The sequence below is a fragment of the Bombina bombina genome, chromosome 3 (genome assembly GCF_027579735.1).
Source record: "Bombina bombina isolate aBomBom1 chromosome 3, aBomBom1.pri, whole genome shotgun sequence".
Classification (NCBI taxonomy): domain Eukaryota; kingdom Metazoa; phylum Chordata; class Amphibia; order Anura; family Bombinatoridae; genus Bombina; species Bombina bombina.
The window spans coordinates 389,804,773-389,876,861 of NC_069501.1; the positions used below are offsets into that span (position 1 = coordinate 389,804,773).

General features: G+C 38.4%; 1 pseudogene; it reads left to right on the plus strand.

Annotated features, from left to right (window-relative positions):
- Positions 1–21,150: 21,150 nt before the first annotated feature.
- On the plus strand, positions 21,151–23,598 carry LOC128653330 (bombinin-like peptides 1; annotated as a pseudogene).
- The last annotated feature ends 48,491 nt before the right edge of the window (positions 23,599–72,089 follow it).

Genomic DNA, 72,089 nt, shown 5'->3' on the forward strand with positions numbered 1-72,089 from the left:
TGGGGAGCTGGGGATTTTTTGCCACGTTACTGGACGCTCATGCGCAATGCCTGTAGGCTTATGCGTCCTTTTGAGGAGGTGACAAACCTAGTGAGTCGCACCGAAGGCACCATCAGCGACATCATACCATTTGTTTTCTTCCTGGAGCATGCTCTGCAAAGAGTGCTGGATTAGGCCGTAGATGAGCGTGAAGAGGAAGAGTTGTGGTCTCCATCACCACCAGAAACAGCCTTATCAGCATCGCTTGCTGGACCAGCGGCAATGCAGGAAGAGGATTGTGAGGAAGAGGAGTCAGAGGGGGAATGTGGCTTTGAGGAAGAGGAGGAAGACCAAGGACAACAGGCATCCCAGGGTGCTCGCTGTTGTCACCTATCTGGTACCCGTGGTGTTGTACGTGGCTGGTGGGAAGAAGATACCTTCAGTGAGATCAGTGAGGATGAGGAACGGGACATGATTAGCTCGGCATCCAACCTTGTGCAAATGGGGTCTTTCATGCAGTCGTGCCTGTTGAGGCACCCTCGTATAAAAAAGCTAAAGGAGAACGACCTGTACTGGGTGTCCATGCTACTAGACCCCTGGTATAAGCATAAAGTTACTGAAATGTTACCAAATTCATGCAAGTTGGAAAGGATGGAGCAGTTCCAAAATAAATTTAAAAGTATGCTTTACACAGCGTATAAGGGTGATGTCACAGCACAACGGGGATCTAACAGGGGAAGAGATGAAAGTAATCCTCCTCCTCCTCCCACGACCACGCCGGCAAGGACAGGATGCTTTCCAGACGTGTTGTTGATGGAGGACATGCGGACCTTTTTAACTCCTATGCAAAGCCACAGCCCTTCGGGATCCAGCCTCAGAGAAAGACTCAACCGACAGGTAGCAGACTACCTCGCATTAACTGTGGATCTCGACACTCTGAGGAGCAATGGACCCCTTGACTACTGGGTGTGCAGGCTTGACCTGTGGCCTGAGCTATCCCAATTTGCAATCGAACTTCTGGCCTGCCCCGCTTCAAGTGTCCTGTCAGAAAAGACCTTCAGTGCAGCAGGAGGTATTGTCACTGAGAAGAGAAGTCGCCTAGGTCAAAAAAGTCTTGAATATCTCACCTTTATTAAAATGAATGAGGGATGGATCCCGAAGGTACTGACATTGTGCGATACATTAGAGTAAAAAAGGCATGATGAGATGAGCTGCCTTGGGCTACAAATGGTACACACGCTGCTGTATTTTATCTTCGAATGGCGGATGACTTGTGTGACTTACCCGCCAACAACTAGTGTTCAAGCCGCAATGTTTTAGGGCACTTTCTAACTGTCAAACAAACATCATTTTTTCTGGCCGCTGCTACAGCAGCGGCTGCAACAATACCTTATTTTTCAGGCTGTTTTACATGCCTAATTTTTCTGGCCTCTGGTGCTGCACTGTGGCTACAAAACCCAAACAAAAAAAATGCACATAACAGTGATTAAACTGTTAAGAATAGTGCTACTTAACACACCACTCATATCTGGTGGCACAGAACATTGCACGCGCAGTGCCCCAAATTTGAAGTAGGAGGACCGACCAAGCATACTTTTCCATCTCCAGGTTCCTAAAAATTATCTCCGGGTTCCTAAAATCGATGCCATACCTGTACTCTATTCTGCAAAAGGATGGCATATTTCATGCTGTTGTGCCTGTTGAGGGTCGGGGACCCAAGTATAAAAAGGCTGAAGGAGAACGACCTGTACTGGGTGTCCAAGCATCTTTTTCCATCTCCCCGTTCCTAAAAATTATCTCTGGGTTCCTAAAATCGATGCCATACCTATACTCTATTGTGCAAAAGGTAGTAACCTTACCATGGGTCCCAAACAAAATGTTTTATTGTTATACTTTGTCAGGGTAATCATGCAGGCCATATAGACCTCCCCCGATACGGGGAGTAACAAGGATTAAACTGATAAGAATAGTACTACTTAACACAACCTAGTTACCATGGGTCCCAGAATGCATGTTTTATTGTTATACTTTGTCAGGGTAATCAGGCAGGCCATATAGACCTCCCCCGATACGGGGAGTAACAAGGATTAAACTCATAAGAATAGTACTACTTAACACAACCTAGTTACCATGGGTCCCAGACTGCATGTTTTTTTTTTATTTAAATCTTTTTATTGAGGGTTATGCATCACAACAGGGATTACAACATAAATGTTCAGCATTTTCACTTACATATTAACAATATTTCGGTACATCTGTATGGTGAAGATATACATTAGTGGTCACACAAGGTATCCAAGATGAGCATATCAGAGATAAATAAAATATCAGGTACATAAACCTCATTTTCTATTATTATGAACAAACCTAAATATAGGGACTAGGGTAATACTCCAGTCCCATGCATAGACTCAATTTTTTAGTGACTATAACAAGTCAGCTCAGAAATGTTTGTCAATACTGTAAAAAGTATTGTGAGGGATATTGTGATATTAGAGTAATACCACAAATGTTTGTCAATACACTTCTACTAGCAACCATAACGTGCATTCCCAGGCGGGGGAGGTTTCCTCTGAGGGGTCAGAGACTAGGGAGAAATACAGGCTAGGGCAAAGAGTAGGTGACATATTATAGGAGGGGAGGGGGGGGGGAAGAGTTAGTGAGAGGGGGAGAGATGGACATAATTTGGAATTAAGTACGTTACTGGGAGTGGTCAGGCACTTTAACATAACACCTTGTTTAGCTATGGTTTTCCTGGTAATTGAACCAAGGGTCCCAAATTTGCCAGTATAGGTCTTCTTTTTCCATATTGAAATAGAAGTTTTGTTCCATTTTGGCATACATCTGCATTATAGATGTAACCGCTGCAATATCTGGAGGTAGGACCTGTTTCCAGGCCCTTGCTATTGCCAGTTTCGTGGCTGCTAGAACAAAAATGATCAGTTTAGAAACATGGGTTGGGACGTTTCTTGGAAAGATGTGCAGGAGAGCTATTGTAGGAGTAAGTGGAATAGAGAGCCCGAGACTGGCACAGAGGCCCGCTATCTGATTCCAGATGGGAGCAAGTTTTGGGCAGTCCCACCATATATGTATATCAGAACCTCTCTGCATACAGTCTCTCCAGCATAAAGGAGACGCTGTAGGAAACATCTGTGATAGTCTCGAGGGGGTGTAGTACCATTTCAGAAATAGTTTCATGTAGGCTTCTAAGGTATTTGCACAGTGAACCGTCTTTTTGGTCAGCGTCATAGCGGTACGGAGGTCCCTATCTGTAAGTGGTCTGGAAAGGTCTCCCTCCCATGCCCTTAGCTGCCAGGGTCTCTCTTTGTTAGTAGACATCTGTAGGAGGTCGTAGTGAAACGATATGAGTCTAGGAGTTTTGATAGGGAGCTGCCACAATTTTTCCCAATTAGTCAGGGGTCTAGTTAGGGTCTTGGTGAATCCCCATGATGTCATAAAAGCGTAAAGTCTCGAATATTCAAAGGAGACCCATGGGGGGGGGTTCTGGGATAATTGTTCCAATTTCATGGGGAGTGAGTAGGGTGCCTGAGGAGTATAGGTGAGAAGCCAGTTTCGGGTCCCATTCACTCCATTGCAGGACATGTGTGTCAGGCAGGGATGCCCATAAGGCTGGTAGGGAATGAATGGGGGATGGATGTGGGGCGATATCACGTAGATTTCTAAGGCTATGCCACACTTTCAGGTTATCTCTGACGATGACGTTTTTTAGCCCTAGATTATCAAGGTAGTGGCCAGGAATCCAGGGTAGATCTGCTAGTTTTAAGCCCGAAGGGAGGGCTATTGCCTCTATGCTTTTCCATCCCTGTGGCTCTCCTTTGTTTGCCCATGCCGTGATGTGAGAGAGTCTGGCTGCTTCATAGTAACCACGTACACTAGGCATCGCAACCCCTCCTTGTTCGTATTTTTTTTGGAGTATCTTCGCCGCAATCCGAGGCTTAGATTTGTCCCAGATATAGTGTTGTCCCAGAAATTGGAGTTTGTCAATTAAAGCTTTGGGGACATTGAGTGGGATACAACGAAAGTAGTACAGGATTTTAGGCAGGATCGTCATTTTGAAAGCTGCAATGCGTCCCAGCCAGGAGATCTCTTTAAGGCTCCAAGAGGAGGTGAGGTCAGTGACGTCTCTGATAAGAGCTGTATAGTTGGTAGTAATCACTATTTTCGGATCTGGGCCGAGTTGCACCCCCAAATGCCGAATAGTGGTTTGTGACCATCGGAATGAGTACGATGTGTGTAAGACATCCAATTCAAATGTTGGAATACATATTGGTAACGCCTCTGTTTTGGAGACATTAACTTTGTAGTAGCTGTGAGCCCCAAACTCAGCTACAAGATCGAACAGAGCTGGCAGTGAGCCTATTGGGTTCGTTAGGAATAGTGTAACATCGTCCGCATATAAAGCTATCTTCACAGCCTCTTTACCAAATTGGACACCTTGTATAGTACGTGTTTGTCTAATAGCCTGAGCCAGAGGCTCAATGGCCATAGAAAAAATCAAAGGCGACAAGGGACACCCTTGCCTTGTGCCATTAGTGATATGTATGGTCGAAGAAGCAAATCCTAGACCCTTAACTACTGCAGAGGGACCAGAGTATAGGGCTTGTATTGCCGTAATCACTACATCTGGGATGCCAAAGTGGGCGAGCGTGTGCCATAAGTATTCCCATCTGACCCTGTCAAACGCCTTTTCTGCGTCCATTGACAGGGCCAGCATGGGTAACCTCAACCGGGATGCCTCCGTGAGTATGTTCAGCATTTTCCGGGAGTTGTCCGGGCCCTCCCTACCAAACGTGAACCCGACCTGATCCGTATGGATCACCTTTGGGAGTAGGCTATTAAGGCGGTTAGCCCATAGTTTTGCATATAGCTTTACATCACCATTTATTAGTGAGATAGGTCTGTAGCTCGTACATAACGAGGGGTCTTTGTCCGGTTTGGGGATGGGTAGGATCACAGCTTGTAGAAATTCTTTATGGAATACGCCTGACTCTCGGGCTTCACAGAAAACCCTGAGAAGGATCTTATTTAATTCCGTTTTGAACATTTTGTAGAAGGCTCCCGGATAGCCGTCAGGCCCTGGAGCTCTGTTATTATGTGTATGTTTAATGGCCAAGTTGAGCTCGGTTGAGGAGAATGGGGCTTTAAGTGTCTCTCTATCCTCCTCTGGGAGAGTTGGTAGACCCAGATTCTGCAGGAAGTCCAGCACCCTCCGTGCAGAGGACTCTGTATCAATCATCGAGGGCTTAAGATGATAGAGGTCAGAGTAATAGGACGCAAACGTCTCCCCAATTTCTTTGGGTGAGAAGACCGAGTTAGAACCACTTTTAAGTGTCAGAATTCTAGCTGCCGCTGTTCTGCCCTTTAATTTGTGAGCAAGTAGGGTCGAGGCCTTGTTGCTTTGGCAGTACATCAGTTTCCTAAATCGAACATAGGAGTCTTTTACTCTCTGTAGTTCCCTGTCTGCCAATTGTGCTCTCAGCTCCCCAATTTGGTCAGCAAGGCGTGTAGTTGGAGATTCTTTATTCTCCTGTTCTGCAGAGCGCAGCTTAGCCATAAGAAGACCTAGGGGCAAACCTGCTTGGCGTCTTAATGTTGCCTTTTTTCTAATGCATATCCCACTTATGTATGCTTTCAAAGCGGCCCACACTGTTTGGGAGGACACATCAGGGGTTTCATTTATTCTCAAGAATTCTATAATAGAGGTTTCAAGGGAGATTCTGAAAGATTTATCTTGGAGCATTTGTGGCGGGAATTTCCAACTAGGCCTAGATTCCGTGGTTAAATCAGTAGAGAGAGTGAACGTAAGGATGTCATGATCTGACCATGAGCAGACCTTAATATGTGACGTTAAGACTCTATTCAGAGTCCACGAGTCAGTGAAGAAATGGTCAAGTCTCGAGTATGAATTATGGGGTCTAGAAAAATATGTGTAGTCCCTGTCTTTGTGGTGGAGTGCCCTCCATACATCGTATAGATTATGTTGGGAGATACATTGTTGAAATTTATTGGCAGTAGTTATAGAGTATGAGTCAATTTTTTTCCCCTTCTGGACTTTCTTGTCTAATAGAGGGTCGCATATCATATTGAAGTCGCCCCCTAGGATTGTCGTTCCCGTCTTGTGTTTCTCAATTTTAGATAATATCCCTTTCAGGAATTTAGGTTGTAGTTGGTTTGGGGCATATATATTAACGAGAGTAAATAGGATACCATTCAGTTTACAGTTAAGCAGTAGAAACCGTCCTTGGTTATCTTTTTCTGCATGGATGTGTTCAAAATGTAAGGACTTATGTATGGCAATTGCCACTCCCTTTGTTTTCTCAGTATGGGAAGCTAGGACCACTATAGGATACTCAGGGGTTCTGTATGGATTCTGAGTTGACGCTAACCAGTGGGTCTCTTGAAGAAACACAACTTGTATCCTCAAAGACCTCATGGTATTGGTGAGCATGCTTCTTTTCTCTTGGGAATTTAGTCCTTTGACATTTAATGTAGCGAAAGAAATGTGATTAGTGGCTGCCGCCATCTTAAGCCTAGGAGGGGGGGGGGAGGGAAGCAGTAGGAGGGAAGGAAGAGGGAAGGAATCAGGTATGTAACTCACCCCGCCGGGGTCTGCGCACCTGGATGTGGTACTTGATGAGCACAAAGCTCAGTATACGTATCTTTGTTATACCTGAAATATATTGAAAAAAGTAAAGAAAACCAGGAAACTTTGAACAGATGAACAGAAAACAAAACAATTAAGTATGGTCAACACAATGTATTACTATAGGTTTGAACAGATCGTATTGGTATTGAGTAGGTGAGGTCTAGGTATGTTAACCAGTATGGTGAACCACTGGATCACCAAAAGGAGAAGTGTTACTAGGTAGAGAACTGACTTCTCCAGTCCCCGTAAAAGGGGATAGCACAAATAAATTTGCGTACGTGGGGGGGGGGGGGGGTAGTGCAAGTAAACAACTTGTTAATGTGGATTGACTGTCATTGGGGGAATATGAACAAAAAGAACAAACCAGTGTCCTTACAACAGATTAAATAACATATATCATTTCTACAGGCATAGGTACATATATTGTTAGTGCTATAAAATACACATTAGTCTCTGTTATACCCAGGAACCGCTGCAAAACAACAGCAGGGAAGTACCTTAGGGAGATCGAGCAGCCTGGATAAGTTAACGGAGTGGGGGGGTCCCGTGAGTCCAGACCGAGAGGAGATGACTTAGAAAACAGAATGGGTATCTCTGGGCAAACATCCCTGTCCCCTCGAGGAGTCCTGGGTCCTCCCACTCCCTTTAAACAATGAACATCTAACCTATGATAAATATACTCAACAATATATACATTTTCATTACTTTCAGAAGTAGAAACATCAAGGTAACAGGAGCAATTTGGTGTAAAGAGCAGAACTATTTATTTCTCATTTAGCGGGCTTATGAAGCCTTGGAGTGAAATCTTGAGCGCTAGCTCGGATTCTTGTGACATGTGGAGTAACAGTATCACTGGTTTTCTGTAGTGATTGAGTTGTGTTTGTAGTGTCGGAGCGGTTTCTAGAAGCCGAGGAATCTGCTTCTGAGCGGGGTTTAGCTGAATTTAGGCCCCAGTCCTGTAACAGGTCAAACCCTTCTTTGGGGGTAAAAATTGTGTGAGTCTCACCATTCTTAGAGACTATGAGCCTTGTAGGGTATCCCCACCTATACCTGATATTCTCCGTTCTCAGAATTTGAGTAATATTTCTGAAGGATCTTCTTTTTTGTAAGGTGTAACTGGAAATGTCCGGGAATACAGAAATTTGTAGGAATTTATCTGGGAGTTGAGGTTTGTTAGCCAGTTCTCTCAGTATCTTCTCTTTGTGGGTGAAGAAGTGGATCCTAGCTAGGACATCCCTGGGTTTGTCTTGAGAGACAGATCTAGGTCTTGCCACTCTGTGAACTCTGTCTAATAGGAGACCAGGCGGATCTGAAGAAGGTAGTAAAATATTGCAAAACTCCAAGACATAAGACTCCAGCTCTTGGGGACCAATTTCCTCAGATATTCCACGGAATCTTAAGTTATTCCGTCTGGAGCGATCTTCCATGTCGGCCAGTTTTAATTCCAGATCGGATATCTGTATCGCCAGGTTTTGAGAGTAAGCTTGTAGGTGGGCGTGATCCACAGCCAGGTCTTCTTGTTTACGCTCTAAAGTTTCAGTACGTTCTCCTAGTACTCCAATTTCTCTACGGAGTTCAGCTGTAGAGCCTTTAATTTCTTTAGTCAGCGTGTCTTGAAGAACGTTCATGCGCCTGGTTAGGACATCAATAATGTTAGCAGAGAGAGTATCTGGCATAGGGGATTGGGAGTCTATACTGCCTTCAGAGTCACTACCCTCTAGTGCAGAGGTGGATTCCCTATACATTTGGGACTTCCCAGTATGATGATTCTTGAAATGATCCGCCACTGTTTTCCCAGGTGGGTGGGGCGGTTTTGGTTTTCTCTTAGAATTTTGAGACATGGTTCCAGGCCTGTTTTCTCTGTCAGACCGATGGATTTGGATCTTCGCTCCGCAGTAAAGACTATAGTAGGTAGGACAATGGTAAGAGGTACTGTACTAAAGTCCCCCTGACGTCAATCTTGGTTTAGGTGGACATTTTCAGCGAATTACTTGTTGCCAGAGTGAGAGTTGGGAACAAATCCCTGGTGAGGAGCAGCTCTTGGACAGACCTCTGCACAGATTGGCTGAGCGAGATTTTCAGTGTACACTCTCTCCGGGGGAGATTGCCCTCACTGGGCCAAGTCGGAAAAAGGAGTGGGGGTATGACCTACTGTGCTGCGCACAGCAGGAAAGGGGTGGAGAGAGTGACAAAAATAAAAATTGGTATAGTAGTAAGCTTCTGGTCTGTAGCTCCTAGTGGAAAGTAATGTCTCTAGGACTTTGCAATAGTGCTATATTCTATAAGCTGGGATGCACCGTTACACTATGAATTTGTGTATAGATAAACCTTTATTTTAGTGGATCTGCATAAGCCTGTCAGACAACACCTGTGTACAGTATTATAAAGATTATTAGCGCTGGAGAGAAATAGCTGTTAGTAAGTAGACAATATATATAAGTGTTATGTCACTCAATGTCTAATACAGTTAAGTAAACTTTTTTCCTGTAATAAAGAAAAAATATGGGTTAAGATACTCCACTCTGAGCCTAGGCTGCAGAGACACACAGGCTGACACAGCGGATAGAAAACCTTGTAGTACTATTTTTATCAAAGTTTTGAATAAAGGTCAGTCTCTGAAAATATAGATTAGGTCTCCTTGTAGAGAAGTTTCACTGTAACACAGAAAATTGCAAGCTTAGAGAAGAACACAAATATCATGCAGACCTATTAATGAGCACTGTGGTCACTAAGGCAGATTAGGTAGCCCTTTAAGTATGTAATTCTAGAAAATATAGCTGTCGCTTATTAGGGCTCTGCTAGTATTGTTCCTCTATCTTTTCCTGCTGCGGTGTTGTAGTCTGTGAATTCACAAGTAGTACAGACTAGCAGGGCTTAAGCTTGGGCCTATCTTCCAGGCACCGTTATCCTAAAACTAATGGGATACTGGAGTTCCTTGTGAGGGGGGAATCATTATGTCTGTGTAAGGTTCTCACACTTTAAAGTAGGTGGATTTGCCCTGCAAGGTTTCTCCTATGACTCTCGGCAGGGACGAGGTAAGGCCCCAAAATGGCGCGAGTTCGCACCCAAAAATGTCAGCGTGGCACAATTCAAATCTCAAGTCTCTCCCCAATCTTCCCGTAGTGGATTTAAGCCCCTAATACAGGTAAGTCTGGTGATCGGGAGGGGAGTCAGGTCATGGGGGTATTTCCTTACCACATGCAGGTACGTGAAGTCTTTCACCTGAGAGCACCGTTGTCTGCTGCTCGATCCGGAGCGGAGCCCCGACCCTCCGGATCGCAAGGTGCTAGTAGAAAGGGTGGCTGCAAGTTAGTTGATGTGAGCGGTAGTGGACTTCGGCTCCTCCTCAGCTGTTCTGGATGGCAAATATGCTCCGGGGACCGGTTGATAAGTTCACAAGTAACCCGCCGCGTCCGCGGCCTTTCTTTAGATGTGCTGTAGGGACTATGGCTGTCCTGTTGCTTAAGAGGATCGGGTCCAGAAAGTTCACAGGGTATGTTTGTGAGGCGCCCCGGAGCGGAGCCCCGACCCTCCGGGGACTGAAGAGCTGGGAGCACTAGACCTCTGTGGGGGCTCTGCTGCAAGCGGTCAGCGGTGTTGCAGGAGTGAAGGCAGCAAGGTCCCGTATCCAAAGGATTAGGTTGGTACTTTTCTAAGGTAGTCACAGCTGTAGTACCGACCTCAGCTATGTACAAGTCGAGGAGGGTTTTTATGCACAATTAGCAGTCTTTTTTTCCAAGAAATAAACTATTTTATTAAGCAGAGGCCTAAGAGCTCTTGAAACATGCGTCTGTCTGCCTCAGCTGCTGGCTCCGCCCCCCCAGACTGCATGTTTTATTGTTATACTTTGTCAGGGTAATCAGGCAGGCCATATAGATCTCCCCCGATAGGTGGAGTAACAGGGATTAAACTGCTAAGAATAGTAATACTTAACACAACCTAGTTACCATGGGTCCCAGACCGCATGTTTTATTGTTATACTTTGTCAGGGTAATCAGGCAGGCCATATAGACCTCCCGCAATAGGGGGAATAACAGGGATTAAACTGCTAAGAATAGTACTACTTAACACAACCTAGTTACCATGGGTCCCAGAACGCATGTTTTATTGTTATACTTTGTCAGGGTAATCAGGCAGGCCATATAGACCTCCACCGATAGGGAGAGTAACAGGGATTAAATTGCTAAGAAAAGTACTACTTAACACAACCTAGTTACCATGGGTCCCAGACCGCATGTTTTATTATTATACTTTTTTCAGGGTAATCAGGCAGGCCATATAGACCTCCCCCGATAGGGGGAGTAAAAGGGATTAAACTGCTAAGAATAGTACTACTTAACACAACCTAGTTACCATGGGTCCCAGACTGCATGTTTTATTATTATACTTTGTCAGGGTAATCAGGCAGGCCATATAGACCTCCCCCGATAGGGGGAGTAAAAGGGATTAAACTGCTAAGAATAGTACTACTTAACACAACCTTACCATGGGTCGCAGACCACATGTCTTATTGTTATACTTTGTCACGGTAATTATATATCATTCAGGCCATATAGACCTCCCCCGATAGGGGGATTTACAGGGATTAAAGTGCTAAGAATAGCACTACTTAACACAACCTAGTTACCATGGGTCCCAGACCACATGTTTTGTTGTTATACTTTGTCAAGGTAATCATGCAGGCCATATAGACCTCCCCCGATAGGGGGAGTTGCAGGAATTAAAGTGCTAAGAATAGTACTACTTAACACAACCTAGTTACCATGGGTCCCAGACCACATGTTTTGTTGTTATACTTTGTCAAGGTAATCATGCAGGCCATATAGACCTCCCCCGATAGGGGGAGTTACAGGGATTAAATTGCTAAGAATAGTACTACTTAACACAACATAGTTACCATGGGTCCCAGACCGCATGTTTTTTTGTTATACTTTGTCAGGGTAATCATGCAGGCCATATAGACCTCCCCTGATAGGGGGAGTTACAGGGATTAAAGTGCTAAGAATAGTACTACTTAAAACAACCTAGTTACCATGAGTCCCAGACCGCATGTTTTGTTGTTATACTTTGTCAGGGTAATCATGCAGGCCATATAGACCTCCCCAGATAGGGGGAGTAACAGGTATTAAACTGCTAAGAACAGTACTACTTAACACAACCTAGTTACCATGGGTCCCAGACCACATGTCTTGTTGTTATACTTTGTCAGGGTAATCATGCAGGCCATATAGACCTACCCCGATAGGGGGAGTAACAGGTATTAAACTGCTAAGAACAGTACTACTTAACACAACCTAGTTACCATGGGTCCCAGACCGCATGTCTTGTTGTTATACTTTGTCAGGGTAATCATGCAGGACATATAGACCTCCCCTGATAGGGGGAGTAACAGGTATTAAACTGCTAAGAACAGTACTACTAAACACAACCTAATTACCATGGGTCCCAGACCGCATGTCTTGTTGTTATACTTTGTCAAGGTAATCATGCAGGCCATATAGACCTCCCCTGATAGGGGGAGTAACAGGTATTAAACTGCTAAGAACAGTACTACTTAACACAACCTAGTTACCATGGATCCCAGACCGCATGTCTTGTTGTTATACTTTGTCAGGGTAATCAGGCAGGCCATATAGACCTCCCCAGATTGGGGGAGTAACAGGTATTAAACTGCTAAGAACAGTACTACTTAACACAACCTAGTTACCATGGGTCCCAGACCGCATGTCTTGTTGATATACTTTGTCAGGGTAATCATGCAGGCCATATAGACCTCCCCCGATAGAGGGAGTAACATGGATTAAAATGCTAAGAATAGTACTAATAAACACAACCTAGTTACCATGGGTCCCAGACCGCGTGTTTTGTTGTTATACTTTGTCAGGGTAATCATGCAGGCCATATAGACCTCCCCCAATAGGTTGAGTTACAGGGATTAAAGTGCTAAGAATAGTACTACTTAACACAACCTAGTTACCATGGGTCCCAGACCGCATGTTTTGTTGTTATACTTTGTCAGGGTAATCATGCAGGCCATATAGACCTCCCCAGATAGTGGGAGTAACAGGTATTAAACTGCTAAGAACAGTACTACTTAACACAACCTAGTTACCATGGGTCCCAGACCGCATGTCTTGTTGTTATACTTTGTCAGGGTAATCATGCAGGTCATATAGACCTCCCCCAATAGGGGTAGTAACAGGGATTAAAGTTCTAAGAATAGTACTACTTAACACAACCTAGTTACCATGGGTCCCAGACCCCATGTTTTATTGTTATACTTTGTCAGGGTAATTATATATCTATCAAATCTATTTATCTTCTATCGATTCTATCTAACTATCAATCCATGTATATCTATCTATCAAATCTATCTATCTCATGGCCGGACTGTTTTGTGACAGCCACTTGTGTTTCGGCCAAATTTGAAGTAGGAGGACAGACCAAGCATCTTCTTCCATCTCCCTGTTCCGAAAATCAAGGCCATATAGAACTCCCCCGATAGGGGGAGTAACAGGTGTTAAAGTGCTAAAAATAGTTCTACTTAACACAACCTAGTTACCATGGGTCCCAGACCGCATGTTTTATTATTATACTTTGTCAGGGTAATTATATATCTATCAAATCTATCTATTTATCTTCTATCAATTCTATCTAACTATCAATCTATGTATATCTATCTATCAAATCTATCTCGTGGCCGGACTGATTTGAGACAGCCACTTGTGTTTAGGCCAAATTTGAAGTAGGAGGACAGACCAGTCATCTTCTTCCATCTCCCTGTTCCAAAAATGCAGGCCATATAGACCTCCCCCGATAGGGGGAGTAACAGGTAGTAAACTGCTAAGTATAGTGCTACTTAACACACCATGGGACCCACATGTCTTATTGTTATACTCTGTCAGGGAAATTATATATCTATCAAATCTATCTATTTATCTATCGAATCTATCTAACTATCAATCGTATCTATCAAATATATATTGCATCTATTGATCTATGTAATTCGAATCTATCAAATGTATATTGCATCTTTTGATCTATGTAATTCGTATCTATCAAATGTATATTGCATCTATTGATCTATGTAATTCGTATCTATCACATTTATATTGCATCTATTGATCTATGTAATTTGTATCTATCATATGTATATTGCATCTATTGATCTATGTAATCTATGTATCTATCTATCAAATTTATCTATCTCGTGGTTGTGCAAATGGACTGTTTGCGGTTGTTTGCGGTGCGTTACACGGGGAGTTTGGTCTGTCACTGTGAAGCGGGCATAACCCTTATACTACATGATCGATACAACATCATACCTGATGTTTTAAAGCACGTTATTCAAATTTTTTTTAGGAATGTTAGGTGATTTAGGCCCTTTATGGTTAAAACCAGACTCTGCATCAACTATGTAATTTTCCGTGGGAGTTTTGCCATGGATCCCCCTCCGGCATGCCACAGTCCAGGTGTTAGTCCCCTTGAAACAACTTTTCCATCACTATTGTGGCCAGAAAGAGTACTAGTGGGTTTTAAAGTTCGCCTGCCTATTGAAGTCAATGGCGGTTTGCGCGCTTCGCCGGTTCGCGAACAGTAGAGGAAGTTCGAGTCCGCCGTTTGTGATCCGAAATTTTAAGGTTCGCGACATCACTATCACTAATGTGCATCACTAATGTGCATCTGTGTATGTTCATCTGTATGTTTTTATGTGCATATGTATCTGTGTGCTAATAGGAAAATTATTTAAAAAAAAAAAGTAAAATGTACTGAAAAACAAAAGCCTCCTCAATAAGTTTTAAAATACAACGTTAAAGCTACTGATGAGGTGTTTTTTTTATTTCTCACAGATGACATAAACGCTGTAAAAATTTTGGAAAGGCAGCAGTCTGTACATGTGATGGTTATGTTCTGTAGTAGAACATAATTATTGCAACTATAGACAGGATAATAGGAAAAAAACTTGGCTGAGTCAATTTTAAGCAACTGAGTCCCATTGGAAGCTTTCTCCAGTCTTTATACAGTAGTTGTACACATAAAAGTGTGTTAGTGTGTGTGAAAGAAGTGTGTTTGTGTGTGAGAGGAGTGTGTGTAAAATAAGTGTGTTTGTGTGTGAGAGGAGGTTGTGTGAGAGGAGTGTGTTTGTGTGTGAGAGGAGTGTATGTAAAATAAGTGTGTTTGTGTGTGAGAGGAGGTTGTGTGAGAGGAGTGTGTTTCTGAGAGAAAGAGAAAGAGCGAGAGAGAAAAGGAGAGTGAGAAAAAAGAGAGAGAGAAAGAGAAAAAAAAGAGAAAAAGAGAGAGGGAGAGAGAGAGAAAAAGAGAGGAAGAGAAAGAGAGAGTAATAGAAAGAGAGCGAGAGAGAGAGAGAGATAGAAAGAGATAGAGAGAGAAAGAGAAAGCTAGAGAGAAAGAGAGAGAGAGATACAGAGAAAGAGAGAGAGAGAAAGAGAGAGAGAGAGAAAGAGAAAGAAAGACAGAGAGATTGAGAGGTGCTTGTGTGTGAGAGGAGTATGTAAGAAAGAGAAGTGTGTGTGAGAGGAGTGTGTGTGAAAGAGAAATGTGCTTGTGTGTGAGAGGAGTGTGTAAGAGAGAGAAGTGTGCTTGTGAGAGGAGTATGTGTGTGAAGCGAGAAGGAGAGAGAGAGGGAAAGAGAGAGAAAAAAAAAAGAGAGAGAGAACGAGAGAGAGTGAAAGAGAAAGAGAGAGAAAGAGAAAAAAGGTAAAGAGAAAAAAGGAGAGACAGAAAATAGAGAGAACAAGAGAGGAAGAAAGAGAAAGAGAGAGAGATAGAGAGAGAGAGATAGAGAGATAGAGAGAGAGAGAGAGAGAGAGAGGGGGGGGGGGGGAAAGAGAAAGAGAGGGAGAGAGAGGTCCACTTTGCCTCTCATTGCAGGAGTATTTTATTATTTTTTAATGAATGTCCCTGTTGTAGAGAATGCTGTGCTCCCGGCTGGTCCGTATGTCCCCTGTCTATGGCCGTCCTGATTGAGGACCTATGGTTGGCCATTCTGGTGCGGAGGTCATCGGTGGTCTTTCCATGGAAAACAGGGACATTCAGTAAAGGACCTAAGATATACCCTAATAGATCATGTCCCACCTCTGACCAGAGGTGGTGATAGGGGAAAAATACTCCTGCAACTAGAGGCAAAGTGAACCTAAGAACTGGGTACCTTGATCCCCAATTAATTAAATACCCATCTGGACTGACATTGCTTTCTATAATAAGATTAACAGTTTCCAATACCAAAAAGTGTCTTATTATACATATCTAATTTCTCCCCAGCCTTCTTACCCATCTAGCTTTCTTTCTTTTATCTTTCATTCTTTAACCTCTTTTTTTCTCAAACTCTCTTTTTCTTGAATATAGCATTTATAAAATTTTCCCCTCCAAATAAGGGAATAGCTTCCCTGTAGGAGGTGGTTTATTTCCATCTAGATCTTTTGGCTGTGATTGACAGGTTACTATTAGTTAATACATAATTATGCCCAATAGTAGGACTTCGTAGCTACATTATCTGCAGCTTTATAATATTTAAGATCCTCTCTTTCTCTGACTATGTTTTCTCTATTTCTTTCTCAGAACACTTCTTTCATACTTTATATGGTGTTTCAAATAAAACTAGGATCTCTTGTTTTCTACCCCCCCTCTCCCTTCCAGTGGACTCCTGCTCTTTATGTACATTTTTAATAGTCACACAAGTTGCTATATGGCAGTAGACCTTGCTTACATTCATTAATAAGAGACACATAGTATGCACTATTTACATACACAAATGTAACTGTTTTTATCCGTTTGTATCACTTGATATTACCATAGCAACCATGATTGTTTACTTTGCCCTCAGCAGTTGCCTTGCACGCCGCCGGGGCTGACGTGATGGCGTCACTCATGACCACTTCCGGTTTCGGGCTGGCATGCACTCGTGGGAGTCGGTGGTGTGGAGACTGCCTGCTGCATAAATAGTACCTTTTGGTAAGTGCATTAATGATTGTTGTTTTTCACTTGTCTGATGACAGTGTTATTCCCTGATAACGTTCACTATGTTGAAATAAAACACTTTTTTCACGGTGAGTAGTGATGTTGCGAACAGTTCTGCCGCGAATAGTTCGCAGCGAACATAGCATGTTCGCGTTCGCAGCGGACGGCGAACATATGCGATGTTCGATCCGCCCCCTATTCGTCATCATTGAGTAAACTTTGACCCTGTAGCTCACAGTCACAAGACACATCCCAGCCAATCAGCAGCAGACACTCCCTCCCAGACCCTCCCACCTCCTGGACAGCATCCATTTTAGATTCATTCGGAGCCTGCATTCTTAGTGAGAGGAGGGACAGTGTAGCTGCTACTGATTTAATAGGGAAATCGATAGCTAGGCTATTGTATTCAGTGTCCACTACAGTCCTGAAGGACTCATCTAATCTCTGCTGTAAGGACAGCACCCCAAAAAGCCCTTTTTAGGGCTAGAACATCAGTCTGCTTTTTTTTTTTTTCCCTGTGTAATCTAATTGCAGCCTGCCTGCCAGCTCAGGCTCACAGCGTATACTGTGCCTACTTGCCCAGTGCCACCACTCATATCTGGTGTAACAGTAGTGTATATTTTAAAAAAAAAAAAAAAACTTTTTTTAATTTGAAATAATAGCAGTCAGTTTCCTTCACACGTGTGCGTTTCAGGTCCTGCCAGGGCACAGTGTGACACCAGTGCAAGTCATATCTGCTAAAACAGTAGTGTACATTTAAAAAAAACAACAACCTTTTTTAATTTGAAATAATAGCAGTCAGTTTCCTTCACACGTGTGCGTTTCAGGTCCTGCCAGGGCACAGTGTGACACCAGTGCAAGTCATATCTGCTAAAACAGTAGTGTACATTAAAAAAAAAAAAAAAAAAACTTTTTTTAATTTGAAATAATAGCAGTCAGTTTCCTTCACACGTGTGCATTTCTGGTCCTGCCAGGGCACAGTGTGACACCAGTGCAAGTCATATCTGCTAAAACAGTAGTGTACATTTAAAAAAAAAAAAAAACTTTTTTTAATTTGAAATAATAGCAGTCAGTTTCCTTCACACGTGTGCGTTTCAGGTCCTGCCAGGGCACAGTGTGACACCAGTGCAAGTCATATCTGCTAAAACAGAGTAGTGTACATTTAAAAAAACAAAAAAAATTTTACTGTGAAATAATAGCAGTCAGTTTCCTTCACACGTGTGCATTCCAGGTCCTGCCAGGGCACAGTGTCACACCAGTGCAAGTCATATCTGCTAAAACAGTAGTGTACATACATTTAAAAAAAAACAACCTTTTTTTTTGTGAAATAATAGCAGTCCGTTTCCCTCACACCTGTGCGCTCCAGGTCCTGCCAGGGCACAGTGTCACACCAGTGCAAGTCATATCTACTAAAACAGTAGTGTACATAGATTTAAAAAAAACAAACCTTTTTTTACTGTGAAATAATAGCAGTCAGTTTCCCTCACACGTGTGCGTTCCAGGTCTTGCCAGGGCACAGTGTCACACCAGTGCAAGTCATATCTGCTAAAACAGTACTGTACATTTAAAAAAAAAAAAAAGCCTTACACTACCTGAACGATACAACATCATACCTGATGTTTTAAAGCACGTTATTCCAAACAATTTAGGAATGTTAGGTAATTTATGCCCTTTATAGATTAAAACCAGACTCTGCATCAACTATGTAATTTTCCATGGGAGTTTGCCATGGATCCCCCTGCGGCATACCACAGTGCAGGTGTTAGTCCCCTTGAAACAACTTTTCCATCACTTTTGTGGCCAGAAAGAGTCCCTGTGGGTTTTAAAATTCGCCTGCCTATTGAAGTCTATGGCGGTTCGCCCGGTTCGCTGGTTCGCAAACTTTTGCGGAAGTTTGCGTTCGCCGTTTGCGAACGCAAAATTTTAGGTTCGCGACATCACTAATGGTGAGTGCTCTCTTCAGCCTTCTTATATATGTATATATATTTTAATTATTTCTTCACGCGCATTCGCTTTAGTGCACTTGGCCTAACACATGTTCAGATTACTATGTGACAGAAAGTCAAAACAGGGTTATGTATGGGGTGGCCATATTGCCACTTTAAAAAGGGACACATTTGAAAAATATATATGTCAGGGTTCTTATAATGAAACGTTATTCAAAACATATCTTTAAACAGCCCTGACATATATATTTTTCATATGTTGTCCTTTTTAAAGCTGCAATATGGTCATCCTACTTATGTATTACGCCCCATAGAAGTTTATGGAGAAAGGGACATATCACAGCCATACTATTTGACCTACAGATCTCAGCGTAAAGCTGCAATATGGTCATCCTACTTATGTATTACGCCCCATAGAAGTTTATGGAGAAAGGGACATATCACAGCTGTACTATTTGACCTACAGATCTCAGCGTAAAGCTGCAATATGGTAATCCTACTTATGTATTACGCCCCATAGAAGTTTATGGAGAAAGGGACATATCACAGCTGTACTATTTGACCTACAGATCTCAGTGTAAAGCTGCAATATGGTCATCCTACTTATGTATTACGCCCCATAGAAGTTTATGGAGAAAGGGACATATCACAGCCGTACTATTTGACCTACAGATTTCAGTGTACCTCAGGCTTCTGCTTGAGCAATAATCTTTTAATTTCATTTTGTAATAGGATAACAAAATAGAAGCACTATTGATTTAAATTGTGAAGTGTTATCGCTTAATAGTTCTAATATTGTTTACACTCCACTTGTAATCTAGACCAAAGTAATCTATTGTCAATAACTTAAAAATGACATGTTCTTACAAATTTGAGTATGTCATTTTGCATTAGAAGTTCCACTTAACACTAACCACTACTGCTTATCTAATCTCTAAAACCACTACCAACTGATTCAAATTTCAATTTACCTAATGCCTTAACACAATAATTGATTCAGATCCCTAATATGTTATGTCATTTTCGGTGTGTATATATATTCTATGTAGAGAATCTCCATGATTAGAAGGACTTTTCAATATTTAATTGATGGCAAAAGAACGAAAAATAAAAAGATTGATATTAGGAAGTATGTATTATAACAAGAATCATATTCAAGAAATTCCTTTTAAAACACTTATAAATCAACATTTTATTCTTTATATGTCAGATTTTAATGTAAAGGACTTTGTTCTACTTAAGTTGATTAATGCAATGATCATCTGTCTAATTTATCTATCTTTCATCTATCTATATATCTATCTTTCTAATTATCTGTCTATCTATCTATCTATCTATCTATAAATCGGGTTTTCTGTCTTTAATAAACACACAGTTAAAGACACACACTGAAACACATATGAACAAACACAAGCTAACTAATCATACACACTTTGCAATACAAATATATAAAACAAATCATAGTCAGTTGTTACATCATGTTATATAATTAAACTATGAAACTGTAATATTTGGCTTTAATTAAGGTGATGCTATAATTTACATTTATAAAGTGAATGACTTTGCTGAAATCATTTAACACAAATATTAATTTACAATATTATTATAAAATTTGTTCAGGCTAATTTGAATATATATAACTAATAAGACACAGATATAAAAGGTGTAAATCCTTCACACCTAAGAGACCATCACATCAAGATATCTGATAAAATATAACAATATCCTGAGATCCTGGTAAGCAAATGTCATATCTTATACGTATATATTTGTAACAATTTTATTTATACTTCTTATGAGAGTGACCTTTATTTTACATTTAGTATAGATTTTTAATACTAGTAACTCACTTTTTTATGGCACCAGAGTAAAGAAACAACACAATATTAATAACAATTAAATTAATCAGATGCTTATTTATAACATTACACTGAATACTAAACATTATAAGGCTTTGTGGTGTAATCATGAAAATAATTAGCAATAAGGGATATTAGTAATCTTGTAGTTGTACATGACAGAACAATATCTATATCTATAAATTAATACTGACATGTTCTATTGAATTGTATAATCTACATAGTTAAGCATATTATCATTTCATTTTTAATGTCTCTGTTCTGTCTGGTTGTAAGTAATCCAAAAATAAACCATACGCTATTTAATGAAAGAGACATGAAACACCTAATTTCATGTGCATGCATTTTTAAACATCTTTGCAATTTACTTCTAATATAAATTTTGCTTTATTTTATTGGTATCCTTTATTGAAAGAGTAGCAATGCACTACTGGGAACTAGTTGAACAGATCGGTAAGCCAATGACAACAGCCATATTTGTACAGCAACCAATCAGCAGCTAGCCCCAGTCCTGAGCATACTTAGACAAGCTTTTCAACAATGAATACCAAGTGAACAAAGCAAACACAGTAAAATGGAAATGCTCTATCTGAATCATGATAGTTTAATTTTTACTGTAATGTATCTTTTTTAATGTTTCTTTAATAAGATTTAAGTCAATACATTTGGTAAATGTTTGATGTGGTTCTAATTCTTTTTTTCTTTACTTTTAACAGGTAAAGATGAATTTTAAGTACATAGTTGCAGTGTCCTTTTTAATAGCATCTACATATGCACGAAGGTAAAAATAAATAAACAAGGATAGAACTATCCAAACTCATGTTTCTTAGATTTGAATATTTTATTTCAGAGAAACTACAAAATATTCAAGAGTTTTTAAAAATACAATGGTCATATTTCCATATGTGGTAATAATTTTGTGACATAAAGCTTTCAAAAAATTGGTTGCAGTAAAGAGCTTTCTGATTCCATTTTCCCTTCAGTACATATACACATTACATTATATGAGAGCACAGACAATTGTGTAAGATATTAAAAGGAAGAAGAAATAAAGGTAATTTGAACAAGGGTGTTAAACTGAAAGATACATTTTATTTCCATATTTTAAAACAGAATACAGCACATTACAAAACTGTTATCTTGTTTTAAACCAGAAGTGGGATATAAATTGTTTTATGAATTGAATTTACAGAATTAAGTTATCCTTGTCTAAAATTTGTCCAAAACACATAAAAATTACATTTAAAAGTACATTTACACTCATAACACTATGAAATAAAAATAATTAACATAAAGATAAATAAACTTACATCTCTCTCTCTCTCTCTCTCTCTCTCTCTCTCTATGTATATATATATATATATATATATATATACATATATATATATATATATACAGTATATATTCATGTATATGTATATATGTGTTAACATATGTATTTTAGTATTTATACGTGTATATATGTATTTACAGACATATATAGACATATAAACACATAAGTACATGTGTATACATATATCATTGGATCCCATTCCACTCACATGCCTTAAAACTTTAAAAATCATTTTTAATCAATTTTGATGTTTTACAATGTGTTTTACTTTTATTTACTGTAAATATTTTACATTCCAATGTTCTTCAAAGAGTAGACAATGTACTTTTTATTTTATATATATATTCATATGTCTATCTGTATATATCTATAATTGTATATATAGAGAGATAGACATATATGGATATATAGATACACAGAGATAGATAGATATTTTATGAAAAAATAATTAGATATATATTAATAAATATTTAAGAATAAAAATAACCTTTTCTTCTATATGAAGAACATTGGAAGTAAAATATTCATAACTACCTTCGGGTTTAGTGCAGTTGGTTAGTGCATATCAGGTTTCGCTCATGCGCTAACTTTTTACTTTCAACTTGTAAAAGTAAGCGAACCCGCCCACATAAATAAAATTCTTCCAGCTGTGTTTGCTCTTGAACACAAGAACTAAATAGTAATACTGAGAGAGAGAATTAGTTGTTATAAACTTAAACTAATTTGGTACAAATACACATGCCTAAATACCCAATTTAAAGAACTTAACTGCTTTTTTGATAAGCAATTACTGATGTCTGCTATTTGCTCATTGGTACTACAGACCAAACAAACGCCCTCAGAGTGCCAGATGTGACCACCTGTCCTTAATATGATGACCTGTGCTTTCAGAAAATAAAATATATTTAAAAAAAACAAACAATAAGTAGTTTAATCTTAAACTGTTAAAGTCATAAAATTAGTTTACCAATCGGATTTATTTATTTTTAGTGTAAAGAATGATGAACAGTCTCTGAGTCAGAGGGATGTTTTAGAAGAAGAATCACTGAGGGAAATCAGAGGTATAGGAGGAGCCCTCCTAAGTGCTGGTAAATCAGCTTTAAAAGGCTTGGCTAAAGGATTGGCTGAGCATCTTGCGAATGGGAAGAGAACAGCTGAAGAACATGAAGTGATGAAAAGACTGGAAGCTGCAACCCAGTCTCTGAGTCAGAGGCAAAGAGAATCACTGATGAAAATCATAGGTATGCTTCGTCACCCACCTGGTAAAATTATAAAATGCTATGGTAAGAAATAACTAAGCAGTTCGCGAATGGGAAGAGAACAGCTGAAGAACATGAAATGATGAAAAGACTGGAAGCCGTAATGTGTGATCAAGATTCCTTGGATTATCCAGAGGAAGCTTCTGAAAGAGAAACCAGAGGCTTCAATCTAACACAGTATGCAGATCGTTTAGCTATGTTTGGTTAGTAATGTACTTGTAGGTATAGTTAAAGAAATTGGATAATTATAACTAGTAAAACTTTGCTTTCATTAAAGGGACACTGAACCCAATTTTTTTCTTTTGTGATTCAGATAGAGCATGCAGTTTTAAGCATCTTTCTAATTTACTCCTATTATCAATTTTTCTTCGTTCTCTGGTTATCTTTATTTGAAAAATAAGGCATCTACGCTTTTTTTTGTTGGTTCAGAATTCTGAACAGCACTTTTTTATTGGTGGATGAATTTATCCACCAATCAGCAAGAACAACCCAGGTTGTTCACCAAAAATGGGCCGGCATCTAAATTTAAATTCTTGCATTTCAAATAAAGATACCAAGAGAATGAAGAAAATTTGATAATAGGAGTAAATTAGAAAGTTGCTTAAAATTTCATGCTCTATCTGAATCCCGAAAGAAAAAAATTGGGTTCAGTGTCCCTTTAATGTTTTTTAAATGATGCTAATCAGATAACATAATAAAGCATAAATAAACACACAAAAAAGCTATTTAAACAAACTGCATGTTCTCTACTCTGCTATTAAATAAAAATCATATGAGCAAAAATTGTTTTATCATTTTAAACTATCATTAAAATGGTTGCTGATCATGGTTTTTGATCACATTTATTTAGTAAAGTTTATCAAAAGATTTTTCTACAAAAGTCACATTAAAGTCTATGGAAATATTTGTAGATAATAATTATACAGACATCCCAACCTGCAAAAACTAATTTCAGGGAGGTGGCTTCACCGGCTACTGTGCAAACCCCCCCCCCCCCAAAAGTGGTTTAATGTCCCTTTAAATTATATATATATATATATATATATATATATATATATATATATATATATATTTTTTTTTTTAAATATATACAGGGAGTGCAGAATTATTAGGCAAGTTGTATTTTTTAGGATTAATTTTATTATTGAACAACAACCATGTTCTCAATGAACCCAAAAAACTCATTAATATCAAAGCTGAATATTTTTGGAAGTAGTTTTTAGTTTGTTTTTAGTTTTAGCTATTTTAGGGGGATATCTGTGTGTGCAGGTGACTATTACTGTGCATAATTATTAGGCAACTTAACAAAAAACAAATATATACCCATTTCAATTATTTATTTTTACCAGTGAAACCAATATAACATCTCAACATTCACAAATATACATTTCTGACATTCAAAAACAAAACAAAAATAAATCAGAGACCAATATAGCCACCTTTCTTTGCAAGGACACTCAAAAGACTGCCATCCATGGATTCTGTCAGTGTTTTGATCTGTTCACCATCAACATTGCGTGCAGCAGCAACCACAGCCTCCCAGACACTGTTCAGAGAGGTGTACTGTTTTCCCTCCTTGTAAATCTCACATTTGATGATGGACCACAGGTTCTCAATGGGGTTCAGATCAGGTGAACAAGGAGGCCATGTCATTAGATTTTCTTCTTTTATACCCTTTCTTGCCAGCCACGCTGTGGAGTACTTGGACTCGTGTGATGGAGCATTGTCCTGCATGAAAATCATGTTTTTCTTGAAGGATGCAGACTTCTTCCTGTACCACTGCTTGAAGAAGGTGTCTTCCAGAAACTGGCAGTAGGACTGGGAGTTGAGCTTGACTCCATCCTCAACCCGAAAAGGCCCCACAAGCTCATCTTTGATGATACCAGCCCAAACCAGTACTCCCCCTCCACCTTGCTGGCATCTGAGTCAGACTGGAGCTCTCTGCCCTTTACCAATCCAGCCACGGGCCCATCCATCTGGCCCATCAAGACTCACTCTCATTTCATCAGTCCATAAAACCTTAGAAAAATCAGTCTTGAGATATTTCTTGGCCCAGTCTTGACGTTTCAGCTTGTGTGTCTTGTTCAGTGGTGGTCATCTTTCAGCCTTTCTTACCTTGGCCATGTCTCTGAGTATTGCACACCTTGTGCTTTTGGGCACTCCAGTGATGTTGCAGCTCTGAAATATGGCCAAACTGGTGGCAAGTGGCATCTGGGCAGCTGCACGCTTGACTTTTCTCAGTTCATGGGCAGTTATTTTGCGCCTTGGTTTTTCCACACGCTTCTTGCGACCCTGTTGACTATTTTGAATGAAACGCTTGATTGTTCGATGATCACGCTTCAGAAGCTTTGCAATTTTAAGAGTGCTGCATCCCTCTGCAAGATATCTCACTATTTTTTACTTTTCTGAGCCTGTCAAGTCCTTCTTTTGACCCATTTTGCCAAAGGAAAGGAAGTTGCCTAATAATTATGCACACCTGATATAGGGTGTTGATGTCATTAGACCACACCCCTTCTCATTACAGAGATGCACATCACCTAATATGCTTAATTGGTAGTAGGCTTTGGAGCCTATACAGCTTGGAGTAAGACAACATGCATAAAGAGGATGATGTGGTCAAAATACTCATTTGCCTAATAATTCTGCACTCCCTGTATATATATATATATATATATTAATATAAATATATAATGTTATCCACACTTTGTACAGCTCATGGCAGAAATTGTAAAACTGAACTAGAAAACATCATTTTTTAGATTAACTTTCTCTCACCAATACAAGACACCCTCCCCTCTGTTACAGGCATAGGTTGCTCCACGACCACCTGACCTCTTAAGAGTATGGGAGCCTGCACAATATAGAGGTACGGAAGCTGCACAATATAGAGGTATGGGAGCCTGCACAATATAAAGGTATGGGAGCCTGCACAATATAGAGTTATGGAAGCCTGCACAAGCTTGCACAATATAGAGGTATGGGAGCCTGCACAATAGAGAGGTATGGGAGCTTGCACAATAGAGAGGTATGGAAGCCTGCACATGCCTGCACAATATAGAGGTATGGGAGCCTGCACAATATAGAGGTATGGGAGTCTGCACAATAGAGAGGTATTGGAGCCTGCGCAATAGAGAGGTATGGGAGCCTGCACAATAGAGAGGTATGGGAGCCTGCACAAAAGAGAGGTTTGGGAGCCTGCACAATAGAGAGGTATGGGAGTCTGCACAATAGAGAGGTATGTGAGCCTGCACAATAGAGAGGTATGTGAGCCTGCACAATATAGAGCTATGAGAGCCTGCACAATAGATAGGTATGGTAGCCTGCACAATAGAGAGGTATGGGAGCCAGCACAATAGAGAGGTATGGGAGCCTGCACAGAAGAGAGGTATGGGAGCCTGCACAATAGAGATGTATGGGAGCCTGTACAATAGAGAGGTTTTGGGAGCCTGCACAATAGAGAGGTATGGGAGCCTGCACAATAGAGAAGTATGGAAGCCTGCACAAGCCGGCACAATATAGAGGTATGGGAGCCTGCACAGAAGAGAGGTATGGGAGCCTGCACAATAGAGATGTAAGGGAGCCTGTACAATAGAGAGGTTTGGGAGCCTGCACAATAGAGAGGTATGGGAGCCTGCACAGAAGAGAGGTATGGGAGCCTGCACAATAGAGATGTAAGGGAGCCTGTACAATAGAGAGGTTTGGGAGCCTGCACAATAGAGAGGTATGGGAGCCTGCACAATAGAGAGGTATGGGAACCTGCACAGAAGAGAGGTATGGAAGCCTGCACAATATAGAGGTGTTTGACCCCTATATGTTGTATTTGATACCTGGAATAACCGTTAATTAAACAATAAGAAACAAATTATATTTATTTATTTTCATTCACCCTATTTTCTTATGCACTCTTGTTCCTCCGATATTAATACAAAATCTGAATAACAAACATGACCAAAATGTTGATAATTAAGCAGATATACTGCAAAACAGAAAAAATGTAGGACAAATTTCATTTATTTAAGTTTTTTAACATGAGTTTAACATTATTTCATTAATTTGTCTTTACCTCTTGAAAGCTTAATTATACCTAACATGAGTGGCATTTTTTGGCAATTTGCACAGCTTTTGTTCAATTTCTTAAAGGGACAAATTACTCATATGCTAAATCACTTGAAACTGATGCAGTATAACTGTAAAAAGCTAACAGCAAAATATCATCTGAACATCTCTATATAAAAAAGGAAGATATTTTACCTCACAATTTCCTCAACTCACCAGAGTAAGTCCTGTGCAAAAAAGTTATACTTCAGCTGCTGTCCAGCTAAAGGTAAAAAAATAAAAATGAAGAAATGAACAGCAGCCAATAAGCATCAGCAGTGCTGAGGCCATGAACTCTTTTACTGTGATCTCATTAGATTTAACTTAACTCTCATGAGATTTCATAGTAAACTTCCTTAAAGTTAATGTAAATTTTGATGCTAAAGTGCCCGGTTTTTAAAAAATTGATTAAAAACAGGGGCACTTTAATTCATCAAAATTTACATTTGACTCGTGTTGTGAAAAAATACTTACCTTTTAAACTTGACAGCAGCTCCAGCTTCCCCCGGTCATAGCAAGTCATTTCTGACATTAGAAATGATGGATCGGTCAACCTTCAATCACAGCTTACCACCCAGGGGAATCAGTGTCTGATTCAACGCTGTGATTGGAGGAAGCCAGATTCCTAATTTTAGACCCAGGAAGAGGATTTGCAACAGGTGGAGGAAGCTGGAGCGGCTGTCAAGATTAAAAGGTAAGTATTTTTTCACAACACGAGTGAAATGTAAATTTTGATGAATTAAAGTGCCCCTGTTTTTAATCAAATTTTTAAAAACCGGGCACTCTAGCATCAAAATTTACATTCACTTTAAACTGAACAGGGAAATAATATGAGTGTGCATGAAACTCACTCCCTTGCCTGTCCCGGGACAGACATACTGATTTTCTGCTTAAAGTCCTTTGCAATGGGGTTTGAATACTTAGGACATTTTGAGGTAAAATATCTTTCTTTTTTACATAGAGATGTTCAGGTGATATTTTCTAGTCAGCTTTTTACAGCTATGCTGCATCACTTTCAAGTGTTTCAACATTTGGGTGTCATGGCCCTTTAAGTATGCTAATTTAAATGATAAATAAATGAAATGGTTACTTAAGTTTACTTACATTCGAAATATAGCTCAAACACACAGATAAACGTTTACACAACTTAAATATCAGTATTTGAAAATTTCCTTTATGGATTTTAATGAAATGTTAACATTAAAAAAAAAATCTTGAACACAATTATATAAACATTATATTAGAATTATATCAAAAAATGTATTTGAATTTATTATTGATTAAGCAAAAATAATCAAACAAACAAAAATAAGCAAGACATGCTTATGCTTTTATGCAGTTATTGTATCAATTTAATTTCTTATTTTACAATCTTATTTGGCATAACAAGGGACTCTTTCCACTATCATAAGAAAATTAGCATATTGAATAAGCTTCAGTTACACAGAAACAGCTCAGGCCTACATAAAATTAGTGGATCAGATTCTTATGATAAGGGAACTTTCTGTCAACAAACAGCTTTTCATGTATAATTAAGAAACTCCTTTCAACAATGCAGAATTTTTTTTCCTAACCTGGCCATCATACTAGACCTACCCACTGTACACCGGGTATTAAAGTATAAAGCCAGACTCTAATTTATTATTAATAATAATAATAATAATAATAATGAGGTCAAGGAACATGCAACATGTAATATGAGGTTTACTCACCCTGTGTTATCCTATAACAAGGATAGCACCTCACTCTAGCACTTGTCCTGAAAACTAACGACCAACTTATAGCAAGAGGTAAAAAGAGACGTTACTATTGGTGATTTGGGTGATAAATACGCCATAAGGCCGCCCAGTGCATATACAAGCATCTAATTGCAGTCATGTGCATAAAATATAATTGAAGCTAGAATGAGAAGAGTGGGTAAAATAGGATAGAATCTTTATGCTGTGTTACTAACACTTACTTATTTACACTGTGGTCTTCCCAGAACACAAGAATTAACAAATATAAAATGATTTCATACCCTTTAATAATGTCTTGGTCTTAGCCCTTATATAAAAAGAATGTGAAACAATCCATCCCAGATCAAGACCAGTCTATTCTCTGCCCATGCTATAATTGCCTAAACTGAAATGTTGACAAGCAGCACCCATCCTTATGCACTAAAAGCTGGCTTGGACCAGGTAATCAAATACAAAAAAAGGTCAACCAGCCTAACACGGAATCCATCTACTTGTGCTAGAAGTTTTATCCAAATACCTTTTGCCCTACTTGTTCTTGGATTTAGGAAAAAACAACAACAGACAGTGACTTAAAGGGATATTGTACAATATATTTTTATTTGCATAAATGTTTTGTAGATCCATTTATATAGCCCATCTATTAGTGTTTTTGTAAAAATGTATAGGTATTGCTTATTTTTAATAACATTGCGCTGATTTTAAGACTCCTAACCAAGCCCCACAGTGTCAGATGTATACATGTGTTTACAGACTTGTGTTGGCTCCTATTTATGTAATCTGTCTCTTTATTTAGAGGGAAGGTGGGGCTGTCTGCTCTTCTTGTGTTCCCAGCCCCTTTCACTGGGTGTCTCAGCCAAACCTCATCAACAGTGCTAAAGTGGGAGCTTCTAAGTAAATGTTTAAAAGGTTTTATACTGGATTTTTAGATACAGCATTTGTGCATATTCTTCTTTATAGTAGTGTCTATTCAATGCAGTTATATTAAAATTGGTGTATACTGTCCCTTTAATAATGCTGCTTTAAACACTTTATTGCATTCCTTATAGGTAGAACTGGAATAATCTTCTAAGACACTCAGCAGTGACTGTGCCATAATTAACTCCATAGTGTCTGGTCTCTTATCCTTACCTGTTCCTCATCCCTATGCCTCCTGTTTCACCAAAAAGGTACTAAAGGAATCATAGAACACATACAGCTTTCTGGAAAAGACCAGATAACAGGTGGCTATGTATAGCTCATGTACTAAGCCCTCTAGTCTAGTGTTTCCAAAAAATGTTTTGATCTCCACCTCCTTGTTTTCATAAACTCATCATCAGCACATCCCTAACTTACTGGGTAAAATATTATTTAGAATAACAGCTCACAACTCCTAATGAAGATAATAGAATAATAAAATGTAAAAATATGATTAACCCCATAACAACCAGAGACTTATCCTGCCACCAGCAGTGAGACTGTGCTATTTTAGCAAGCCTGCAGGAGGGCTGGAGTATCTTAATTAGAGCACAGGTGAAATAATCAGCTGATGGGTGAGCTGATTGTTTCACCTGTGCTCTAGTTAAGATATAATGAATATCTGGCCTGAGTAAGGGTCCTGAGGACTGGGTTTGGGAAACACTGACTTAGAGGGTTATACTTTATTTAAGAGGGATAGGGGTAATAAAAAAAAAATCAGTGTATATTTACCACTTCCTAATGAGCCATTTTCACACCCCTGTGCTGGAAATGTTTTTAAGTCATAAAAACACAAAAATCACACCCAGTAATAACAGAAAAATAAATGTGATTAAAATGATATGTGAATAGCGGTATACAAGTGATGGTGTCAGGTACAGCTGTGTCTACAGTTTGTTACTGAATTTTTCTTCCAACATAGAAACTCAAAGAGAGAGGTAGATAGTGGGATAACGTAAACACAAGTATCAGTGCAGTATAGAATAGACTAATACTCTGGAGCTAAAATACAACTGTATATGTTACACATACTCATTATCAACCACAGAGTTAGCAATTAAGTGGATTCCGGAACACTTGAAAAATACACAAGCAATTTATGAAAATAATGTTAAAATATTGAAATATACATATCAGTGTAAAGTCACTCTGGAGATTGGTCTGTATCGACCAATTTGAACAGTGTATCAATTCTGTGGTAGCAGAATGGCTTCAGAGTGTAACTTGTAACAGTCTGTGTAAAATAAACACCAGCTGGATACAAAAGTCCTCCACCTCACTGTGGCATCACTGACATAAAAACCCAACGAACGTTTCACCACACCCACTTGGTCCCGCACTGGAGGAAGATGGAGCCGCCCGGATGAAGACCTTTCGCCGCCAGGAAGAATAGGGGTCACCGGACTTCAGAAAAATCAGCAATAGTGAGTACCGATTTTGGGTTAGTGTTAGTTGTTTTTTCTTTCATGTAATTGGCAAGAGTCCATGAGCTAGTGACGTATGGGATATACAATCCTACCAGGAGGGGCAAAGTTTCCCAAACCTCAAAATGCCTATAAATACACCCCTCACCACACCCACAATGCAGTTTTACAAACGTTGAGGTGGTGAAGTAAGTTTGTGCTTGATTTTCTACGTTGATATGCACTTCTCAGCATTTTGAAGCCTGATTCCTCTCAGAGTACAGCATTTGTCAGAGGGATGTGAAGGGAGTATCGCCTATTGATTCTATGGTTTTCTATGGAAAAGATTCTATGGAAATCTTTTCAAAGGTTCTCTGTTTTCGGTTGTAGAGATTCATCTCCTACCTCCCTTTTCAGATCGACGATATACTCTCATATTGCATTACTTCTATGGATACTGTTTCAGTACTGGTTTGGCTATCTGCTATATGTGGATTGGTGTCTTTCGGTAAGTATGTTTTCATTAATTAACACACTCTCAGCTATGGTTTGGCACTTTATGTATTATTATAAAGTTTTAAATATATGTATAGTACTTATATTTGCTATGAGTCAGGTTTATGTATATTTCCTTTTGCAGACTATCAATTTCAAAATTGGGAAAAATATTTAGGAAGTTATTTTTTATTACCTGGGGTATAGTCTTTACTTCAAATTTGACTGCTTTTTCATTAATTTTTGCGGGCAAAATTAGGCTTGCGAGGTCGCAAAATGCAGATATTTATTGCGTCATTCTTGGCATGAGAATTTGGCGCAACGGTATGTTCAGTGATGCAAATTCATCAATTCTGGCGTCTTAGTTGACGCCAGGTTTCTTTACACAAGGTTTCATCGTTCATGATGCGAGTTGCGTCATTTGCTGATGTTGTTGGCGCCAAAAAATTTCATTTTGCATTGTGCGTCATACTTGGCGCCAAATAATTTATTTATTTAAACCCCACTTCCTATATGCCTCTTGCTCTTTTTTATGCTCAGAGGGATATTCTGTTTGCATTTTTTTCCCATTCCTGAAACTGCCATATAAGGAAATTGATAGTTTTGCTTTATATGTTGTTTTTTTCTCTTACATTTGCAAGATGTCTCAATCTGATCCTGTCTTAGAAACCACTGTTGGAATCCTGCTGCATGATAACAGTTCTACCAAAGATAAGTGTATCTGTTGTAAGTTTATATCTCCAGCTGTAATATGTAACAGTTGTCATGACAAGCTTTTGCATAGAGAATGTATCCTCCAGTACTAGTACAATGCCTGTTCTTTCAACATCTGATGTACATGATATCCCTGTGAATATAAAATATTTTTATTGCTGATGCGATTCAGAAGGCTTCATCTGCTATTCCGCACTGAAAAATCTACTTATCTATTTAAGATGGAGTATATTAGTTTAGAAGTGTTGGTTACTTTGGATATTGAGGATTCTAGTCCTCTTGTTACTAAAATTAGTAAATGTTTAAATACTGTTTACAAACCTCCTGTGGTTACTCCAGAAGGTTTTCCAGTTCCTGATGCTATTTCTGAAATGATTTATAAGGAATGGAATATGCCTAGTACTTCTTCTATTCCTTCTTTCAGGTTTAAGAAGTTGTATCCTTTGCTAGCAGCTAGAGAAAAAATCCCCCAAAGTTGATGATGGGGCTATTTCTACTCATGCCAAAATGTACTACTATTCCTTTGAGATAGAACTTCTTTTAAGGTTCCCTTAGATAGGAAACTTGAATCTTATCTAAGGAAAGCTTATTTATTTTCTGGCTATATTCTTAGGCCTGCTATATCCATGGCTGATGTTGCAGCTGCATCAACTTTTTGGTTGGAAAGCTTAGCACAACAGGATTTGTCTAGCATTGTTTTCTTGCTTCAACATGCTAATCATTTTATCTGTGATGCTATTTTCGATATCAAAATTGATGTCTTTAGCTATTTTAGCTAGAAGAGCTTTGTGACTTAAATATTGGAATGCTGACACGTTATCTAAGTCTAGATTACTTACCAAGGTAATAATTTATTTGGTTCTCAGTTGGATTCAATTATCTCAGCAATCACTGGAGGGAAGGGAGTTTTTTTTGCCTCAGGATATAGTCCTAAGGGTAAATCTAAAATCTTCTTCAAGTTGGAATAGTTCCAAGCCTTTTAAGAAACCAAAGCTAGCCCCCATGAAGGTGCGGCCCTCATTTCAGCTTGGCTGGTGGGGGGGGCAGATTTAAATTTTTTCCAAAACAATTGTACAGATTCTGTCCAAAATCAGTGGATTCAGAGTATTGTCTCTCAAGGGTATTGAATAGGATTCAGAGTAAGACCTCCTGTGAGAAGATTTTTTTTTCTCTTACACGTCCCAGTAAATCCAGTAAAGGCTCAGGCTTTTCTGAAGTATGTTTCAGATCTGGAGCTTTCAGGGGAAATCATACCAGTTCCGTTTCAGGAACAGGGTCTGGGGTTTTATTGAAATCTATTCATTGTCCCAAAGAAAGAAACTTTATTCAGGCCAGTTCTGGATCTGAAATGTTGAATCATTTTGTAAGAGTGCCATCTTTCAAATGGTAACTATAAGGACTATTCTGCCTTTTGTTCAGCAAGGTCATTATATGTCCACGATAGGCTTACAGGATGCATATCTTCATATTCCGATTCATCCAGACCATTATCGGTTTCTGAGATTCTCTTTTCTAGACAAGCATTACCAATTTGTTGCTCTTCCATTTGGCCTAGTGACAGCTCCAAGTTTTTTCTCAAAGGTACTTGGTGTCCTACTTTCTGTATTCAGAGAACAGGGTATTGCGGTGTTCCTTATTTGGATGATATCTTGGTACTAGCTCAGTCTTTACATTCTGCCGAATCTCACATGAATCAACCAGTATTGTTTCTTCAAATACATGGTTGGAGGATTAATTTACTGGAAAGTTCCTTGATTCCTCAGACAAGGGTCATCTTTTTAGGTTTCCAGATAGATTCAGTGTCCATGACTGTCTCTAATAAGAGACAAATGAAATTGGTTTAAGCTTGTCAAAACCTTCAGTCTCGATCATTCTCTTTGCTTGTTAGGGAGCTGTCTGGGGATCTCTGACAGCACAAGGAGTTTGGAAACCTTAAGAGGCAAGGTTACCAATTAATATTTTAGAACTCCGTGCTATTTTTAGGGCTCTTCAGGTTTGACCTCTGTTGAAGAGAAAATCATTTATTTGTTTTCAGACAGACAATATCACAACTGTGGCATATGTCAATCATCAGGGTGGGACTCACAGTCCCCTAGCTGTGAAAGAAGTATTTTGGATACTTTCTTGGGCGGAATCCAGCTCTTGTCTAATTTCTGCGGTACATATCCCAGGTATAGCTAAATGGGAAGTGGAATATCTCAGCCATCAGACTTTACATCCAGGGGAGTGGTCTCTCCATCCAGATGTGTTTTCTTCTGATTGTTCAGATGTGGGGTATTCCAGAAATAGATCTGATAGCTTCCCATCTAAACAAGAAACTTCCCAGGTACTTGTTCAGTTCCAGGGATCCTCAGGCGGAGTCGATGGATACGTTAGCAGTTCTTTGGTTTTACCAACCTGCTTATATTTTCCCGCCTCTAGTTCTTCTTCCAAGAGTGATCTCCAAGATCATCATGAATCAATCTGGTAGTACCAGCATGGCCTCACAGGTTTTGGTATGCGGATCTTGTTCGGATGTCCAGTTACCAACCTTGGCCACTTCCTTTAAGACCAGACCTTTTGTCTCAAGGTCCGTTTTTCCATCAGGATCTCAAATCTTTAAATTTGAACGCTTAGTGCTTAGTCATTGAGGTATCTCTGACTCAGTGATTAATACTATGTTACAGGCTCATAAATCTGTTTCTGGAAGATTATCGAGTTTTGAAGACTTTTATTTTATTTTACAGTTTCTTCAGGATGGTTCTGATAAAGATTTGTCTGAAAGTTCCTTGAAGGGACACATCTCTGCTTTTTAAAAAAAAAAAAAAAAAAATTATATTGAGGTTTTGTACAATTAACATAAGACATAGATCGCCTTTTGATAATAACAGAAAGATAAAAATACTATTAAACAACATATATCAACAATTATAAAATTCAGCATAGATAGGCAGATGAAACCTCGATTTTTTTAGTATATTAGCATAAGAGACTGATCTAGTGAAGGCTCATTTTTAAGCCAAATGGCCAATTAATATAGCAGCTAACTGGTGGTCAGATAGATAGCTCTTAATGAGCTGCAACAATAGAAGAAGTGAATATATGTTATGGGGGGGGAATTTCAGTGGGTAAGCACCGCTCTTAAAATGAGGGGGGGGGGGGTTGGAGGGGCGGAGCCATATGTGTAAACACTTATATGTAATATAGTAAGGTAGATTATAAGAAGCTTTACTCTGGAGTACCCTTGGGGACTGTATAACCATTTAAAATATACAATATAAATAAACTTCAATAGGCTGATGTCCGGTTATTTACGTGTGACAGAATGAAAGTGTATAATAGGGCATACAAATATCTAGTCTATAATTGCAACAATGCAGTCTCTGATATAGCTCAGTGGATAGGAGAATAGCGTTAAACAATCAATTTGTTTTTAAATAGTTAATAAACTATGCCTAAAAACTCAAATAAATGGAGCAATAGGAATAAGAAAACAATAACATTGCACTGTTTCAGAAAGCGTTATGCATGTAGATTAAACACTTATAACAAAGGTAAGTAATACTATAACCATAATACAGTTAATAAAATAAATTGAAGTTGATAAGTTGACATGCCTGTAGCAACTCCAATGATAAGAAATCTAACTTGGTGAAGCTTAAGTGCCTGTCTATTACTGGATAATGGCGCATTTAGCAAGGTGCTCAAAGCCAATGTTATCTATGTAGGAGTATTGTGTCAGCGTTAGGACAAACAATTTTAATAAAAATATAGCTCTGCAATATTATGTCTAATATTACACAGGCCCATGACAAAGCATGATACACCTATCTCCACAATTATAAGCATATGCCTATATAACTCATTCATTACTTCGTGTCTCGAGATTGTGAAAACATACTCAAGAAATAATACAGTGCTATACACGCCTATCAATAACTAAATAGTAGGGTCTCATAGTATAGTAACACAATAGTACAGTGCAGAGCGGTGTGATAAAAAATGTAATCTGCTCATTTTAGAACTGCAATGCATAGAGTAATTATTCTATGGAACATTTAAGGCATGTTACATAAAAGAATAAAATAACAGTGTTATTGTTCTACAATAAACAGTAATAAAGATAAATACTAGGACCTTACATTAGCATAGGGAAAACATCCAAAAATAATTCCTAATATGCAATAGGGTTACAGTCCAATATAGCCTATTCATACATAATACATCCATGCATTAGTAATGTCTCTTCAGTTAACAGAACAGGATTATGAAAATATGGGTATTTATAAAACCCTCAAGTATACTAGAGAAACGTCATATTAAAGTGTGTGATAAAATAAGAGTATTAGCAATAGCTGCACGAGCTTACAGAGTCTCAATCAAAGTATTAACATAATCCGTGAACAGTGTTAAACTAAGCACACAATGCAATCCTGTAATACTAAAATACAGAATATAAACGATATAGAAAAAAAAAAACATTATTCCAGGGTCATATAGTCAAGGTAATACAAGCAACACTTGTTAAAATTTAGATTAGTAGAGATCCTAGGAGTCATTGCCTTTCACTTTAAACAAACCTAAACTGCAACGTAGGAAGGGTCACTGAAAAGAATGTTAATGTACACTAACAGATCCAGTTGCCATTCATAAAGTCATCCTATTCCAGCCTTCCTCGAATAAATGACCAAAATATTACTGAGCAAGTCTCTTAGTGACCAGAGCGTATTATACTCCATGCTCAGACAGAAATGAATGAAGTATCCGACACCATGTCTATGTATAGAAGTGCTTGTGGGTTTGGGGTATGAGGTCTCACCATCCACGAGAGCACGGTCAAAAGCTTGCGTCATATCTGTGCTGGAAGGCCCCAATAACGAAGAAGAATCAGATTTCCAGACGCAATCTTGTGTAAGCAAAAGAGTAAGCTGTAAACCTCCATCACAGTGACCAGGCACCTCTTCGCTAACAAAAGCCGACAGGAGGCGAGTCATCTCTGCTGCTGTAGGGGACGGCATGGGGTCTAATGGCTGCCCCAGCACCTCCTTCTGAGATATCCGTTCCGGTGTTTCTGCAGTACTCACTGCGGGTGTTGTATAATCAGCTGGCATCATGCTGTATTGGCCATCTAGATCTTTATTGCCAATATGACGTAGTGGCAATTGGTATCGTATTGTCAAAGGGTCTGCCGAGGGGAGATCTTTCAACGCGTCTCAGGGCACGCTTCTGGGCATTCCTCGCATTGCTGAGTTAAGTGTGACTGTGAGATCAATAAAGCATCTTGCTATCTGCCGATCCAGACCTTGTAATAAGGTGTAAAGTAGCTCCTGAGTCTCCTCCATTTTGAGAGCAGTTTCATGCTCAGACCTGTAGACCAGTAATAGCAGAGGTAGGCCCAAGTATCTAGCCTCATGCAGTATAGCAGCTCCCTACAGTAGGGGTGCTAAATACGGGGTAAGTAACACAAATTGACTCAGCCAGAGTGTCTTTCCTTTATAGATCGGCTGGTAGATATCTTCACATGAATTTAGCTCATTCTATTTCTGTACTTAGTTACTTTAGTTAGGCATGGCCTAGGAGCTCAGAAGACACACGTCTGATCACCTCGGCTGTTGGCTCTGCCCCCCCTGCTCTTTCTATTTTATTTCACAGAAAGATTGCTAAGCTTCCTGATATTCACTGTTTTATACAGGCTTTGGTCCGTATCAAACCTGTCATTAAATCACTCTCCTCTTTGGAGTCTTAATTTGGTTTTGAAGGCATTACAGGCTCCTCCTTTTGAGCCTATGCATTGTTTGAATATTAAACTACTTTCTTGGAAAGTGTTGTTCCTTTTGGCTATCTCTTCTGCTAGAAGAGTTTCCAATTTATCTGCTCTTTCTTGTGAGTCTCCTTTTCTGATTTTCCATCAGTATAAGGTAGTTTTTAGGATTATGTTAATACTTTGATTGAGACTTCATTGAATTTCTTCCTAAGGTTGTGAATTCTGATAACATTAATAGGGACATTGTTGTTCCCTCTTTGTGTCCTAATCCTAAGAATTCTTTGGAGAGATCCTTACATTCTTTGGATGTTGTTAGAGCTTTGAAATATTATGTTGAAGCTACTAAAGATGTCAGGAAGACGTCAAGTCTATGTGTTGTCTTTTCTGGTTCTAGGAAAGGTCAGAAAGCTTCTGCCATTTCCTTGGCATCTTGGTTAAAGCTTTAGATTCATCAGGCTTATTTGGAGTCGGGTCAGGCCCCGCCTCAGAGAATCACAGCTCATTCTACTAGATCAGTCTCCACTTCATGATCTTTAAAGAATGAAGCTTCAGTTGATCAGATTTGCAAAGCAGCAACTTGGTCTTCTTTACATACATTTACTAAATTCTACCATTTTGATGTGTTTGTCTCTTCGGAAGCAGTTTGTGGTAGAAAAGTTTTTTAAGCAGTTGTTTCAGTTTGATTCCTCTGCTTATGTTTTATTTATTTATTATTATTTATTTTCGGTTATTTGTAGAGCACCAACAGATTCTGCAGTGCTATAAACAAAAGCGGAGTACAACAAGGCCCTGCCAAGAGTTCAACTGTTGTAGTCAGCTCTTAAGAAGGTGATCTACAAACAGCTGAACTCTTAGGCTTACATGCTAAGGGGGTCCAGGGGATAGCAATGGAGGAGTGGAACTGGTATAGAGTAAGGTTAGCATAGGTTGTATGCATCCCTGAACAGTAGAGTCTTTAGGGAGCACTTGAAGCTTTTTAAAACTAGGGGAGAGTCTTGTATAGTGAGGCAGAGAGTTCCACAAGATGGGAGCCAGTCTGGAGAAGTCCTGTAAATGGGAGTGCGATGAGGTAACCAGAGAGGAGGAGAGTAGGAGGTCATGAGCAGAGTGAAGGGGAAGGGAGAGAGAGTATCTGGAGACAAGGTCTGAGATATAGGGGGGAGCAGTGAAGTTGAGGGCTTTGTATGTCAGACTGAGAAATTTGTGTTTGATCCTAGAGGCAAGAGGAAGCCAGTGAAGGGATTGGCAGAGAGGTGCAGCAGATGAAAAGCGATGTGTAAGGAACATGAGTCTGGCAGAGGCATTCATTATGGATTGTAAAGAAGCTAGGCGGCAGTTGGGGAGACCAGAGAGGACAGAGTTGCAGTAATCGAGGCGGGAAAGAATGAGAGATTGGATTAAAATCTTAGTTGTGTCTTGTGTAAGAAAGTGTCTAATTTAGAGATGTTTTTAAGGTGAAAGCAGCAGGCTTTAGCCAAGGACTGAATGTGAGCAGTGAAAGAAAGATCTGAGTCAAATGTGACCCCGAGACATTGGGCATGTGGGGTAGGGGTAATGATGGAGTTGTCAACAGTTATAGAGAGATTGGTGGTGGAGATTTTGGAAGAAGGGGGGAAAATGAGGATCTCAGCTTTGAAGATATTTAGCTTGAGGTAGTGAGAGGACAACCAGAAAGAGATGTGAGAGACAGTTAGTGACATGGGTTAGCAAGGAAGGAGATAGGTCTGGTGCAGAGAAGTAGATTTGGGTGTTGTCACCATACAAATGATATTGGAAACCATGGGACCTTATTAGGGAACCTAGTGATGACGTGTAGATTGAGAAGAGAAGGGGACCGAGGACAGAGCCTTGCAGTACAGAAAGTGGTGACGGTGCAGAGGAAGCCCCAGAGAAGGCTACACTAAATGTACAGTTTGACAGGTAGGAAGAGAGCCTCGAAAGGGCTGTGTCAGATGCTGAAGGATTGGAGGGTTTGGACCAAAAGAGGGTGGTCAACAGTGTCAAAGGCTGCAGACAGATCAAGGAGGATAAGCAGAGAGAAGTGGCCTTTTGATTTTGCTGTAAGCAGGTCGTTGGTAACCTTAACAATTGCAGTGGGTCAAGAAGGGAGTTTAACTTAAGGAAATGGGATAGGCATGCATATACTATTTTTTCAAGAAGCTTTGAGGCAAGAGGGAGGAGGGAAATAGGGTGGTAGTTGGATGGGGAGGTAGGATCAAGGGAAGGTTTTTTTGAGAATAGGTGTGACCAGTGCATGTTTAAGCGATGAGGGAAATATACCGATGCTGAAGGAGAGGTTGAAAATTTGTATTAGTATAGGGGGAAGGATAGCAGAGAGGGAGGGGAGTAGCTGTAAGGGGATAGGGTCAAGGGGACAGGTAGTGAGGTGAGAGTGCAGTATAAGTGCCGAAACTTCTTCCTCAGTAACAGGGGAGAATGAGCTAAGTTTAAGGTTATGTGGGTTGTGGTTGATTGAGAGCGTTGGAGGGGGGGGGGAATGGAATTATGTTAAGAGCTGATTTCATTTCTGATGGAGTTGATTTTGTTATTGAAGTGCCTGGCAAAGTCTTGAGCTGACAGAGAAGTTTTATTAGGAGGTGGGGAGGGCAGAGGAGAGTATTGAAAGTGGAGAACAGACGTTTTGGGTTTGAAGAAAGTTTAGAGATAAGAGTAGAGAAGTAGTGTTGCTTATGGAGATTAAGGGCAGAATAGTAGGAGTTCAAAATGAATTTGTAATGAAGAAAATCAGCTGAACTCCGAGATTTTCTCCAGTGTCGCTCAGCAGTACGGGAACATCTGCGTAGGTACTTTGTCAGAGGAGTATGCCAGGGCTGAGGATGAGTGTGTGATTTCTGATCTATGGTAAGAGGGGCGAGATTATCAAGGATGGATGTAAGGGTGGAATTATAGTGGCAGATAGATTGTTCAGGGCAGGAAAAGGAGGAGAATGGTGAGAGGAGAGGTTTGCGGTAATTAACAAGCTGTTGCTGATCTAATGACATAATGCTTCTGTGAACTTTGGTGTGAGGAGTAGGAGGGAGAGTTGTAGGTAGGGATGATATGTTGCAATTAAGGAGATGGTGGTCAGAAAGAGGAAAAGGGGAGTTTGTGAAGTTTGAGAGAGTGCATATATAGCTAAAGATCAGGTCAAGAGAGTGACCATCTTTGTGAGTGGGAGAATTAGTCCATTGTGACAGACCAAAAGAGGAATTGAGTTGCAGAAGTTGTTTTGCAGATGAGGCAGTGGGATTGTCAAGAGGGATGTTGAAGTCTCCAAGAATGAGGGCAGGGGTGTCTGAGGAAAGGAAATAAGGTAGCCAGGCAGCCAAGTGATCTAGAAATTGAGTTGAGGATCCAGGAGGTCGGTATATGACTGCAACATGTATAGAGAGAGTAGAGAATAAGAGAATCATGTGGGTTTCAAATGAGGGAAATGTGAGGGAAGAGATGGGATGTATTTGTTGAAAGGTGCAATCAGAGGAAAGTAAAATACCTACACTACCTCCTTGTCTATTACCAGACCTAGGAATGTGGCTGAAGTGGAGACCCCCATGTGACAGAGCAGCAGTGGATGCTGTGTCTAGGGGAGAGAGCCAGGTTTCTGTTAGGGCCAGAAGGTTGAGGGAGCAGGAGTTAAAGAGGTCATGTATAGTAGTGAGCTTGTTGCAAGCAGAGCGAGAGTTCCAGAGTGCGCAAGTGAAAGGGGTAGTGGCTTTTGATGCAAGAGGAATGTGAGTATGGTTTGCAGAGTTTTGTTTTCTGAGTCTATGGGACTGTACACATGGATGTTCATGGCTAGGCAGTGGTTGGGGACCAGGATTAGAGGAGATGTCACCAGCAGTAAGTAAAAGCAAGAGGGAGAGTGACATGAGATGAGATACAGATTTGCAGTAGTGAGACTGCTTTTGAGACAAGGTGCAGGGGGGAGAGAAAGTGTTTAGGAATAGGTAAAGTTTATGGGTAGAAAAATAAGGTGAGTTTAAGAGAGATGGGCTAATTAACAGTGCAGGTGGAGAGGGAGAAGGAGTAATTGTATAATGTAGCTTGTTATAGAGACAAAAAGGTAGCAAAAATGATTATGAATATATTGAGCATTTTTACAAAAGTGGGAACCAGTTAAACACATAAGACACAGTATTACAGTAGCAATTGCATAAGAAAACAATAAGGAATATGAAACATAATTTTACAAAAGTACTTGCCATATGCCTTGCCCCTTGCCCAATCCTTGTGGAATTCTTGAATAATTCTATTGTTAATGCCTCACTTATAAAATGTTCATTTTGAAAATGTGAACATATGTTGTTGTAGCAATGCACAGCCCAGTGCAATGCACATCCCAAACTAGTGTGAAATATATGCAGGCAGGGCAGTCAGCTGAGTCTACTAAATTTAGTTGATTGCTAATCAAAGACAATTTGAAAGGCCAATTGGAAAGTTAGATTCTGGTCTGGTCAGGGTGAGATGTTAAGTAAACAGACAATAAAATGTGGGGGAGGTTAAAACTATGGAATAAAACAGCTATACATTTTAGAATAATAGCAAGTATTGATAAGGATTGAACATCACATGGCAATTAACTAAACATTAGAAGTAAGACATTGGATAACAGTACAACAAATGTAGGACTAAGTTAACAACCTAAAATCATTTGTTCTATATACATATACACATACCAGAAGACAGAAGAGAGTTACAGAAAGGAAAAAAAAAACACCAGAGTGCAGTGAATACTTTGCAGATTGAAAGGGACTCTATTCACATACCAGAAGAGAGTTACAGGAGAGGAAAAAAAACACCAGAGAGCACTGAATACTTTGCAGATTGAAAGGGACTCTATTCACATACCAGAAGAGAGTTACAGGAGAGGGAAAAAAAACACCAGGGTGCAGTGAATACTTTGCAGATTGAAAGGGACTCTATTCACATACCAGAAGAGAGTTACAGGAGAGGGAAAAAAACACCAGAGTGCAGTGAATACTTTGCAGATTGAAAGGGACTCTATTCACATACGAGAAGAAAGTTACAGGATAAGAATAAAACACCAGAGTGCAGTGAATACTTTGTAGATTGAAAGGGACTCTATTCACATACCAGAAGAGAGTTAAAGGAGTGCAGTGAATAGTGAATTAAGTTTTAAGTTTCTTCTTTTCAATTATGAGAAAAACATATTTTTGGGATGTGGATATAGTTTTTTCAGCGGAAAATGGCTGTTTTTTATTTTTATCCCTCCCTCTCTAGTGACTCTTCTATGGAGTACTACATCTTGGGTATTAATATCTCATACATCACTAGCTCATGGACTCTTGCCAATTACATGAAAGAAAACATAATTTATGTAAGAACTTACCTGATAAATTAAATTTTTAATATTGGCAAGAGTCTATGAGACCCACCCTGTTTTTGGTGGTTTTGTTTTTTTGTAAAAAGCACAATTTTATTTCCAGTTCCTTTTTTGATGCTTTCTACTCCTTTTTCTATCACCCCACTACTTGGCTATTCGTTAAACTGAATTGTGGGTGTGGTGAGGGGTGTATTTATAGGCATTTTGAGGTTTGTGAAACTTTGCCCCTCCTGGTAGGATTGTATATCCCATACGTCACTAGCTCATAGACTCTTCCCAATATGAAAGAAATTAATTTATCAGGTAAGTTCTTACATAAATTATGTTTTTTTTGGATGGAGTGTTTTTTTTTAAGATTAGGGCTTTTATATTTTTATGGGCTTAAAAAGAGCTGATTGCCTTGTTAACTTTTAGGGCAATGCCCTACAAAAGGCTTTTTTAAGGGCTATTGGTAGTTATTGTTAGATTTGTTTGTTTGTTTTTATTTTGGGGTGGTATTTTTTAACAGTGATATTAGAATAGAAATAAAATCTTTTTTTGATAATTTAATTTGTTATTTTTTTGTAATGTTAGCTTTTTTATTTTTGTAATCTTAGGTTTCTTGTTTTTTTGTATTGTTAGGTTTTTAATTTTTGGTAATGTTTAAGCTTATTTATTTATTTTTGTAACTAGTAAGTTTCTATTTATTTGAGGGTAGACACAACCAAACATGTTACCCCCTGAGAAGGGGAAGGGGACAAAACAAATATGTTCAATAACCAATATAGACCAAATTCATACCTCCAATGTTATTAACCTAACTGATTATATGCCTAATAAAATGTGTTAGGACATATAACCAAAGTGCCGCCATCTTGTATCTAAGCAGCCATGATGAACTAATTATGAACTGTTGTACTGATATTGAACTGTTTTTTTTTCTTTATTCTGTATCTGTTCAAGGGAGTAAAATCCTTATCTTGTGACTAACGTAACCATGCAGCTAAGAGCATTTTCTCATTCCTATGTTATCTTGTTGTTCAAGGATGAATGTCTCCAGTCTTATACAAAGGATTTTGTATCTGTTAAGTTGTATTACCTCATTTGTAATAGGGGGCGTGTATGAAGACCCTCTGTGTCGTTACATGTATGTGATTTGTAATATATAATCCAGCCCTGCTAAGAATAAAGCAGAGCAGACTTAGATTCCATCGTGTGTGCATGTCTGATTCTTGCTCTCCATGGCCTTGAATGAGAAATACTCAATTCCAGTGCTAAGTGTAAGATACTGATTATTATTATGAAGATTATGAATTGGTAACCCGGTGATTTCAGACCTAACAGTTCTGGTGTCAGAAGATGGAATTCACACTGGGTAAGAAGAAGTGTTTAAATCTATTGCTTCCCATTGTGAATTTAGACCCAAGGTCTGGCCGGCATTAAGGGGAATAATAAGGAGTTGGAGTCCTCTCAGGCAAATTTGAGTTTTGTGCTGACCACAAGTATAATTCCTGCTCTGTATTTAATGGGTTAATAGTCCCTCTGCCAGTTGGAGTCTGGCACTTTAATAATATATAAAATGGGTTGAAGTCCTCTTACGCAAGTTTAAAGAGTTAATAGTCCCTCTGCCAGTTTGAGTCTGGCACTGTAATAGCTAAAGGGACACTGAACCCAAATTTTTTCTTTCATGATTCAGATAGAGCATTTAATTTTAAAGGGTTAATAGTCCCCCTGCCAGTTTGAGTCTGGCACTGTAATAGTCCCTCTTCAAGTTTGAGTCTTGTACGGTATTTAAAGTATTAATAGTCCCTCTTCAAGTTTGAGTCTTGTACGGTATTTAAAGTATTAATAGTCCCTCTTCAAGTTTGAGTCTTGTACGGTATTTAAAGTATTAATAGTCCCTCTTCAAGTTTGAGTCTTGTACGGTATTTAAAGTATTAATAGTCCCTCTTCAAGTTTGAGTCTTGTACGGTATTTAAAGTATTAATAGTCCCTCTTCAAGTTTGAGTCTTGTACGGTATTTAAAGTGTTAATAGTTCGTCTGCAATTTTGAGTCTTGTATGGTATTTAAAAAGTTAATAGTTCGTCTGCAATTTTGAGTCTTGCATCATATTATACCACATACACATATATATATATATATATATATATATATATATATATATATACACACACAATACCTTGCAAAAGTATTCACCCCCTTGACTTTTTACCTATTTTGCTACATTACAGCCTTAAGTTTAATGTTTTATTAGTCTGAATTTTATGTGATGGATCAGAATACAATAGTCTAAGTTGGTGAAGTGAAATGAGAAAAATATATACATAAAACTATTTTTTAGAAACAGAAAATTGGCATGTGCGTATGTATTCACTCCCTTTGTTATGAAGCCCATAAAAAGCTCTGGTGCAACCAATTACCTTCAGAAGTCACATAATTAGTGAAATGATGTCCACTTGTGTGCAATCTAAGTGTCACATGATCTGTCATTACATATACACACCTTTTTTGAAAGGCCCCAGAGGCTGCAACACCTAAGCAAGAGGCACCACTAAGTATAATTCCTGCTCTGTATTTAATGTTTAATAGTCCCTCTGCCAATTGGAGTCTGACACTTTAATAATATATAAAATGGGTTGAAGTCCTCTTACGCAAGTTTAAAGAGTTAATAGTCCCTCTGCCAATTTGAGTATGGCACTGTAATAGTTAATCTGCAAGTTTGAGTCTTGTATGGTAAAGTATTAATAGTCCCTCTTCAAGTTTGAGTCTTGTATGGTATTTAAAGAGTTAATAGTTCCTCTGCAAGTTTGAGTCTTGCATCATATTATATATATAGATAGACATGGATGTGCTGGAGCTGAGTACTCACTGATTGATGTTTATTTGTGTGTATTGTATTGTGCTGCCCTGTGTATACAAGTATGAAGTGAATATGGGATTTGCTCAAGGTAAAATGTTTAGTCTGCTGTTGCTTGAATTTGAAGGAATGTGATGAGAGAGAGATATATATATTTTTTTCTTTCAAGAGCTCTTGGCAATAGTCTTATGAGACGCTGCGCAGAAACTGACTCACAGACCTTAGTTTACTGATGGAAAATAAATTTATGACTGATTCTTTAACTTAACTCTTATGGAAAAAAATGTTGTAATCTGAGATGTAAGGATGTATCTTGAAACATAGAGTTGTATGTGAAAACCCTTTCTGTGTAATTTATGTGTTAGAGGTGCTTCACTGTGTTTTTGTTACTTGTAAATGCTCTCTACTGAAGATCAAAGGATTTATGATCTTGTCTAATTATTTGTTAGACGTCTTAAATTGTTTGGAAATGGCCATTATGAACTATTTTGGACACTTCTAAAAATACATTTTATATTTAGTAGAATTTTTTTTTGTTATTCTGTGCACGATTTCCCCATAGGAATCAATGGGGGAGAGCCGGCTGAAAAAAAGTCTAACACCTGCAAAAAAGCAGCGTTCAGCTTCTAACGCAGCCCCATTGATTCCTATGGGGAAATAAAAGTTATGTCTACACCTAACACACTTACATGAACCCCGAGTCTAAACACCCCTAATCTTACGCTTATTAACCCCTAATCTGTCGTCCCCGACATCGCCGACACCTGCATTATATTATTAACCCCTAATCTGCCGCTCCGGACACCGCCACCACCTACATTATCCCTATGAACCCCTAATCTGCTGCCCCCAACATCGCCGAACCCTACATTATATTTATTAACCCCTAATCTGCCCCCCCAACATCGCCGCAACCTAACTATACTTATTAATTTCTAATCTGCTGCCCCCATCGTCGCCGCTACTATTTTAAATTTATTAACTCCTAAACCTAAGTCTAAACCTAAGTCTAACACCCATCTAACTTAAATATAATTTAAATAAATCTAAATAAAATAACTACAATTAAATAAATTATTTCTATTTAAAACTAAATACTTACCTATAAAATAAACCCTAAGATAGCTACAATATAACTAATAGTTAGATAGCTTAGGGTTTATATTTATTTTACAGGCAACTTTGTATTTATTTTAACTAGGTACAATAGTTATTAAATAGTTATTAACTATTTAATAGCTACCTAGTTAAAATAAGAACAAATTTACCCGTAAAAATAAATCCTAACCTAAATTACAATTATACCTAACACTACACTATCATTAAATTAATTACATAAACTAACTACAATTAACTACAATTGAATTAAATTGGATCAGCCAATAGGATTGAACTTCAATCCTATTGTCTGATTGCATCAGCCAATAGGATTTTTTTCTACCTTAATTCCGATTGGCTGATATAATTCTATCAGCCAATTGAAATTGAAGGGACGCCATCTTTGATGACATAATTTAAAGGAACCTTCATTCAGTCGTCAGACGAAGAAAGAAGAGGATGCTCAGCGTCTGATGTCTTGAAGATGGACCCGCTCCGCGCCGGATGAATGAAGATAGAAGATGCCATCTGGATGAAGACTTCTGCACGTCTGGAGGACCACTTCTGCCCAGTTGGATGAAGACTTCTGCCCATCTGGGGGACCACTTCTGCCCGGTTGGGTGAAGACATCTCCCGGTAAGGTGATCTTCAAGGGGTTAGTGTTTTAAGGTGGTATTGGGTGGGTTTTAGAGTAGGGTTGGTTGTGTGGGTGGTGGGTTTTAATGTTGAGGGGGTTATTTATACTTTTTTTCAGGTTAAAGAGCTGATTACTTTGGGACAATGCCCCGCAAAAGGCCCTTTTAAGGGCTATTTGTAATTTAGTGCAGGGTAGGGCTTTTTTTATTTTGGGGGGCTTTTTATTTTGTTAGGGGGATTAGAGTAGGTATAATTAGTTTAAAAATCTTGTAATTTCTTTATTATTTTCTGTAATTTAGTAGGGCGGGTTTCGTACTTTAGATAATTTTAATTAATTGTAATTAATTGTATTTAATTTAGGTAATTAATTTAATTGTAGTGTAGTGTTAGGTGTAATTGTAACTTAGGTTAGGTTTTATTTTACAGGTAAATTTGTCTTTATTTTAACTAGGTAGTTATTAAATAGTTAATAACTATTTAATAACTATTCTACCTAGTTAAAATAAATACAAAGTTGCCTGTAAAATAAAAATAAACCCTAAGCTAGCTACAATGTAACTATTAGTCACATTGTAGCTAACTTAGGGTTTATTTTACAGGTATTCAGTTTTAAATAGGAATAATTTAGTTAATTGTAGTAATTTTATTTAGCTTTATTTAAATTATATTTAAGTTAGGGGGGTGTTAGGGTTAGGGTTAGACTTAGGTTTAGGGGTTAATAACTTTATTATAGTGGCGGCGACGTTGGGGGCAGCAGATTAGGGTTAATAAATGTAGGTAGGTGGCAGCGATGTTAGGGCCGGCAGATTAGGGGTTAATAATATTTAACTAGTGTTTGTAATGCAGGAGTGCGGCGGTTTAGGGGTTAATATATTTATTATAGTGGCAGCGATGTCTGGTTCGGCAGATTAGGGGTTAAAATATTTATTTTAGTGTTTGCGATGTGGGGGGCCTCAGTTTAGGGGTTAATAGGTAGTTTATGGGTGTTAGTGTACTTTTTAGCACTTTAGTTAAGAGTTTTATGCTACGGTGTTGTAGTGTAAAACTCTTAACTACTGACTTTAAAATGCGGTACCAGGCTTGACAGGAGAGGGTCTACTGCTCACTTTTGGTCAGACTCGTAATACCAGCGCTATGCAAGTCCCATTGAAAATATAGGATACGCAACTAACGTAAGTGGATTTGCAGTATTTCCGAGTCTGGACAAAAAAGTGAGCGGTACACCTGTACACCTGTACTTTCAAGACTCATAATACCAGCGGGCATTAAAAAGCAGCATTGGGACCGGCCAACGCTGCTTTTTAAGCCTAACGCAAGACTCGTAATCTAGCCGTATGTGTTTTCCTTACAGAGATAGAGCATTTATAAAATATGTTTTCTGTATCTCTAAAAGCTTGCAGTTTGTTAAAATTGCTGAATGATGGGAGTGAACTTATGGTAAGAATGTTGATATAAGCTTGTGTGTGTGTATCTGTGTTTCTTAGCTAAGAAAGCTGATGCTGTAATGATTTGTTTGTTATTGCTGTAACTTGATTGTAAAGTCATGTAATAATAAAAATGTGTACAATGCTTAAATTTGTGTGTCAGTAATAGGATTGATGAGAGATTTGATGTGTTTAAGGCACATACAATATATTGTTTTTGCAAGTGAACTAATGGCCCTGATGGCCATGATTTTAAGTCTGATAAATATAAAAGATTTTTCTGGCAAGTGATTAATAGGTTGATTTAAGTATGTTATGTGCGTAATGTAAGATTCATGCAAGGAGTTTGTGAAAACAAATGAGAGAAAGAAAAGACTTTACGCTATATGTTATTAAATGTATCTAAAGTATTTTGGTCTGTTTCTGTTGCAAACAGAGGGATTCAGTAGAGTTTTAATTTAATTGGTAACATATTTCTGTGTACTATTATTTATGCTGTGATGGCTCTCATTTACATATATGCAGGTTATGATATAGTAAAGAAGTAAAATTTAATGGTAAATAATACAAGTTTTCTAATCATGGCTCAGTTATATATGTCATATGTATATTATAACTGGTCAGCCCTTAAAAGGACAGTACACTGGAAAATTGTTTTTAGATTAAGGTGTTTTCATTGACTTATTGGACCAGTAACATAGTATAAAAATGTAGGAGAAATTGCACTTGCAGGTTTATTCATATATAAGAAGTAGCTGGTTTTGTGCTTTTAATTCAAAATCTATTACAATGGGATAAGTTTCAGATAATAGCATATCTCATTTTGTTTCTTATCTTATATGTGTCTGGAAAACCAGAGCTCAGTGCTTGAACAGAGCAATGGAAAATTGTCATTTTATTTTATCCTGCACCCTACGGAGAGTGTGATTTCTTCTTCTGACTGGGTTTACTTACGCTATTCAATAGATGAGACTCCAGTACAACATTTTTACTATAAGTGGCCAAGCAACAGGCGAAATCAGCTATTTCACATGCCAGGGTAGGGATAAAGGAGCTACTTGTCACAATTACATATATTCGATCAAGTAAAATGGATCATTGCAAACAGTTTAAAGGGGAGGAAATTTTGGTAAATTTTCCTTTTAATCTATTACTGTAAATTATTATTATTTTTAGAAATTTCCTTTTTGTTGTATAAAATTGTTATATTTAGTGAGAGAGCTGCAAAAGTGTTGAATATAAAATTGTATAAAAAAAATAAAATTAAAATAAATCATAAACTAAACTAATTGTGTATTCCTTAAAATCCTGGTTATGTAAAAGTATCTATAACAGTGGGTTTGCACTGTGCATGTGACAGTGACATTATCTGACCTTTCCCAGAATATAGTATTTAGGTGTTTGTGTGTTTTCTTTGTCATTTCATGGTTGGGGATTTTATTTGTAAATGTGCAGCTAGAGTTTATTGATTTTCTAAAGTGATTGCATTATTAGCATGATATCATAGTATTGTGCGGGGTAAAATTTACAAAACCATTGTTAAAGGGACAGTTAAGAACAAAAAAATAAAAAAAAGTTCATGTTTCAAATGGGGCATGTAATTTTGGGCAACTTTCCAATTTGCTTGTATCACCAGCTTTGCTTTGTTCTCTTGGTTTTCTTGGTTGCAGGCTTAACTTAGGAAGGCTGATATGATATTTTCTAAGCCCTTGAAGGCCGCCTCTTATCACATGCCTTTTTATTTGCTTTTTACAACAGGGGGGAGCTAGTTCATGTAAACCATATAGATAACATTGTGATCACGCCCATGGATTGTGGCAGACACTGCACTAATTGGCTAAAATGAGTCAATAGATAATAAATAAAATGTCATGTGATCAGGGGGCTGTCAGACGATGCTTAGATACAAGTTAATCACAGAGGTAAAACAGTATATTAATATAACAGTGTTGGTTATGCAAAACTGGGGAATGGGTTACAAAGGGATTATCTATCTTTTAAAAAAACAAAAATACTGATGCTGCCTATCCCTTTAAAGGTTGTTATGGGATTTTAATTATTTGTAGTGTTTTACTAGAATGCAGTATTTCTAATTACTGTGTTTCAGTGAATGTAATTATATGTGCTGAATTTCAGGTTGATTGTGGTTGTTAAAGTTTGTGCTGTCAATGTTTTGTTTTGTGTAGTGGACAGTTATTTTTAAGTTTTTTCTAAGAGAATGTTATGTTTTTATTTTTATGTAATATGTGTGTGGAAGGGTACTGCATGAATGGAATATTGAATATTGAGGTGTATTTGATTTTGCCTGATTTTAAGAATAGTATACTACTTCTTTTAGGAGTGCATGGACCGTTTTTTAACTTGCTGTCATATTGTGTTTGCGTGACACGGGGTGTTTCACGCGAACAAAGGGGGGAGTATTTGATAAGTATCTTTATTTATGGGATATAAGTAAGTGTTTTTTAAGTAAGAATATTATTAACAAAATATTTGTATTTGCAGAATGAAATCATGGAGCTGTATCCAGAACAAAAAGAAACTAACTAAATTATTTTTTTTTAGTGTCCTATACTTAAGGTAAGCTGTACAGATAAAATTCCATAGTAAACTCTCCAAACAATTGAAGATTGAATGCAAGTAAAACTTTTAAATAAAGAAATGTCTGGTGCCTAGGTGAAGAAAAGATGAAAGAAGAAACAAAGACTTTGTTAAGTTTGTTTAAACCACCGTACTGGAGTAAAAGTTGCTGAACTATCTTTTGGATCCATTTTTTGCTTTGCATGCTGGTGCCAGCCCCAGAACTGGACTCTGGGTAACCTATGACTGTTTCCTATGATGTGTGTCTTCAGAACATAAAGACTATCCTTCTCTTGACTGTGCCTTGCCTGTTGGAGTTATGTACCTGTTATGGTACTACAGAGCATCCACAGCTAAATTAGGGGAGTATTGTTTTAACTTGTTTACTTATATGGCTTAATTTTAACCCAATTCTCATCTGACTATTATTAGATCTGTAACATTGTTAGGAAACATTTTCCAATGTTACTGGCTGATAATGGACTGCAACACATAGTTAGACAAGGAAGTAATTTTTCCTATCGCAGAGGTAGTTCTTTAGGAAATATTCTTTCAAATTCAGCTAGATTACAAGTTGTTAGTTCATCTTTTAATGCTGAAAATATGGCATTTTCATTGTTAAAATAGCACTGCAGCCATTACAAGTCTTGTCGGTATAGATGTACCGCAAGCCTTTTAGCCTGTAAGTCAACTTCAGTACCACACTCGTAAAAATGACATTTTTATCATGGGATACCCATAGCATTACCATTACGAGTTTTGCGGTGAGGCTAAAAAATCTGCGTTACACCCTAAAACGACAAGATCCGTAACGCCATCTAAAAGCAGTAGTTATGAGTTTTACGCTACAAATCTGTTACATAAAACTCATAACTAAACTGCTAAAAAAGTACACTAACACTCATAAACTACCTATTAACCCCTAAACCAAGGCCCTCCCGCATTGCAAATACTATATTAAATTTATTAACCCCTAATCTGCCGCTCCCGACATTGCCGCCCCTAGAAAAAATATTAATTACTATATTATTAACCCCTATTTCGCCGCTCCCTGACATTGTCACCACTATAATAAACTTATTAACCCCTAAACCGCTGCCCTCCCGCATCGTAATTTCAATACCTTAAATTAAAACTTACCTGTCAAATTAAAAAAAAAAGTTTAACTAACAATTAAACTAATATAATTATAAAACTAAAATTAAAATTACTACCAATTAAATTAAACTAAAATACACATTAAAAATTCTAAGAAAGTATCTAATTACAAAAAATAACAAACACTAAATTAAGGAAAGTAACAAACGAAAATATCAAAAATAAAAAAGAATTACACCTTTTCTAATAGCTCTATCAAAATAAAAAAGCCTACCCAAAATAAAAAAACCTAGCCTACAATAAACTACCAATAGCCCATAAAAAGGGCCTTTTGTAGGGCATTGCCCTAAGTTAAACAGCTCTTTTACCATTAAAAAAAAATACAAAGACCCCCCAACAGTAAAACCCACCACCCAACCAACCCCCCAAAATAAAAAAACCTAACTCTAACAAAAACCTAAGCTATCAATTGCCTTGAAAAGGGAATTTGGATGGGCATTGCCCTTAAAAGGGCATTTAGCTCTTTTACAAGACAAACACTAAACTAAAAAAAAACACCCAAAAAACCCTTAACCCTAACTAACTAACCCTCGAAGAGCCACTTACAGTCTGTGAAGTCCCGCTTGAACGATCTTCATCCTGGCGGCAAAGTCCTCAGCCAGGCGGCGAGAAGCCTTCACCCAGACGGCCTCTTCAATCTTCATTCCGGTGGCAAAGTCCTCATCTAAGCAGCGAGAAGTCTTCATACAGACGGCCTCTTCAATCTTCATCCAGGCGGCATATTCTATCTTGATCCTGGCGGCGCGGAGCAGGTCCATCCTGAAATCATCCGGAGCTGAGCATCCTCTTCATATGGTCGCCGCTGTATACTGAATCTTCAATGCAAGGGAGCCGTTTCAAAATGGCGTCCTTTGCATTTCTATTGGTCAGTGCTTTATAGGACCCATGAAATAAGTGGACTCTGAGAATATCAGATATTTCATTATTTCGCTCATTGCAGTACTGCATCTTGGTGAGCTGTGTATCATGCACATGATCCAATCTGCCTTTTGGAACCAGGAGAGGGTGAGCTGATGCACCTTGAGATATCAGCTTGTCTTTACTAATATCAGATATTTGCATTAGTGGAAAATAAGAACAGAGAAGTGCATCCTCGATTTAAGGTAAAAGTAGTACAATTTTATTAAAGCACACACAACCGTATGCACTTACTAGAAACATTCAGCTTATTAAGCTGAATGCAAGAGGAGCTGTCTGAGAGCAGTATTTTAATTGTTTTACGATGGATTTTACCTTTGTTTCTAGTAAGAGCATACGGTTGTGTGTGCTCTAATAAAATTGTACTACTTTTACCTTGAATCGAGGATGCGCATCTCTGTTCTTATTTTCCAGTCATTTTTTCCTGAAGTACTCCTTAAGTGCTCGAAGGGGGTGGAAGCTGCACCAAAGATTTGCCATTAAAGGGAGAGCTATCCTATTCCAAAGGAGCACAGGAAGCTAAGATACACATTGTTTGTGGACTACCCATACTCCTCAAGGCACGTATGTGAAACATTTTAAGTTGGTTGTTACTATAAAGACCTTAAAAAACAATATTAATGAATGGAATTTAAAGTTGGGGACCAATAGTTTGGTCTAAATGTATATAACTCAAGATTGTGATTTTTGATTGCATGTTTATTTATTTATTTATTGGGGCACTAACAATCTAAGAGGAGTTACCCTGTTATTGTTATTATATATAATTTGTAAAATTGTACTTTCCCCGTGCGCAGCTTTGAGTCTGTGTTTGTTGTAAAGTAACAGATATTTGCATTGTTACAAGTTGGACCATATTTTATAGGAGAGACAGCCAGTCGATTTTTTAATTGTTATTGTTAATTTAAGGTCTGGAAGCTGATATAACTTGAAGTGCTAGATAAAAACAATATGGCCTATTTATGAAATGTCTGTCTGACATGATCCGATCAGCGGATCATGTCTGACAGACATCACTGAATGCGGAGAGCAATACGGTCTCCCCTTTCAGCATTGCACCAGCAGCTCTTGTTAACTGCTGGTGCAACGCCCCCCCCCCCCTGCAGAATCGCGGCCAATCAGACACTAGCAGGTGGTGTCAATCAACCCGATCGTATTCGATAGGGTTGATTTCACGCGATGTCTGTCTGCCTCCTCAGAGCAGGTGGACAGGTTATGGAGCAGCGGTCTTTAGACCGCTGCTTCATAACTGTTTTTACTGGAGAGTCTGAAGTCTCGCCAGAAACACGGCCCTTCAAGCTCCGTATGGAGCTTGATAAATGGGCCCCAATGTGTTCTCTACTTCTTCTGATCATTTTCTCAGTTCTATTATCAAATAGAAGCTCCTAAAATTGCATCACATTTTAGAGCTGTCAATGATATCTAGTTTTTCTGTTTTCATTGTAGTTTTGACAAATATTTCTAATATGTCTAATTTAAAAGCTAATACAACATATGTTGTGCATATTTAAAATCAGAAATCTAAGCTGATAAGCAACTCAATACTGAATGCTGTTTAGACATAGCAAGTTGACTACACCAGCTAAATATGTGCCAAGAGCTCTCACACATCTGATAAGCTTAAAATGATCGTGTGATGGGACAAACATCTGTGCAATTTAAGGCAGTACATGGCAATATTAATAAGAGCTTTGACTTTTGGGATTTGTCAAGACCTGAGTATGAATGTTTTGCATTATTTTTCTGCTACCCTAAGGCTATCCTACTATTATGCCTGCTGCTGTCAATTGAATGTTTTTTTTAAAAACCTTTTATAAATGTGCCACACTCACCTGTGTCTACATTTCCTGGCAGCACACGTGTTCATGTGTGTGAGCATGTATGGTTGTGTATTTTAGAGTATGCATGTGAGAGTGTGGTTGTGTGTGATAGCTTGTACGCAAGTAAGAATGCATGTGTGTTCATGGTATTACTTACTGTATGTTTGTGCATATGCAAATGATGCATCCAAATGCCCATGCCTATCAGTGAGTACAGTATTAGAATATAGCAGTATTTTGTGACGTGCCACTCACATGTCACAAAATACTGATATATTCTGCTACTGTCATGAGTCACTCACATGTCACAAAATACTAATATAGTGTCAAACTGTCATGAGTCACTCACATGTCACATTCTGATATTTTCTGATTCAGCATATTTTAGTATGTGACTCATAATAATGCAATTGTTATTGCTGCTTTGGATTATCATCATTAATTTATTGAAGTCTTGTAGCTATAACTACAACTAAATGTGTGTTATTATGTGACATGATACTTTATGTCCTATATCTGTATGTTATGTGACATATACGTTGTGCCCCATATCTGTGTGTTATAATGTGATATACTTTGTACACTATAGCTGTGTGTTATGTAACATATACTTTGTGCCCTATTATTAGCTGTGTATTATGTGACATATACTTTGTGCCCTATAAGCTGTGTGTTATGTGACATACTTTTTGCCCTGTATCTGTGTGTTATGTGACATATACTTTGTGACCTATATCTGTGTGTTATAATGTGACATACTTTGTGCCCTATAGCTGTGTTATAATGTGACATACTTTGTGCCCTGTTATATTAGCTGTGTGTTATGTGACATATACTTTGGTCTTGATAGCAACAACTGAATATTTTATGACCCAAAGAATATGTCACATAACTAACTGTAGCTATAGGGCACAAATTGTAAGTCACATAAAATGTATGTGACATATAATGTGTGACCTATAGCTACAGCTAAATGTGTGACCTAAAGCTACAGCTGAATGTGTCATGTCTCATGTGACATATACTTTGTGCCCTATAGCTATTGCTGAATGTGTTATGCGACATATACTTTGTGCACTATAGTTTCCCCTAAATGTGTGTTATGTGACATATACTTTGTGCACTATAGCTATTGCTGAATGTGTTATGTGACATATACTTTGTGCACTATAGTTTCCCCTAAATGTGTGTTATGTGACATATCCTTTGTGCACTATAGCTATTGCTGAATGTGTTATGTGATATATACTCTGTTCACTATAGTTTCCCCTAAATGTGTGTTATGTGACGTACACTTTGTGACCTATAAATTAGATCAATGATCATCTAAGCAGCAATAAGCAATTCAGTCACTGTCAGTATATATACTATACTGATTACTGATGGCATACTCAGAATCTATAAAACTGGTTGTAGCTAGCCTAATTCAACAATATAAACTTTATGTTGTTGAATTAGACTAGCTACAACCAGTTTTATAGATTCTGAGTCTGATCAGTAATCAGTATGTATAATGATTCAATAGCTTATTGCCGCCTTGGATGATCAATGCTGATCTTGTCTTCTCTAATGCTTATTTTGTTTAATTAGGCTAGCTACAACCAGTTTTATAGATTCTGAGTCTGCCATGTTTCACTGTCAGAGTATCAGCAGTTCTCACTCTTCTTCTGTTAAATCACTGTCACCTTGATTACAAGTTTTACGCTATAGAGGGTGCTAAATAAACGCAACAAAAGTTGCGTTATTTTACCCCCATTGTGCTGCCATTACAAGTTCTTATAAAGCCGCCTTGTGCATGCTATATCATGGAGATGAGCTCCATACTGCACAAAATACAAGCGCTGCTTTGACGTGCTCGTGCACGCTTTCCACTTAGTCATCAATGGGGAGATAGTGTTAGAAAAAAAACTAACAACTGCGATCGCGGAATAAAAAGCTCCGTAATGCAACCCCATTGATGTCTATAGGGGAAAAAAAGTTGCGTTTAAACCTAATACCCTAACACAAACCCCACGTCAAAACACCCCTAATCTGCTGCCCAGACATCACCGACATGTACATAAAGTTATTGACCCCTTATCTGCCGCTCCCGACATCGCCACCACTAAAATAAATGTATTAAGCCCTAATCTGCAGCTCCCGATATCGCTGCCACTATAATAAAGTTATTAACCCCTATTCCCCCGTACCCCAATATCGCCTACACTATAATAAAGATATTAACCCCTATTCCGCCGCTCCCCGACATCGCTGCAACTAAATAAAGTTATTAACCCCTAAACCTCTGGCCTCCCACCTCACTGCCACTAAATAAACCTATTAACCCCGAAACAGACAGCCCACCACATCGCCAAAAACTAAATTAAACTATTAACCCCTAAACCTAACAACCCCCTAACTTTAAATTAAAATTACAAGATCCCTATCTTAAAAATAAAATAAAAACCTATCTGGGAAATTAAAAAAACCTAACTTTAAACTATAAATTAAACTAACATTACTATTATACTAAAATTAAAATAACTATCAATTAAATACATTAAATTACACATTAAAAACCCGAACACTACTAAAGAAAAAAAAATATTTAACTACAAAAAATAAAAAATAAAAAACACTAAAGGACAAAAAATAACAAACACTAATTTACAAAAAAAAATAACAAACGAAATTATCCAAAATAAAAACAATTACACCTAATCTAATAGCAATATAAAAATAAAAAAGCCCCCCCCCCAAATAAAAAAAAACCTAGCCTAAAATAAAATACCAATAGCCCTTAAAAGGGCCTTTTGGAGGGCATTGCCCTAGAGAAATCAGAAATCAAATTATTATTACCTGAAAAAAATACAAAGACACCCCCAACAGTAATACCCACCACCCAACCAGCCCCCCAAAATAATAAATCTAACTAACAAAAACCTAAGCTACCCATTGCCCTGAAAAGGGCATTTGTATGGGCATTGTCCTTAAAAGGGCATTCAGCTATTTTTCTTGCCTTGAACATGGCATTTAGCCCTTTTAAGAAAAGCCCAAACCCTAAGCTAAAAAAAAAAAAAACATCCAAAAAAAGTTTTAAAAAATCTAACACTAACCCCCGACTATCCATTTAAGGTTTCTGAAGTCTGGACATCCATCCTCATCCAGGCGACGAGGTCTTCATCCATCCAAGCGGCGTCTTCTATCTTTACCCAGGCGGCATCTTCTATCTTCATCCCGGCGGCGTGGAGCGGGTCCATCCTGAAGACATCCGGCATTTAGCATCCTCTTCATATGGTCGCCGCCGTATACTGAAACTTCAATACAAGGGAGCCTTTTCAAAATGGCGTCCATTGCACTCCTATTGGCTGATTTGATTTTGGAAATTCAAATCAGCCAATAGGATGAGAGCTACTTAAATCTTATTGGTTGTTCAAATCAGCCAATAGGATGAGAGCTACTGAAATTCTATTGGCTGATTTGAATAGTGATGTGGAAGGCAAGAGGTTTAGGGGTTAATAATTTAATTTAGTGGCAGCGATGTCGGGGAGTGGCAGAATAGGGGTTAATATCTTTATTATAGTGTGGACGATGTTGGGGTGCGGGGAAATATGGGTTAATAACTTTATAATAGTGGCAGCGATGTCAGGGAGCAGAGGAATAGGGGTTAATATATTATATTAGTGGGTCTCGGTTTAGGGGTTAATAGGTAGTTAATGGGTGTTAGTGTACTTTGTAACAGTTTAGTTATGAGTTTTGTGTAACAGTGTTTTTGCGTAAAACTCATAACTACTGGTGTCAGATTGTGGTACGGATCGTGTCGGTATAGGCTGTAACGCAAGCATTTTAGCCTTACTGCAAAACTTGTAATGGTAGCGCTATGGAAATCCCACACAAAAACGTCATTTTTTTGACAGACATTGTGTTATAGGCTAAAATGCTTGCGGTACAGCTATACCGACAAGACTCGTAATGGGTGCGGTCCGGTTTTAACCTTGAAATGGCCATTTTTTCATCGTTAAAACATGAACACAAAACTTGTAATCTAGGTGTGTGTATTTAGAAGTGAGAACTGACAGTAAGGACTCGGCAAAAGGGCTTCCTTAATAGAAGGAATTGTTAAAGGGATATGAAACACAATTTTTTGCTTTTATGAATCAAATATAGCCTGCAATATTAAACAACTTTCTATATTTACACCTATTATTAATTTTGCTTAATTCTTTTTGAATTTTTATCTAAAAAGCAAAAAATTAAGCTTAGAAACTGGCCCATTTTTGGTTCAGCATCTGGGTTGCACTACCCAAAAAGTGATACCGAGGTTCTGAACCAAAAATAGGCCAACTTCTAAGCTTACATTCCTGCTATGTCAAATATACTGTAGATACCAAAAATTGATAATAGGAGTAAAAGAGAAAGTTGTTTAAAATTGCATGCTCTATCTGAATCTTGAACTCTCAGAATGTTTGGCATTTAACTTGCACAAGTCTTATTAAGCTAATACGCATGATAACACTGACAATCATGCTAAAATGCCCCAACATTGAATATTGTGATAGTCAATATTACTAATTTTATATACAGTTGTCATCTACTGTACACCGTTATTTAAAAAAAAACAAAAAAACATGATTAGCAGATGATTTGATAACAGTGGAACTTGAGTATAATGGGTATTAATTAGAATACACAGATATGCTGGCTGCTTTATGAATTATTGTGTTTGTGCATTATCATAAATATATCCATAATCTACGTCTCCAGTGGGAAATTTGATTAATTATCACATGAATAGTGACTGACTATGTACCATGTACATTGCTCTCTCTGATATATATATAAAACAAAATGTATGAATAGTGGATGGAAAAACTGCAATTAAAAAGGAGAGTTGCATAGGAATCTTATAAATTAAAATTCCTAAAAAAAATTACACCAATACTGCCATTAGACTACTATAAAGGTGCTTTGACATAGAATGTGGTGCAGACTCATTAAATAAAATAAACCAAAAGCAAAGAAGAAAAAACTGCTGCTGACAAAAATGAATTGATGTAAACAGGTAATTGTTTATTTAACCACAGTGTAGGGGTCATTGCAGAATAGAACACCTCTCTTTGTATTCCCTCCTCCTGTGTCTCTTACTGCCCCCCTCCTCCTAGTGTACCAGTTTGGTTCCCTTCTTGCTCATTTTTTTTGACAATTGACTGTCTAGTGTCTACCTCTATATCTGAACCATCTGTACCAGAATCATATGATCCTCTAATTGATTGATAGTTGTAGACACCATTTTTTATATAATCATCATTATCTCTTGCCAGTTTTCTACTTTTACAACGTTTTATGTCAGCTTGCAATCTAGCTAGTTGTTCTTTGATCTCATTGTTTAACTTTTCAAAGTTTGGATTATGTTCAAATGTATTAACCACTTTGAGGGCTTCCTTGACTAATGATTTCATTTTGTCAAATCTTTCATTGTTCCTTTTTATAATTTTATTAATTAAGATAATAGAGCACTCAGAGAGGCTCAGATTCCAGTCTTCCATAAAAGTGTCACCATCTTCATCTTCTCTTAGATTTGTTCCTGGATCTAATCTTAGTCTAAGCCCTCTAGGGATAATGTTATTTTTAACATAATTCTCTAGGCTTGCTGTTTCTGCTCTAAATTTTACTTGTTTAACCAAGAGTTTTTTTATATTCTTTAAATGCTGCAAAAATATTCAAAGGATTTATATCACTGTTATTGCTATCTAGAGTACTAGACATAGACAGGGTAGCTATTAGATCAGCCTCCCAATTTTCATCTGATAGTTCAAATGCCATTCTTGAAGACTGTCAGAGCCTAGGGCCCAAAAATCGGCACAATTGCACAAACACACAGGGATATAGAACATTTATTTGCAACTTCATTCAAGTTGCACCAAGTAGTACCAACTAGGAACCTAAGGTCCAAATCTTAGGTAAAGAGATATATAACAAAATTTATAAATAGTGGATGGAAAAACTGCAATTGAAAAGGAGTGTTGCGTAGAAATCTTATAAATTAAAATGCCTAAAGAAAATTACAACAATACTGTTATTACACTACTATAAAGGTACTTTGACATAGAATGTGGTGCAGACCCATTAAATAAAATTTACAAATTCAAAAAAGGGAGATAAAGTGATAAATAATAAAATCGCTAAAAAAAGACAGGGAATTCAGCACTCTTTTAGAATTCAAATAAGAGCAACACTCTCACTCAACAACAAGTTTATTTGTACCAAAGTGTTGGGCATGGGCCCGTTGCAATGACAGTATCCAAGAAAATACTGGATTTACACATAAAGTGAGTAAAAAAAAATAAAAAAAAATCTAAACTTAAAATATAGGGCCGGCCCCAGTGTGACACAAGCAATGTTTCATAGAAATATTCCTGCCAAAAGATTAAAGTGACACTTAATATATATTATAAGTTGTGAAGATGTGCACAGACCAGCTACACCCATTCAAGAACTTAGGACCCCTAAGGGAGGTTATAGGAAAATACCTGAGCTGAAACAGTTATAAGAGGGATCTAAGCTGTCTATGCACAATCACTAGACATGTGGTGAAGTATATAACACAGTTTATACATAAGTGCATACATATCACAAAGCAGAAAGTGTGGCCATGCTTAAATTAGGTTAGAAGCTCTCTGGCTAGTTAGTAAGCAAGTTAATGTGTGCTGTAAACAAACCGGACCTGTATAGATCAAGAAAAGTCCGTACTGTTGTAAGCTAGGCACAGTCCTTTTGTTTTAGTGGCAAAAGAAAAGTCACAGCACTCAGATGGTTATATCCATAAAGTCCACAGTATGGTAATTTGAAAGTAGTGATGTCCCGAATAGTTCGCCGGCAATAGTTCCCTGCGAACATAGCTTGTTCGCATTCGCAACGGCGGGCGAACATATGCGATGTTCGATCCGCCCCCTATTCGTCATCATTGAGTAAACTTTGACCCTGTATCTCACAGTCTGCAGACACATTCAAGCCAATCAGCAACAGACCCTCCCTCCCAGACCCTCCCAGCTCCTGGACAGCAGCCATTTTAGATTCATTCGGAAGCTGCTTTCTTAGTGAGAGGAGGGACAGTGTAGCTGCTGCTGATTTAATAGGGAAATTGATAGCTAGGCTAGTGTATTAAGTGTCCACTACAGTCCTGAAGGGCTCATCTGATCTCTGCTGTAAGGACAGCACCCCAAAAAGCCCTTTTTAGGGCTGTTTTTTTTTTTCCTGTGTAATCTAATTGCAGTTGCCTGCCTGCCAGCGTGTGTGCCAGGATCACTGCGTATACTGTGCCCAATTGCCCGTTGCCACCACTCATATCTGGTGTAACATTAGTGTAAATTTAAAAAAAAAAAACTTTTTTGACTGTGAAACATCAGTCTGCTTGTGTAATCTAATTGCTGTTGCCTGCCTGCCAGCGTGTGTGCCAGGTCCACTTGCCCACAGTGCCACCACTCATATCTGTTGTAACAGTAGTGTAAATTTAAAAAAAAAACTTTTTTGACTGTTAAACATCAGTCTGCTAGTGTAATCTAATTGCAGTTGCCTGCCTGCCAGCGTGTGTGCCAGGCCCACTTGCCCACAGTGCCACCACTCATATCTGTTGTAACAGTAGTGTAAATTAAAAAAAAAAACTTTTTTGACTGTTAAACATCAGTCTGCTAGTGTAATCTAATTGCAGTTGCCTGCCTGCCAGTGTGTGTGACAGGCCCACTTGCCCACAGTGCCACCACTCATATCTGTTGTAACAGTAGTGTAAATTAAAAAAAAAACTTTTTTGACTGTTAAACATCAGTCTGCTAGTGTAATCTAATTGCAGTTGCCTGCCAGTGTGTGTGCCAGGCCCACTTGCCCACAGTGCCACCACTCATATCTGGTGGCACAGTAGATTGCACGCGCAGTGCCCCAAATTTGAAGTAGGAGGACCGACCAAGTATCTTTTTCCATCTCCCGGTTCCTAAAATCCATGCCATATACACGTCCCCTGGCGCCGAAACTGCCTCTGGGAACCTTACCATGGGTCCCAGACCGCACGTCTTGTAATTCTCTGTCTGGGAAATTATCTATCTATCAAATCTATCTATTTATCTATCAAATCTATCTATCGTATCTATCAAATGTATATTGCATCTATTGATCTATCTATCTATCTATCTATTCTATGTATCTATCTATCAAATCTATCTATCTCGTGGATAGAGAATTCCACTAGTGTGGCGCTTACCGTTCCTACGGGGTCTACGGTCCATTCACTGAGCAGCGTCACTTCAGCGTGTCTGGAGAGTATCAGTGTATCACGTTCGTTCCGCTCCTCCGTGCAGTCTGTGTGTAGAATCCGGAAGTAGGGAGCCCAGCCGACACGCCTCTGTCCAGGGCGCAATAGAGGTAAAGAGTGCACAAAAGTTTATTTGCGGCTACAGGGCTACAAACCTACTCAATCCCAATGAGTAAAAAGGGGACAGTACAAAAAAAGTGTTAAAAGTAAAAAGGCTTTATTACAAAACACTTAAAAACAAGCAGAGCCGTGGCTCAAAGTGAAAGCATACACTGACAAAAAGGGGTAACAGTGCAGCACAGCAGACATGTTTTGTGTGTCCTCAGCACACTTGTTCACTGCTATGTTGTTGCTGCCACTGTTACTCCTATTTAAAGGAACAACACACATTAATTAAAAACAAATATTAACCCCTTATTGTCCTGTTGACTTCGGTGTTTAGGCTAAACTAATGACAGAGTCTATCTATCTCGTGGCAGGACTGTTTTGTGACAGCCACTTGTGTTTTGGCCAAATGTCCGTCCGCTAAAAGTCCGGCCACGATTGCACGCGCAGTGCCCCAAATTTGAAGTAGGAGGACCGACCAAGCATTTTTTTCCATCTCCTGGTTCCTAAAATCCATGCCATATACACGTCCCCCGATAGGGGGAGTAACAGGTATTAAACTGATCAGAATAGTACTACTTAACACACCACTCATATCTGGTGGCACAGTAGATTGCACGCGCAGTGCCCCAAATTTGAAGTAGGAGGACCGACCAAGCATCTTTTTCCATCTCCCGGTTCCTAAAATCCATGCCATATACACGTCCCCTGGGCCACAACTGCCACAACTTACCATGGGTCCCAGACCGCACGTCTTGTAATTCTCTGTCTGGGAAATTATATATCTATCAAATCTATCTATTTATCTATCAAATCTACCTATCTATCGTATCTATCAAATGTATATTGCATCTATTGATCTATCTATCTAATCTATGTATCTATGTATCTATCTATCTAATCTAACTATCTCATGGTTGTGCAAATGGACTGTTTGCGGTGCGTTAAATGGGGAGTTTGGTCTGTCACTGTGAAGCGGGCGTAACCCTTACACTACCTGATCGATACAACATCATACCTGATGTTTTAAAGCACGTTATTCTAAACAATTTAGGAATGTTAGGTGATTTATGCCCTTTATGGATTAAAACCAGACTCTGCATCAACTATGTAATTTTATGTGGGAGTTTTGCCATGGATCCCCCTCCGGCATGCCACAGTCCAGGTGTTAGTCCCCTTGAAACAACTTTTCCATCACTATTGTGGCCAGAAAGAGTCCCTGTGGGTTTTAAAATTCGCCTGCCTTTTGAAGTCAATGGCGGTTCGACCGGTTCGCCCGTTCGCGAACAGTTGCGGATGTTTGCGTTCGCCGTTCACGAACGGAAAATTTTCAGTTCGCGACATCACTAGTGGAAAGTGTTGTAGGACCTTAAAACTGTTGGGCACAGTAGAAACGGAGGTCGGAGTATAGAGCAAGTCAAGCAATAGGGTTAGTAATGCAGGAGGGTATCTCTTATAGTGATCACATACCCCTCTGTCGACTGCATATATCCGCTGTCTGCATAGACCATTGTATATACACCCAGCACTTCAATTATGCTCTTCCAGACAAAAGCACCTCCAAGCAGAAACATGACTTCCTTCCTCTTCTGCTACACACTCAGGTAGCGAGATGTAGTCACCTTTGGGAACACAAAGTTGCTTTATTTTCAGCATTCATTGCTGAATGCTTCACCAAAAAAACAGAGCAGCGTGTCAAATCATGTGTGATGGTCAACTAATGCCGACGCGTGTTTCATCCCCTCGTCATCAGAGAGACAGTGCTTCCTCAGGGCTTATTGAAATTATGTCTTCTTTGCAAGTTTTTAAAGCAATGTTAACTCTGCCCATTTTGGAGGTGAAAATCACGACTAAAAGAGCTACTGCATATATTTACATGGTGCACAAACTCAGATTTTTTTTTAGAATTATACATATATTCATAATATCAAGTTATTAATATAACAATATTAACCACATTCCAAAAAAAATAATAAATACATAAACAGATCAGATGGTAAGGCAATTACATTCCTTCTTTATTGAAGTCATAGTAAACTAGCCATATCCAGCTTTTCATCCATTCCATTCAGTCCAATGGTCCAATAATAGGTTATAAATCCACCTGCACTCCTTTTTTTTATTATTATTATCAGGTATTTGCAGAGCGCCAACAGGTTCCGCAGCGCTATGAACATAGGTGGTATATAAAAAAGTATTACAGGGATCAAATTGGGGAGGGGATCCTGCCGATAGTTTTACTGTTGTAGTCGGCTTTTATGAAGGTGAACTACAAACAGCTGGGCTCATAGGCTTACATGCTATGAGGTTTTAGGGGAAAGCAGTGGAAATAGGAAGGTTGGTGTAGGTTGTAAGCGTCCCTGAATAGTAGAGTCTTCAGGGAGCACTTGAAGCTTTTAAAACTAGGGGAGAGTTTTGTCATTATCCCCACCTCTACCATTAGTAATACCTCTGTCTATGCCTATGAATCTCATACAGTTCGGAATACTATTATGAAAAATTTCAAAATGTCTCGCTACACTGCTAGTTTGAGCTTTGTGTTTGATCTCATCATGGTGTTCAAGGATCCTGTCTTTCAGGATCCTTTTTGTCTTCCCAACATAAAAACTGGGGCAAGAACAAGAGAGTAGGTATACCACTCCCCAGTGATGCAATTTACAAAATGTCTTAACTGTTTTGTTCCATGGGCAAGATTCAACTTGTTTGAAACACTTGTTGATGTGAACAAACTTATTAGACACGTTACCCTAAGGAAATACTATTCTACTTAAGGTAGTCTGGATATCACTCCTGATTATAGTGATCGTCAGAAGGTTAGCACTAATTATTTCTTTTTGGAGGAGAAAGACCTGTATACTTTAGGTCTTTCTGGATATCACTCCTGATTATAGTGATCGTCAGAAGGTTAGCACTAATTATTTCTTTTTGGAGGAGAAAGACCTGTATACTTTAGGTCTTTTGGAACAGGAGAGCACTTCGGAACAGGGTAGGATTAATTCTCATACTAGCTTCAGACCAAAATCTTCTATCCTGTTCAGAGTAGAGGAGACATTTTGGTAAGCTTTCAGAGAAGAATTGAAGCAGATTTAGTTAAATTGTCTACCCAGCAACAAAAAGGGTTTCCTAACCTGTCTAATGAGGAGAGGGCTGCCCTGGACTCATTAAAAAAGAATGAGGATCTGGAGATTAAGACAACGGTAAAGGGGGGAGTGTAGTGGTTTGGGATGTCAATTCTTATCGTAGTGAAATTTTAAGGCAAATATGTAACAGTGAGGATTACAGAATACTACCAGGTAATCCCACTCATAGATTTCAGATGGAACTTACATCCCTGCTTGATGATGGGCTTTATTTAGGCCATATTGACCATGACACCTTTGATTTTTTGATGTTAAACAACTCAGTAATCCCTATATTTCACATACTGCTTAAAGTCCACAAGTCTCTTGAATCAGTGAAGGGGAGACCTATTGTATCTGGTATAGGGTCTATCTCTTAGCCACTCTTGGAATGGCTCGATAGCACCCTCCAACCACTAGTGTTGAAGCTATTTAGCTATCTAAGGGATACTAAGCATTTATTGCAGAAGATGGTGAACTTGGATTGGAATACGGGTTATGGTTGGCTCACAATAGATGTGGTATTCCTCTATTCATTCATACCACATGATATGGGAATTGAGGCGATCAGATACTTCCTTATTATTATTATTCAACAGAGTTCACTGATTTTTTACTCTCAGTGACAGGTTTTCTCCTGACGCACAATTATTTTTCTTTTGATGGCACCTGTTGCCTTCAGATTCTTGGCACGGCTATGGGGGCTAAATTTGCTCGCTCTTATGTGAATTTGGTAATTGGGTGGTGGGAGACTACCCACATTTATGGAGAGGGTAATCCCTTCTATAAAGACATCAAAATGTATCATTGTTTTATAGATGATCTTATCTTTGTATGGACAGGAGGAAGAGAACAAGCAGTGGACTTTGTTGAATTTTTGAGAGTTTACTTTCAAATATGAGGAGACTAAAATTAATTATTTATATGTGACCTTGATTGCAGATACTATCACCCATTCGGTCGATTCAACTATCTATAGGAAGCCCATATCAGGCAATACTCTGCTACAAGGCAGAAGTTGCTACCCTATGCTATAGCCAAGGGTCAGTTTATTCGCACTAAGCAAAATTGTTCTGATGAGACTGACTGTGAGAGACAAAGCCAGGATTTGGTCAATAGGCTGATAGCAAGAGGTTATAATAGAGAGACCATATAGAGAGCCAAAACGGAGGTAGATGGTATGGACAGAACAGTACTGTTAAGAGATACAGAGAGGGATAGGAAATCAATAAGAAATACTCAGCCTATTTCTTTTCTCACTCAGTGCTGACTATGAACAAGTTTGCAAGATCATACGAAAGCATTTACCTATGCTTACAGCTCACAATCAGCTGTGTAGTGTGGTTGAGCATGGTTGCCGGTTCTCTTATCGAAGAGGAGCATCCATAGGGAATATTTTATCCCCGAGCGAACTGCGCAAACAGAGCAAAGGGAGTGCATGGCTTGAAAATAGGGGTATGTACAGTTGCGGCTATGGACCTTGTATTCCTTGCAGCTACATCGAAAGAAAGGCCAATTTTGTGAGCTCGACAACGGGCAAGGAGTATTCAGTGGCCACTTGTGTAAACTGCAGGTGCAAAAACGTAGTTTACCTCATTTGGTGTAGCTGCAACAACAAGCAGTACGTAGGATGTACCATTCGTGAAGTAAGAGAGAGGATTTGTCAACATCTATCAGATATTAAAACATCAAGCAAAAACACACAGAAAGTTATAACTCCCTTACACACTTCAAATACCAGCAGACATCCAAATAAAAAGCCCTCTGATGGCGATTCTGATAAGTAAAAATATAATAAAACATGGATGTTGCACTAAAAAGCTAGGTATATAATACTAAATGTAAGTGTATATATTTATAGCAACTAATAGATACAAAAGTTACAAAGTCAATTTATTATCTCCATAAAAAACAATGCAATATGATTAAGTAACCACCGGTGGTACAATATTAAAATACATAAGAAAAAAACTAAAAAATTAGTATATACAGTCCTCAGAAAATCAAGAAAATGCAATGAACCTTCCAAAAGGTGGTTGATATCCAAATTGTATGAAACACAAGCTTGTGTAGGTGTTGATGTAATGTACAGGCTTATATTGCTATGGTGCAGGCAAATTTTACATTCGGCTTAGAAACTCCATATATATAATTAGATAACACGTGTTCAAGCTAACACGCTACTACGTTACCAGTGTGGAGCTATCAGCATAACCTCATCCGTTCAGCTTCGACCTTCCCCCGTGATTCGTCTCTTGAACTTCAAGGCCGGGTTAAGGATCTACCTCTTAGGTGTCCGGTCATCCTGATGTGAGTCTGCTGTGATATCCAACAACTTTGCTTGGCGTGTAGCAGTTACTGTTACTTTTGCATGTAGCAGTCACATGGTTAGTTGGGCCAATCAGCTGTAATTCTCAAGCTGTCAGTCAAAGAATGGAGCTTTTTTCAAAAATATTCACAGAGCGCTCTGGTATTAAGAAAGCCTTTCTTTCCAGGTGAAAGATATAATAGTTATCTACGCATTTCAGCCCTTCACATAGGCCTTTGTGAAGGGCTTGATAAAAGCCTACTCCATTCTGTGTAGATCTCTTTAATGAACATGCATATAAACGATTAAGTGGAAATGATTTTCTTCACCTATGATCAATGTGTTTAGGTCACATGTGTATTTCTTTTGGCCAGTAAGCTTACAGCATTGTTTTTAAATAACTTGTGTTCACCTCATTTAAGCACGTCTATGATTAAGGCTACCAAGTCAGACATGTTCTGGCTGTTGTTCATGTGTAATTTTTAATGTGACCAATAAAGAAGCTCATGTTTTAACTTGTCAAACAGGGTGCCGGTATATCATTTTTTATGCTTTCTCTGTCTCTCTCTCTCTCTCTCTCTCTCTAGGTATGTAAGGGATACAACTCATGTCCTGCAACTATTGGATACTTTATCTTGGCAAAAGAAATACAGTTGGTTAACTATTGATGTTACCTCCTTGTATTCCTCACCATTATGGCCTTTTAGCTATTGATCAAGGCTATATACTGATTTTACTGATGAGGCAAGATCTTTGTTTATTAAGACGATTAGGTTTTTATTGGAGCATAATTTTTTTGTGTTCCAAGACACCTATTACCTCCAGAGATGTGGGACCGCTATGGGGGCAAATTTTGCCCCCTCCTATGCCAACCTATTCATGGGTTGGTGGGAAAGGTCCCACATCTATGGAGGTAATAATGGCCATATTGTTCAATATCTAAGATTTATTGATGACCTGCTTTTCATCTGGTCATCAAGTGAATCTGAGGCACAGGAATTTGTTTCTAGGATTGACTCAAATGAGTTTGGGTTAAAATTTACCTTTGAATGGAACAGAGATAAAGTTAACTTTTTGGATGTTACCCTCATTGGGGATGAGAACAATAATAGGATTATCTCTACTCTCTATAGAAAGCCTATCTCAGGGAACAGTTTATTACATGCACGCTCTAGCCACCCAATGCATGTGTTTAAGGGTATAGCTAAGAGCCAATTTTTACGTATTAAAAGGAACTGTTCTCTTGAGAGTGACTTTTTATTTGAGAGTAAACAGCTCAGGGATAGAATGATCTCTAGAGGTTACCCCAAACAAATCATTAATAAGGCGTTTTTTGAAACGAAGGGATTACATTGTGATACTTGTTGAGAACAGAGGGAGTTGGCACTAAACATAAACATTTGTTGGATGAGTATAAGCCAAAATGTATTACATCTTTTTCTAATCAATATGATGCAGTCTGCAATTTTGTAAACAAAAATTTGCCCATTCTAATGGGGGACAAGCGCTTAGACACACTATAGACAAGGGCTGTATGTTTGTCCCTAGGAGGAATACTACCTTGGGAAATATACTAGCACCCAGTATGTTGAGGAGTGATAAGAAGGCGACTAGCTCCTGGTTACATCACAATGGGACATATAAATGTGGACGGAACAATTGTGGTTCATGTGACCACATTTATAGTTCCAATACATTCAAATCAACAGTCACTGGACAGGAATTTACCACTAAGGGGTGTATTAATTGTAGAAGTACCTATATCATCTATTTAGTAGAATGTAGTTTGTGTCAGAAACAGTACTTGGGAAGAACAACAAAAGATGTGGGCAAACGTATTAAGGAACATTTGTCATACATAACGAATAAAGTACTTTGTTCAGCACTATCAAAACATTTTATTGAGGTACATAAACAGAATACTAAAACACTGAGATGGCAGGCGATTGAACAAATTAAGAAACCACCCAGAGGTGGAGATAAATTCCCTATTCTTTGCAAGCAATAAACCTATTGGATATTTAAAATGCAAAGCCTTTTACCCTCTGGTTTCAACTCAGAGTTTGACATCATAAATTTTTGGCAAAGATGACTAAGCATAATATGAAGTGTACCAAGACCTATTCAATTTCTTGCTTATATAAAGCATAAAAAAGATTTTTCCCTTTTGCTTGATCTTAATGTACGTTTCAAGAGCAATTGTTTAATCTTTATAACAAATTGTTAAAGGGTATAATAGGTACTGTCAATATATATTGCTTTACGTTTGATATTCACATTGTTTATCATATTGCCATTTA